We start from the raw sequence: 72,089 nt of genomic DNA on the forward strand, positions 1-72,089 counted from the left end.
AGTTGGAAGAAGGTTTTTTATTCTTAAGTTGATGCCTTTGATGTTGAATTGGCTGTATACGGTGTTGGACGCCTCTTGATACCGTTTCCTTCTCCAAAACGAATGTGGATTGGAGCTAGATTGATTTCTGTGAGTACTTTTCTGAATTAATTAAGTGCGTATCGAGTAAGTGCTCAAGTATAAGCTATGTATATAACTGAAAAAAAATGTATCTATAAAGATCAAACTTACCTTAGGATGTATCAATTTCAAACATTACATTTAATTATTTTCTACCACATTCTCATCAAATATTAGTAGTTATTGGCTGGGACTGCAACAAATTCTGAATTTTTGAATCAAATATTTATTTTTCCATTATATTTCAGGGTGCATCAGGTATCATTTTCCCCATTATCAAGGCTGAAGGAGTGAGACAAATGTTTTTTTCCAGCAAGTGTGCCAACATGTTACAGAAGGCCTGCTGTCATATATGATTGCAGGATCTCCATGTCATGAGCTACATTGGGATTAAAGTCTTGATCGACACTTTCCCAGGTTAAAAAATCTCTTTACAGGACCATTGATAACCAGGTTATACCTTTCTATTACTCAAGGATCCATCTTATTGCCTCTTTTATTGAATCTTTTATATGTATATTAAGAAGACTACAACTAAGGGAACAACAATCTAAAGCCGTTCATGGTGTTTTCATAAATTTATTTAATTCATTTTTCAAATAAGAAGCGGTGTTTTTATGTTTGTTTGCGTGATAATTATATATTGCTTGTGTGTATGTCGTTGACTTTTAATTGAGCTAACATAAAGGTTTCAGTGTATTAGACCTCATACCAAATCTCAAACAAACAATGAACTTATTGGTCAGCAAGGATATCAAAACAAGATATAAAGGTACATTGTTGGAGTTCTAATTTCTTTCCTTTAATTCTCTTTCATTTTTTAATTTCCTCCACATACTTGGATCTTGATTGACTTCTCTATGTTAACGCAATGTGAATGTTTTGTTTGGAGGCTGTTAGCTGGTTACAATTAAAATTAAATATACAACTTGATTAACCCACATGAAGAATTATTTTATAGTTATACTATATAGTGCTATGTGCTTGACATTATAGAATATATGCAAGTTGTTAACGGCTAATCCACAAGACTAATTATAATGCATGAAAGTCTTGCTTTTTGAACCAAGTCCATCAAAGATAATTTTTTTTGTTAGATCTTTTGCATCCCATATAACTTAATTTCTTCAGTTACAAAAGCTCCTGTTGCAACTTTAGGGGAGAATAACTTCATGATTTTATATTTCTTGTGCAGGATAATTTTACAAAAGTGCACGAAGATAACGAAAAGCTAAAAAAGCAAATGGATAAAATCAAAAGAAAGCACAAGATGGAGCTGATTATCATGAAGCAGCTGAGAGCAAATTATCAAAACCTGCATTGAAACAGCTATATAGAGGTTTTTGATGCGGCACACAAAAACACAACTCATCACAATCAAGATGATAATCAAGCTTGGTGAGCTGAATTTGGAACAATTAATCTATCAAGGACATTAGTAATAATGTGATTGTTGTTGATTCAATTAGAAGTCATGAGTTTGAATTTGATCCTACTTGAATCAAAAAATATTCATTCATAAATAGATAGATCACTTGAGATATTATATTGTATTCTTTAAGCATTGTGAACAATTGGTTTGTGGAACTTGAATTCTTTATATAATAGTAATATCATTGATGAAATGAATGTTTTTACTACTTGAATTTTTCTGGTTGTGCAGAAGCTACGAAATGAATTTTAAGTGATATATAGTATCTAGAAGCATGAAATATTCTAAAACTTGCAAGTTTTTTTTTTTTTGTCTAATAAAAAGGCACCAAATATAAAGAGATTAATTCAAGTAAATAAAACATGTTAAGATGAAGCTGTCAGAAAATATATCAGAGTTACCAAAATAATACATGATGGACGCCTGTGTTGAAGACACAAATTCAAATAGAATCACGCCCGTGTTGAAGACACAAATTCAAATAGAATCACACACAAACTCTTGTGGACTAATTTTCGTTGTTCAATATACGCCACTATACGAAGTGTTGGGTGAATCTATGAAACTAGATGCTTTTGTTTTATGTCGTTAACTTGAGTTTTTGTGAATGACTTCTAAAAAAATGTTTATAGAAATCTCTCTGTGCTTTTGGAGAATGGTCAGACTTCGTCATAGACAACAACTTACAAGAGGGTGACAAGTTAATCTTTGATTTGGAAGATCCACCAACTAAAATGTATGTCAGACACATCCGCGGCCAGTAAACAACGAAAGGTAGTCTTACTTTTGGAATTGAAGATGATGAGGCCATTTTGGAAATTTAACTTTGTAATCCATCAAACACAACTACTTTAGAATCCATGTTGTATAACTTCTGTTTTAGTTTCGTTTATGGTAGACCTATCTAAGATTTGGTATGTTATGGATCATGGCTTTTTATATTTATAATCATGTAATATCTATATTCGCAATCAGTTCACTTTTAAACGTTAACAAATATGTGTTTGCCAACAAAATTATCCAGAAAAAAGCAATCCACCCCCTCGCGGGTTGACAACTAGTGTTGGTTGAAAAAAAAAAGATATAAAATAAATATGGGTATGTTAGTAAAGAATGAATTAATGTACTTGAAAATATCAAAGGGGTCTTTTAAAAAAGACAAAAAAATTCTCAAAAAGGTCTTATATTTAAGAACGGAAGTAGTATATCAAAAATATAAGTAATGATATGAACAATAACAAAGGTAGTACAAGCTTACATTATAGTTACTTTAGAAAATATAAAGAATTTGATATTAAACCGACTAATCCACAGGGACCAATCCTAAAATCAAAATTTTAAGACAATGTGCAATGGAACTCACTTCAGAGATAACAAAATGAGGACTTCGATAAGTTATTCGATGGAAATCAAGGACAAATTTGAAACAAGGGTATTCCCTTAATTATTTACTCCCAAATTCGTCACTTGATATCAATTGAATAAGTTATCAACCCCTTTGCTTTGAGAGGATTAGGGATGTCATGCGTTCTTTTATAGCCATTATACTACATCTATATTTCATAAAGTTTTCGATGTGGGACATCAGACATGTTTGCTTTGCTGTTAGCGCTGGCTGCAAGTATAACATAACATCCTTACATGTGAGACAATTTATGTATATTACTAATTAATAGATTATTACAACTAAAATAATTTTTTTGTTTGTACCAAAAAATAAAAAAATTGTTTTATAATGTTCAATTGGCAATACTAATCCCCTCAAAAAATAGAAATATTTGATATTTTTAGATGAAACATCATCACTCATGTTAAAATTCAAGACCTCAGATTTGTGTGATATTTGTTACTTCATCTACAAACAAAATACTTCAATCAATTATATAAAAAAAACAACTTTAAAAACAATTTACATACTAGTAATTAACCGAGAAAGCCTTCAAAATCAATTTACACCAAAAAAATTCTTTCAAAAAAAAAATAACCCAAAAAAATTATAAGACGAAGCATCGTTACACATAGGCTATAAAGTATAATTATGAACTTTGAAATCATAATTATTGTATTGTATAATTGTATCATTGACCTTCTAACATCTCCTCAACCTATGGCATACACAGTAATGACTAAAAGCAAGAGCATATCAGCACACCAGTTGGAGATGACGCAGGAATTTGAAACACAAAAATTTAGGATAAAGTGCATATTGTATGATTGTTTCCATGTACTTCAATTTGAATTTGATATACTTGGCCAACATAACATAAAACACAAAAAACAATCATGTCAAATAGAATTTCACGAAACAGAACATGGTGATATAATAATAGGGTGATCTTTGTAGCTCTGAGCTCAAGCAACGGAAATGGCGAAAATAAATGTGGAAGAAGTAATTATATAACATTGTTGATAACCTGTTGTTAATCACACTTTACTAGTTATGCCAGTTAGCCAATGTTGTCAATATCAGATAGTGGAAAATAGCAGATTGTTAAAACTCTGCTATGCAATAGTTAGCGGCTTGTTGACAACATTTTGTATTAGCTAGCGTATCACAGAACAATAACGGTCTGTCCACATCCTGCTGTGATATAGCAGTATCGTGCCACTATATCGGCTATTTAAAAACGCTGAAGTTAGCTAATCTGACACACTTAATTGAGTGCCTTAATTCTGTGAAGAACTGAAGTTCCTGTGTGTAAAACCGGCTGAAAACTATGATTGTGATGTTAAACTATTTTCAGTACAAAACTCCAGATTTCCTATTTCAATTATCTCTATTGTTAAAACTTTCTAATAACCTTGATAAGTTTAAACATCAATATGAAGTCCTGCAAAAATGTTCACTGGCACCGGCACACTAAAGCCTTGTCCTCTGTGTATCTGCTACACCAACATTAAAAACCAAACAGAAGCTTTGAACATGTGGGAGACGAAGATGAGAAATAAGCAAAATTTAAAAAATTTCATCTTTCCCACAATCAGAGAACTGCATCTCTTCAACATCAAAATGATGAAGTGGCGTGTTTGGTCTCTCATAGGGGTAAAGTGGAAAACAGAAATGTTCTGCAGAAAGAAAAACGGCTTGTTTGAAATTTGATTTTTTTTACAGGAAACATAAAAGGCACCACTGTAAATTAAGAATAAGAAAAAATAAGTATAAAACAATCAAGTAGGCAGGTGAGCATGAAATTTGATGTAGCGAAGCGAACACGTGTGCAATAGGGATGAACTTTCTCATAAAGTATCAGTCTAAAGAAAGTATTGGCAGTCTATCCTATCTGTTTTAATTGCAAGAATGAAATATAGACTCAACATTTAGGTCATAACACAATTAGTGACGTCATTGCTGGATAGAGATTTCTAATGTTAAATACCCTTAATTTTCTATTGTACATTATTGTATTGTATCATCAGCTTTCTAATCATGTTATAGGAAGATCTATATATGCTTATCACTTAACAATTTTGCATATAGCTGAGAAAAAATTGAAATATAACAAAGTTACAAAGTACCAATACGAATTAATTCAGATAATTAGTTAGTAACCAAGCTTTATATGTAAATTTGTCAAATGGAGGTAATCATAAACATTTTAAATAATGCAAGCACAAATTCTTTCAGCATCACAAGGGATGCACCTTGAATGCTAAAAATGATTCATGCCATTAAGTAACGTATCATTTCCCGGTGAAAATGAGCCTAAAGATAGCAGTTTATGAGAATGCCCTGAATCTCAATATAATAGGTATTTGAACCAACAAATGCTTCAACCTTCTTCTAATCATGATCCAATCTAAAATCCATCATGAGATCGAAGGAGATGAGAAAAAATAAACCACTACATCAGAAACCACAATTATTGTCTACATGCATTCATTCTCTAAATGCTTTATATTGTTTAATATGATTTGCTGATTGTTTGATTTCGATATTGAAACCTTTAGTGGTTTTGGTCTCATTTAAAAATCTAGTCACAGTAGTTTTAGCACGACGAAAGCGGTATTTTTAGTGCTAAAAAGGTATAACTCAATTCCTGCAATTTCTAGTATTTTTACAATGTTGGATTAGATTCTAGGACGACGAAGGCAGTATAAACATTTTCGACCAGTGTTTTGTGACATAATAGTTATTGAATGTGTTATTTTGATTAGCCAAAGTAAATTATCACAACGATTCTTTCATTAAGCATAAGTTCAGATCATATATAGCTGCTATAAACATGAACATAATTAAACTTACCAAAGAACAATCAAAGAGGTATCTCGATGAAAATCTCATAGAAACAGTTCAACAGAACAAACCAGGTATGAGGTAACCACTGCTTAACTAGGCTGAGTTTAACCAAATCCAAGAAGCTATGAGTACACCAGGTGGAGTTAAAAATAAGAGCAATGCTATTTCAAGCGAGAAATAACATTGCGAGACTTTCACGACCTCTTCACACCATAGGATTAGAGTTTTGCAAAAGTAATGGGCGGTGGGATGAAAAAGTGGGCCTATGCTGCAGTAACTTTTATTGGCATACAAACTGCTCGGGATGCATTCGGGATAAAAATATTCGCTACACCAAGCATTTCCGTAAAAATAATGTCATAAATATTAATGCATCGAAACTGCAAAAATATCCACAAATTTCTCTAATATTAGTCATTTTGGTCCTTGGATATATTTTTAGTTAGTATAATCATCAAATGTGATTTTCGTAGGTCAAATTAGTCCACCAAATAAATCTACTAACAAAAAAGTCATTTTTGCAATTTACATTTTAAACTCTCCAAACCTCGCCACTCCTTTCACGAATATTGTCCAACTGTTTCTGAGCCTATAGATGTTTGAAGGACTTTCTCAAACAGTTTTTCTACCATAACATTTCAATGCATAAGGTCTGTAATAAAAGACCATAAATGACTCTTAACTCCCGAAGATGGAGAATAGAAAACATGATGCGGTGTTCAAGACTTTATAAGTAGAGACCCATGACAAATTTAAAACAAAGAGGTATTCCCATGGCAAAAAACATGATTATTGAACAAATGTTGACCAAAACATCACGATCAACATTGTAGTGACACTTTTTCAACCCATGATTATTGAACTCCATGAATTAAAAATATTTATCTCTATAAGACATTATTACAAACACCTGTTGAGCAATTTTGAAAGACACGCATTTGCAATACATTTATAAATAAAACAATTTTTAATGCATAAGGCCTACAAAGACCAAAATTAACTCTAGCTCCAAAGATAGAGAAGAGATGATAAGATCAGGTGTTCAAGAAGTTATCAGAAGTGACTGTCAAATTTAAAAGAGAGGTGTCTCTTTTTTATCTGCTCTCAAATTTGACATAAAGTCACCTCAGATAAATTCTCAACCCCATTTCACACAAAATAAAAATGGCACACTAACAAAGCTGAAGGAGATGCAATATATAATGCATTTGTCAATTGACTCATCAGCAAAGTCATATTTCACAGAATACAAAGAATGCGTTGGTTTTATAGCTAAGTCAATCTCTACATTTCACAAATTTTCCGATGTGGGACCTCTTTCTTTTGCTTTCAAATTGTCACTATGATATAAGCTAGCCTACAAGTATAGAGTTTCATGTGGGACGTTTTGTATCTATCTAAATATGATACATATTTCATCATGTAATTATCATGCATGTACCAAAAATATAATAGAACAAATAATATTTAAGAAAAAAAGTATAATAGAACAACATAATGTTATTTGGTTGTTGTCATGTGAGCATCAAACACATGATATGATTGTATTTATTATTTTTATCCGGCTCAAAATCTTATTATGACCATGAAACATATTCTAAATTTTTTAGGGTCAATTAGGTCACCGTGATAATCTAAATGTATCATATTATGTTTCAATCCAATGTTTGATGAGACAATACCGATATTGAGTTTCTTTCATTTTATAATAATAATTGTTAAATTTTAAGTGTTCAATTGACCATATTATTAGACCGACATACTCATTCATATTCGAACCGGATACTTCCTACTTGTGTCATTAAGTTTCAACTGATATTTATCAATTGGTCTACAACCAAAAAAATTAATTAATTTAATATCAGAAAATCCTTTAAAAACAATTTACATAATTACGAGGAAGCCTTTTTTAAAAAGTACCTATCTCCGTTCCTTTTTAATTGTCACATTTTGACATTTTACACAAACCAAGACAATCAATAAATGTTGCTACTTTTGATACAATAATTTCTATTTTTACTATAATAACCTTATTTATTTAATATCTCATTACATATATTTCTCTCTTCACAATAATAAATAAGGGCAATATTAGTAAAATAACATTTAATGTTGCATTGAACTATGTAAAGTGACATTTAAATAGGTACAAAAAAATTCTTCAAAAGTGACACTTAAAAATGAACGGAGGGAGTGCTATTTAAAAAGAAAAAGGATAACAAAGAGGATTGGGGAGACAGACACTTCAAGTTCTGTCTCAAAAGACCTGTAAATTATGTCTCTAAGCACAGAATGGATAACAATCTGTCACAGATTATAACTTGCTTCATTGACCTGTAAATATTCATTCAACTGTCTGGAATTGTAGAGTGATGAACATGCTAAATTTCAAAATCTCAAGACCAACTCATACGTGCCAAGTTTTTATCCTCACTCCATTAGTTGGTCCTGTTAAGGTAGCCATATTCATTACCATATTGGAGACATCGGCTTCCAATGCTGCTAAATTTAGCATCGCTAAAACCGGTATTTAACATCATTTTGTACTAAAAATGTATCACAAACCACTGACATTTTCTTCCAATTCTCCTATGCTATAGCGCCACTATCAACATTAAAAGTGTAGGTACAACAACAGAAAGCCAGAAGACAACAAAGTTCTGGTTGATGCTAAAAATAATACACCATGATTAAAATTGGGCAAGCACAATGTATTTCTTTGTACATTGACAAAACACTGTGGATTTAATGTTTAACTGTGGAAAAACTGTGACATCATAAGGATAGTTTCATCTTTTGAATTGTAGAACAATATCCTACTTCGTCGGTACTTCTGAACTTCCATTGGTTAGCAGCAACACTAGTTAAGAGAATGTGTAGTAGGCAACACTACTTCGTCGTACTGCTAGTTACAGTGGCTAGTTCAATTAAAATGACAAGTCGATTTTATTATTAATGTTAAGCTATTGAATCAAGTTACAAAAAAGCGAGAGATGAGAGAAGAACATATTAACCCTTGGATTGAAGAGAAGCGTATAGAAATTGTCTCCCTTATGTGTTCAATTTTGTCTCTCCCAGTTTGTTGAGCTAGAGCTTTTTATTAACAACGATCAACGAAAACAGTTCAACAAAATAGAAACGAGCGAGTATGGAATAGATAGTGGAATTACATGCAGTTTTTTAATCTGCCAATTACTGCATGAACTTGGGCATGTTCCGAGTCAGACTCTGCTGGATTTATAGTGATCCTCACCCTCTTCAATTATTCATTAGCAACAAGGACCAAATTGCTCATCCAAAAACTCCATAGATATAATCAATGACATAAGCACATCACCAAATACATTTTATCTAAATCAATTGAGTCAGAATTGCACGTAATAGTTGTAATATTTGAGTTCTGATTTTTTTTATCGTACACACACTTGTAATATATGGTATTTGTCAAGGTTGCTTAAATCGCAAGTTAACTCGTAGAATTGTACGATTTCTACAGGTCTTGTTAGGAGTTTCGAGTCAACTTGCTTGTAAAGTTGAAATCTAATGAAATGGGAACTGCTAACAAATTTGCACATCTAAATTGCGATTAAACTCGCCTAAACTCACACATGGGAACAAAGTTGTGAAACTGAAAAATAGAGGACTGGACAAAAAACATAAAGCAAAACAGTTCTGCCTTGTCCTCTGAGTATCTGCTACATTAAAAATCAAACCAAACCTTTCAACATGTGAGAGACAAAGATGAGAAAGAATCAAAATTTTAAAAAATTCATCTTTCCCACAATCAGAGCACTGCATCTGTTCAACACCAAAATGATGAAGTGGCGTGTCTGGTCTTTCAAAGGGGTTAAAGTGGAAAACATAAATGTTCTGCAGAAGGAAAAAGGGATCGTTAGAAATTTGAAATATTTTACCGGAAAATGGAATGCAGGATTGTAAAATGAGAAATAAACAAATAAACTAAATAATACACGATGATAGGTGTAACAAGGAGAAATTCTTGCATGATGTAAGTCAGCTGCTCTGCCATTTTATCCATTCTAAAAAATATATAATCCATTTATCAAAAATTACAAATTACAAGTGTAGGTACAAGTACAACAACATAAAAAATAAAAATAAAAAGATAAAAAAAACGAAGTTTTGGTTGATGCTAAAATAAGTCAACAATGATATACATGAAAATTAAAATAAGTAAACATGTTAAGGTGCTTTAGCGGTACTTCTGAACTTCCAATGGCTAGCAGCAACACTACTTTTTGAGTTGCAGATCTTTAGCGGTTTTGGCATCATTTGAAAATCAAGCCATCCAGTTCTTATGTTTCAAAATATGAAGGTATAGCTCAATTCCTGAGATTTCTAGTATTCTTCCAACGTTGGATTAGATTCTAGGATGATAATGACAGTGAACCTAATAACACTTTCGGCCTTTGCTTTGTGACACGACAGGCTTGATCTTTCTATGTGTTGGTATGGTCTAATATAGTTCAACTCCTTTAGTATAATGTTCTTCAACGTAAAACACATCAGAAGACACCTCCTACAGTTCAATGTAAAACAAACAAGATAAAATAGTGCCACATGTGAAAATCAATCTCGTCTGTACATCTGAAATACAATCTTGTTCAGCGCAACTAAAAGCAAGCATAAAAGCAATATCTAACTCAACAGTATGCACAAATCGGAGCTGTAGTAGGCAACTATAATCTTCCTCTGAATGTTAAAAAATTAATAAAACAATAACCAGTTTTTCATATACCTCGTTAACAGCTCTAGTAGGCAACTTTCATATTCCTTTGCAACTGAATCTCCTGTTCCTTTCCCGAAAGAAACACAGTAAAGCCCTTGTCAAAATAGACCAGTTTGATGCAAAACTCGTATATTCCTTGAGGCTGAAATAGTAGTTCAGTGAGTGTAGCATACTTTTTGGCATGGTTAACATTAGGACTGAGCAAAAAAGTACCGCCCGCCCAGAACCCGATAAAACCGCAACTGAATGGGTAATACGGGTCGGTTTGTTACGGGCTACGGGTTCTGAAATGGTCAAAATCAGTTACGCATGAGTTAGTACGGTCGGGCCCGGTTCTAGAAAATCCAAACCATCGGTACCCAGACCCGCCCGCACCATGCAATGTGATAGAGTGAGATAACTTTATGTCACTTGTCAGACAACTTTATTTAACTTTTTCTGGATACTTTCCCTCTTCCTTCCACGTCTTTTCCCTCTCCCAATGTTCCATCCCAATTTTATTCAACTAAATTAACTATTACTTTTATTTTTCTCTCTCTTTCAATCCATTTTGCAGCATATCTCTCTTTCTTCTACAAGATTCATTTTTCAACAAGAGGAGAGAAGAAAACATTTGAAGAAGCATAACCCATAACTCTGTTCTTTCTACTATATTACTTATTTATTTTTAATCTCATGAAACTCATTCTTTCTGTTTGGTCATGCTCTCTCTTTCTATGAGCAATTTGTTTTTCCCTCTTCATATATAACCTCCAAGTTGAAGATGGTTGGCACCACACTTCAAAAAGTTTGGCCTGAATTGGTTGTTGTTTTCCATCGTTGCTGGGTATGCCGACCAACCCACTTGAAACCGCCCGCACTACCCGTTCTTCGCACAAACCGCCACCCGCTCAAACTGGCGCCGTAAATGGTCGGAATTGGTTCCCTATTTTCCATCTTCGGTTTCATTCCGATGAGCAATATTTCAACCGAACCCGGCCGAAACCGACCGATGCTCTACCCTAGTTAACATTTCTGACAAGCAAAATCACTATCTTAATAAACCAGTAGACAGACTTCAGATGGTAAAAGAATGAGAAAATTTAAAACTAACAAACCTCATGATGTCGACTTCCTGAGCAAACTCTATCTGCATTTCTGAACTTACATGCTCAGTCTTGAGAACTTCGATGTCTACTCCCTTGCTGCATAAAACTAACTAAATTAATGTTTATGGAGCATGTGATCCAATCCAAATCTAAATCTAAAACTAAACAATTTTCACCCATTTTATGCAGAAGTATAGGTACAAATGCTAATAGTAAAATATTTTTGTCTAAAGGTATAAAGGTAAAATACTTGAATAATTATACGGCAGTTAACTGAATGAAATGAAGCAAAACAAAACCAAAATCTTGAGTAAGATAAATTCCAATTCAATGCAGTTGCCCAATAGTATCATAAGTGAAGCTTCCATTTACTAATTGTAAGGATTTCATTGAAATTTGTAACAGAACAAAGAGATATACTTGCTGCTATGATCACTTCTCACCTGGCCACCAACTCGCATGCCTCCTACTCCTAAATCCAAACCTTTTAGGACATTTACTCTCTCAGATTGGCCTACATTAAATCCATAAGGCTGCAATAATTTAAGAATGTCTTCATTAATCAATCAACAACAAAATTTTAGTTAATTAGGAACTTTGAAAAGAAAATATATGGAAAGTACTAGTGATATATTTATCAGAGTTAAATACTAATTATCGGCAGACAAATAATTATTATCAGCCTCTCAACCTCAAGAATGCCAAAGAGATAATATATTTGAAAAGCAGGTATATGGAAAGTATCGGTGTTATAGAAGAGATGAGTTAAATCTTCAGATCCACTGCAGCACCGCCACATGAAAAGTAAAGGATAAGTAATCTAGGATCGCCTTTCAAATGGCACTCCTTCTCAATGTACCTTTTGAGGATCAAACAAATTTCGCACTATAAAACTGAACTTAAAATGCAACAATCACTAACAAATTAACAATACACATTACAAGATCTAAAACTTACCAAATAAAAATAACACCGATCGACTTTCAAAGTCGAGTAAAACTCATCATGTTTTCTACTACTTTTGCCTCTACAAGCCATATCTTCTTGTGGTTCCTCTATAATGTCTTTGTCTGCACCATAAACAATAGAAAAGAACAAAATAACGTCATCAATTGCATTCTAACAAATAACTCAATAAATCAATGTTACCAGTGTATAAACAACAAATAGGTGATTCACTTTGTTAGGAGAATTCCAAAGTGATATGCCTATGAAGTTTGTGTATAGGAGGAGGGGTAAAAAAGGGAAAGAGGAGCTGGTGGGGACGGAGGGAATAATTAACTGCACACGTGGCAGTCAAGGAGTGGAGGGAAGTATGGGAGTGAGTGAAGGAGAGGTGTTTAAAGGAGGAGGTCATGCATGATGCAAGGGGCGAATTGGATTGGAGTGTTAGCAGGGACTGGGAGTGAGAACCTTTCTCACACCAGTAGTGGTATTCTCATCTTGGGAATATTGTTTTCATATTTCTTGTAATTGTCATTACTGCAAGGAGTGATTACGCCATCCATTGTCTTAATATTATATAGCTATTGTAAGAAGTTGATACTCAATATTCAGATATTATATAACAGTAATTCTATCTTGAGCTTTCCATCCTTCTAGAGTCTATTACAAAGAAAGAAAGAACACTTTATTAAGAACTTTGACAGAAAGGAGAGAATCTCTCATCCAAAGGTTTCCCCTTCACAATAGAGTTGATACTCTATTCACAAACTTTACATTATTCAAAATATGCTCTTTAGTGGTTTTGGTCTCATTTGAAAATCAAGTCCAGTTATTATGCTCTAAAATTTGAAGATATAACTCAATTACTGAGATTTCTAATATTTTTCCAACGTTGGATTAGATTCTAGGACATCAACGGCAGTGAACCTAATAACATTTTCACCCTTTGGGTTCTGACATGACAGGCCTGATCTTTAACTTCAAATGGGTTGGTATGGTCTGATATAGTTAATATATTTCTAAATCTTATTTTGAACATGCCATCTTCTTAGAAACAAAAAGCTCAAAGAATTTTGCATGAACAGATTACAGATGGGTCGCTATTCTTGAACTTCAGGTATTGATTCTTATGGAAAGAGTTGTTTTGATTACCAAAAGTAGTTTTCATCTTTGAAACAAAATTACTATATATTCATAACAAAATAAAAGAAGCTTATATAGCCAGAGAAAATCATCACTAGTGATTACTTTAATAAGCATTAGTTCTGATCATATATACGTGCTATAAATATCAACAGCATAGAACTTACCAAAGAACCACTAAGGAGGCCCTTTTCTTGGAAACCATAGCTTCATGCATAAACTTCCAGGAACCTATCAGCAGACCAGGTGGAGTTTCTTGGAAACCACTGCTTAACTCGGCTGTCTTTACCTAAAACCAAGAACCCATGGAAGACCAGGTGGAGTTTAGAAAATGACATTTCGGTTTTCAGTACAGAGACAGGAACATGGAAGATAAAATCACTTCCAGGAATGGAAAGTAAAGATTGTTAGGTATCAGGTGCAACAGAGAATATAACCTCTTGAGGTGGTTCCTTCATGATTTAATCAACTTTGTCATTGGACATGGGTCCACCATCACATGGACATCATAGAAGTAGCAATATCTTGGGAATCAGGACACTGATCTAATCAGAAAAGAGGCAAACATTCATGAGATACAAACCTTCCTTATAGAGTAACCTAATTAACAAAATTTAACACGGAAGACTATTAATCCATGATGTGAAACAAACTTGAAATCTTGAGGCTTATTGTAAATCAAAGTAATGTAAAGTACATACTACCAAACTTACCATGATATGTTCAAACTTTGGAGTTTCAATCAAACATGTCCTTGAAATCAGCCACCACTAAACCAATGTGTGCAATCTTGCAAAAACCAGACCAAAAAATATTGACAAACAATAAGGGGTAGAAACACAGGATACATGAAGACTCAAGCACTCCAACAGATTTATTATTAGCCGGAAAATAGTAATATCTATACCTCCTCGCAGAAAAAAAAAAAAAAAAATACAAATTAAGAATATAAGACATGATAAGTGATAACTAGTACCAGTTTGTGGATAGCTTGCCGAGTTTTATGATATACGGATTGAATGAACCTTCAATCAGACGTCGACCACAACATAGTAACAATAAGAGCTCAACAAACTGACACAGCTACATCTGACATATCTTCAGAAATGGAGTTGCATTCTGTATCAACTTCAGCACAATGTTTATAATTTGCTTTTACACTTTTAGCATGCAACACCTTGGAAGATAATAAACCCAAATCTCTCATCTCAGTCAACAAATTCCAATTGCATTGAAATTTACGCAAGTTGAAGAAATTTTTGTAATCAATCATATCTTTCAGCAACTGTTTAACCATTTGAAGAAGGCTTTTTGAGAATTTGGCGAGGGTTTTCATCTCCGTTGGTTTCTTTTCGGGTGATCCTCTGTCTTCTCCGATCGTCGTGACTCATGGTTTGCCCGTGGCCGTTCATGGCTCGTTTGGATACGCCGTTGCCTACGGCGGTGCCCATACCAGAATCTGGAAAGTCTGGTAGGTCCTTCGCTCAGGTTCTCTTCGGTGGTTCTTCCGGTGACACTTCTATGACAAAATTACCTCCCAAGGTGGTTATGGGAGCTTCAGTTCGTATCAAAATTTCACAAGCTGCCTACGAATCTGGTTTGGCTGCGTGCAGGTTCAACCTCCATGGTCGTTTGATACTACACAAAGGGGATTCTCCATTAACGACGCAAGCCTTGAAGCTCAAGCTCAACAATTTTTGGCCCCAATTGAGCAATTGGAATCTGATTCCCCTTGGTAAGGGTTTCTTTGAGCTTAATTTCAGTTCAATTGAGGATATGAAGCAGGTTTGGGCCAGTGGGGCTGTTAATTTGAAACCTGGGTTCATGCGTTTCTATGGTTGGACGAAGGACTTCATCCCAAAGGTTCAGGTACAAACTCACGCACATGTTTGGGTTAGATTCATGCAATTGCCACAAGAATACTGGGGACGGCAGACAATTTTTGAAATTGCCTCAGGTTTAGGTACACCCCTTACCATTGATGAATCAACTCAAACCAGGCGTTTTGGACTTTATGCTAGGGTCTTAATCGATGTGGATTTGCAAGAGAAGTTGTTTGAGTCTGTGATTGTGGAGAGGGAAGGGCATGCCCTGACTGTTATGATCCAATATGAAAAAGTTCCTCTGTTTTGTGCTAATTGTAAAACCATAGGTCATAGTATCCATTCTTGCTCAAAATTGCATGCTGATAGCAATATTCAAACTAATAGAAGCACTCACAATGTGAATCAGAAGGTTCAATCCAAACCTGATACATCCTACAGAAACAATACTAAGCTTCCTTTGCATAAGGTTGCTGATGCTAATGTCAGTGCTAAAGTTCACTATATAGCAGTTGGTAATAAACCTGCTAAGACTCATATTGACACACATGTAGCCACTTTTGTTTCAGCCGATGATTTTGAGGAGGGTGAATTATCAGCTCCTGAAAACAATGATTTGGAGATCTTAAATACTGAACATCATGTTATGATTCCGAATCCTAACAATGGACATAACTCAAGTCTTAATCTACATAATGCTTTTGAATTGCTTGCAAGTGGCTCTGAACATGTTACAGGGGTAGCTCAACCAAATGAAGAGGAATCCACTCCCATTACACTGGATATGTACATTGACAAAAATCCAAATGTGGAGGCTTATTCCCTAGGGAAGGAGATCTTGACTCAAAACACTAACATAGAGGCTTCTGGTAAATTGAGCAAAAAGAACCCTAAACATGTTGCTTTATGCTCCAGCACTCCGTTGCTGGACTCTGTTAATGGGAGGCAGCAATTCACCACTACAGATCCTTCTTCCTTAGTTCAGGGTAGCAACATTGAGAGGATGTCGTTCCCCAATGCTACTGCTGTTTCATTTGGTACTGCTAGAGACCCTACTGTTGATGATTATTTAACGATGCAGCCAATCATTTCTCCTATTACTACCAATGATGAAATCTTAGGGCAAGAAAAGAGAAATTTACAACTCACTACTGGCCCTAAAAATTCCACGGCCGCTTGTTTGAAAGATGGGAAGGTGTTTAGTAAGTTTTGGGGAGATGAAGATACTGATAGCACACTAGAACCTGAAGACATTGAGGTTTTTCCTCCTGATGCTGATAAGGATTTAGACAATCCTTTAGAGATAGGCAAGTTTACAAAACCTGGCAGGAAGCATAGAAAAAGAGTCCTAATGGAAAAGGTTCTGGTGGCATCACAAGTAGTGAACACATCCAAACTCGATCCAAAAAGGGTGTAATTAAAAGCAATCCCAAATATGTTTGAGTCTTGGGATGTTTCATTTTACCTTTCTGCCTTTTGTTAGTTTGCATTTGTCTTGATTGTTTCCCCTCCCTCCTTGTTGGTTTGGGAGGGTTTTGTTTGTTTGATGTTTTTGGATTTTTTCTTGTATAAGGTTCAGGCATCACCTGGCTTTTATATTGAATTTTTAGCTTTATCAAAAAAAAAAAAAACTGTTTAACCATTTGAAGCTCTTTTGCTTCAAGCGAACTGAAAACAATCATATTAAATGTCTGAAACTTAGGTTCCAGACCATTGTTCTTCATCTGGTCATACAATGTTCTGGCCTCTAAAGTTCTTCCACTTCTAAGATGTGCATCAATGCCAACACCATATGCTATACTGTCAAGAGGATATTTCTTAACTGCTTCGGATATAAAAACATCGGAAGCCTGTTCATACTGACCAGCCTTTTTAAGCTCATTTGATATCACAGTATGGATGTGAACATCATCCGTGTGATCCATCGTAACAGCACTACACACTTTAACTGCTTCAACATTTCTGTTTTCAGCGCAAAGTGCACTTAGTAGCCCAGCAAAAGTATATTTATCCGGCTTAAAACCTTCAGAAATCATACGTTCATAGAGTTCAAGAGCACGAGAAGAATACCCAGCCTTAACATATGAGATTAAAAGAGCATTGCAGAACACTAAATCACGACTTATATGTTCGCAACGTTGAACTAATTCGGGTAAGAGATCAAACTGTTCAGACCGACAGATTGCAGACAATAATGAAGTAAATGTATACTTATCAGGTTTAAAGTTTTTTTGCTCCAACAATAACCGAAATACTCTAATTGCCTCCTCGTGCATTCTGGACTTTGAAAGACAATCAATTAACATATTATCAATCACTAAATCAGGGACTATACCAACAGAGTTCATTTTTTGCTCCAAACGTAAGGCACAAGTCACATCGTTGGATTCCATTACTGCCTTAATTAAAGGCGTATAAGTAACAGAATTAGGAGAACAACCACTTTGAATCCTTTTGTCGAACAAATCGTCAGCAACATCAAGCTTACCTAATTTACAGAACTGATGAATCAATACAGTCCAAACATTAACAGACAATTCAATCCCTAAACCAATCATTAAACCCAAAATCTGATAAACTTGCCGAAACGCATTCATCTTACAAAACGCATTCAAAACCGCACTAAAAGTTGACGCGTTAGGACAATAACGCAACCTCGCATAACATTAACAATGTAATTGAAATTAGAAAGGTGAAAAAGCGCAATGTTGAAAGTAAGGAAATTAGGCGAGTTTCTCCGAAAATCTTAAATGCGTTTTTCGGTTGAGAAGCTTTAAACAGAGACTCCATGAGTAAATTCGAAGCAAAGGATAAATAGGGAAAGTTGCACCTATAAGGACAAGACATAGAAAAGTAACCTACTTCTCAAAGCCAATTCCATAGCAAAAACCAGCAATTTGCTATCTCTATGCAGAGCTACAAGCTCAAAAATCAAACATTAAAAACTATAGCTTTGTTAAGAGAATGTATGGTAGCAAAGCTATAGAGTATGCAAGAAATAGATACCTTTTCTTGTAGTTGTAAATTCCTCGGAATTCAAGAAGTGGATGTAGACTCTCCTTGTCATGGAAGAGTTTGGCAAAAACGTGGCGATTGATGAATTTCACACCATTCCCAATTGACTTGTTGAGAGTAGGACAATGGAAAGATGAAGTAATTGGTTCAAAAAACAACTGAAGCACAAAGTTGCAATTAGCATTATATATTCCAAGACAAATCCTTATCCCTAGCTATGAAATGACAATAAAAGCAGTGATTGTATCAGCCATAATGAAAATTGAATCAAAATAGGTTCAGAGCAGATATATTATGCCAAAAATTCGAGCAGGAAAAACATGATTATTCAATTCACATCTCTCTAAGCAATTTCCACCCATATTTGCAATGCATATCAACCAAACAAGTATTGCTCATCAAATACATTTTCAAAACAACATCATACTCTTCAACCTGCGCATAAGAAAGAATTAATCATTACATTCCATGAGACTTTCTATTTCTATCACACATTTCCTCAAACAGTTTATGAGCTTATAGGTGGTTGAAGTTCTTTCTCAACCCGGCAACCCTACTTCTGTGTTGAAGAGAACAAGCAGGAAAAAGAGACCTAAAAAGTCTTTGGAATAAATCTTACAATTGAGTTGTTAAGAGAGTGAATCACGATAGTCACTCCCTCAATAGATATAAACAAATGAGATGTGTGGGAAGTTATCAAAAGATATAATTCTGCAAATTTGAAATATAGTATTCCCTAATTTTGTTTAATCTCAAATTTGCAGAAGGATATCACTGATAAGTTCTCAACCCCAAAACCTCGTAAAACCGAGTGAACAAATCAGAAGGACAGACCCTGATTTTATAGCTAAGCTTATTCACTATATTTCAAAAAGTTCCAATGTGGGACTTATTTTTTATTTTCAAATTCTTCTGACTTTGTTATTAGCTGGATATTGGGACATACGCTGACTTTGTATCACCTTCCATATGGGACACTGTATAATAATAATAATAATAATAATAATAATAATAATAATAATAATAATAATAATAATAATAATAATAATAATAATAATAATAATAATAATAATAATAATAATAATAATAATAATAATAATAATAATAATAATAATAATAATAATAATAATAATAATAATAATAATAATAATAATAATAATAATAATAATAATAATAATAATAATAATAATAATAATAATAATAATAATAATAATAATAATAATAATAATAATAATAATAATAATAATAATAATAATAATAATAATAATAATAATAATAATAATAATAATAATAATAATAATAATAATAATAATAATAATAATAATAATAATAATAATAATAATAATAATAATAATAATAATAATAATAATAATAATAATAATAATAATAATAATAATAATAATAATAATAATAATAATAATAATAATAATAATAATAATAATAATAATAATAATAATAATAATAATAATAATAATAATAATAATAATAATAATAATAATAATAATAATAATAATAATAATAATAATAATAATAATAATAATAATAATAATAATAATAATAATAATAATAATAATAATAATAATAATAATAATAATAATAATAATAATAATAATAATAATAATAATAATAATAATAATAATAATAATAATAATAATAATAATAATAATAATAATAATAATAATAATAATAATAATAATAATAATAATAATAATAATAATAATAATAATAATAATAATAATAATAATAATAATAATAATAATAATAATAATAATAATAATAATAATAATAATAATAATAATAATAATAATAATAATAATAATAATAATTGTTAAATTTTAATTAAATTAATATAGGTCATTCCTCTAATCTCATTTTTACTTAATAATTCGAGTGAAATGCTTAGCTTTGGAGCAGAAATCAAACAAGTTCAAAATTGAAATGTTCTCTAAGGTAAGTGATTTTATTTGAAGCTATCAATGTGATTTCCATTTTTTAAAATTCTAAACATGCCTAATAAAGATAGGAAAAAATGAATTAGTTATGAGAAATGGTCATCACATGACATTGTATAGATGGCTAAATGAATTGGTAATTGGGAAAAATTGAATTAATTATGTGAAATGATCCTCAAATGTAGCACATGCCTTTGTTTCGGCACATATATATGATTATGAAAAATTAAGAGATTCAACGACTTTTATTTAGTTTGTCCAGCTCATAAAACCATACTCCCTCCGTTTCAAAATTATGAGGGTTGTTTTAGTAAAACTAATTTATTTTAAAATGAATCATTTTCAGTTTCCAATGCAATAAATAATTTTTTTCTTTTCAATTGTACCCTTCAATTAATACTATATACGCTACTTTCAAAGTATTGTTTTTTTCTTTAATGAAAAACAAAACAATAGTTGATTAGGATAATTTGGTAAAATATAATCGAAGGGAGTAATATATATAATCATTAGAGAAATTGTTTTTTTGAAGAAATATAATCGTTAGAGATTTGTTTTTTTTACGCAACGTTTGAGATTTCTTATTATTGATTAATGTAGTTTCTAGTTAGTTATTTATTTATTTTTTTGTCAAGTAACTTAGCGGTTAGACATTCATCTTTTTTAAGGTGATTAAATGGGTTGTCCGGTGTTCGAATTCAGGTCCTGCATATATTATGCAACTTCCCTACTAGTCGGACTTATGTTTTCCTGACTTGGCCCCAAGTAACTTAAACCCTAAGTCAAGAAGCACATGTGCTAGATGCTTCAAGATGCATTGGCTGAATATTCATCCCCAAGATATGGAAAATGCGGTTTCGGTGCTAAAGAGCAAGTGCGCGCCCTAGAAAAGGACCAATAAGTCTTTTTAGACGGCTAGAAAGCGCTTAATAGAATATTGAATGTCCAATTAGTTATCATATAATGATTATATAAAGTATGTTCTATACATTTTATAATCAATCAATTTCATTCTATGAATCAAGTTTCTTATTTCTCGCATTCTACTATTCTCAACAATGTCAATAGTTCAGGCTAGTTATTAGCAATTGAGTTTTAAGAAATGTAATGTTTGATGAAATGTTAGGACTCAAGCTGTTATGTTACTTATAATTTCGTTTTCGTAGTCCCAACTTAAAGGGGTGATAGAGTACAATTTGGAAAGCATATAAGCCTTTCAAGTTAGATTTAGAAAAGAACATCCTAAGAGGATGTGCTGTTATTTGAGAAATATCACCTAAATGTTTTTTAAGCTGTGTTTGGAATGAACTTTAAAAGAGTTTCAACGTCATGTTTCCACTTTATATGGAAATACTATTTTTTCAACTACATGGATGAAGATCATATTATGAACTAGAACAATGGTAGACAAAACCTAATATATCTGTTTTCACAATGGAAGAGCATTACATTTCTTCACACATTGCCAAAACATAAAGTGCATATAGATGTTCAAAATTCGAGAAATTCTGGCACCATAAGGATGGTTTCAACGTTTGAATTGCGAAACCATAACTACCTTTTGAGTTGTAGGCCATTCAAAAATTTTCTTTAATAGTTGTAATACCAATTGTTATTGCTTTTAAGGTCAATTGTTAGCTATAGAAGAGGAATATTGAAGATGAAACGAGGAAATTTACCTTTCAGTTGCTAGTTTTCCAAACAAGAATGGTTCTTTTGTATGTATACATGATAGTCTAGTCTTAGGCACCAAAATTTCTATGCAGAGCCCTGTCAACAATTCAAGGTTCAGTTTGAACATAAAATGTGATCCTTTATTCAAAATTTCCATTTGCTTTTATTACATTCGTTTAAGATTTGAAGTCTCTAAAGCTTTAAAGTTTAATATGATTTGCTGATTGCCAGATATGGACACTGTTGGATATTTGTATGTTGGCTTCACTTTTGCCTAGAACAAATATTCACTTCAGATGTGGAACACAATGTTCCAACCTCCAGACCTGGTATGTACGTTCTGTGCTTTGCCTATGTTTACGCACAGGCTTACTTGATTGAAGGAATCCACGCCAGCTTGAGTTGGTCTGAACCGTGTGCAATTATGAGGAGATCAGAACATATGTGATTTCTTAAGGAATTGTTAAAATGACTTAGGAAAGTATTTTTAAGGTGATAATAATATGACTTTTAATGAGCCTACTTTCTAGGAGTTTCCTTATCCGGCCATGTTGATTGAGCAATAAGTCACAGGTTTGATCTGAAGCTTGATTGAAGGGATGACACGCTTTGCTTCAGTATATAAAGGAGGCTGCAAGACCTGAAGAATGATTCAAGACATTGTTTTTTACAAAATAGAGTTTTGTTTAGGTTTTGAGTCTTATATCTTGTGAACCTTTCGTGTATCATCTTGATGCATGTTTATGACTGTACCTTGAGTTATAATACTGTGCACTGCTCCGAAGCTTTTAAGCAAGGAGCTTGGTAGATTGTGAATTGCATCTAAGCTTTTAAGCAAAGTTGCATGTTGTTATTTTTGAGGGTAACCTCATTTGATTTGAGTCTGTAATTCGGGAATCACAGGGGTTTGTGATCAGTTGTAAGGGAGTGAGATGGGATCTCAGATCTAGGAGTTCCTAGGTTGAAGTCTAGTTGGGGTAGGTCCTAGGTCATAAGTGCAAACGTGGTTTACTGAGAGCTTTTGAAAACGGACTGCACTAGTTGATTTCCTTCCTGGCTTGGTAGCCCCCAGAGTAGGTGACGTTGCACCGAACTGGGTTAACAATTTCTCTGTGTCTCTTTTCTTTCGTGTCTGTTATTTTGTTTTAGTATGTTTATGTTTGTTAGCTTAATGTTCTAAACATCATATACAACATTTGTTTTCTGTGTTCAGTGTTGAAACATCATTTAGAACATCTTAAGTCTAACGTGCCAGAATTACAATTGGCATCAGCGCAGGCACCCTTCCTGTTATTGGGTGAGATCCAGAGGAGATCTATTCTGGCAATATGGAGAAAGAAGGAGGTTTTGTTAACAGACCGCCGTTGCTTTATGGAACAAATTATGACTACTGGAAGTCACGTATGAGTGCCTATCTCAAGTCTATCGACAGCAAGACTTGGAATGCTGTGATGAAAGGTTGGGAACATCCAGTTGTTCTTGACAAAGATGGCAACAAAACCACGGTTTTGAAGCCAGAAGATGAGTGGACACTGCCTGAAGATGAACTGTCTCTTGCAAACTCCAAGACCTTAAATGCCCTTTTCAATGGAGTGGACAAAAATATGTCCAGACTCATCAAAAAGTGTGATGTTGCCAAAGATGTGTGGGACATCCTGAAGACAGCTCATGAAGGTACCTCCAAGGTGAAGAGCTCAAGGATTCAACTCCTGACGACCAAGTTTGAAAGTCTGAGAATGCAAGAGGATGGGACTATACAGGACTACTACATGAATGTCCTTGACATTGCCAATTCATTTGATTCTCTTGGAGAAAAATTGTCAGATGAAAAATTGGTAAGAAAAATTCTCAGATCTCTGCCAAAGAGATTTGACATGAAGGTCATAGCCATTGAGGAAGCCCAAGACGTATCCAACATGCAGGTCGAAGAGCTCATAGGTTCTTTTCAAAACTTTGAGCTTGTTGTTGATAACAGATCTGAGAAGAAGGGAAAAGGCATTGCATTTACAGCAAACACAGCTGATGATGAAGGATTGGAAAAGGGTATAGAGGATAAGAATCTGTCAAAGGACTTTGAAATTCTAGGGAGACAGTTTAACAAGATTCTCAAACAAGTAAGCAGCAAATCCAGAGGTAATGGGCGGAACATCAGATGGAACACTGACAGGCAACAAGGTAATCAAAGGTATGACAGAAATGAAGAGAAAAACAGCCGATACAAAGGAGTACAATGTCATGAGTGTGAAGGTTATGGCCACATCAGAACTGAATGGGCAACTTTTCTCAAGGAGCAAAAAAAAGGGATGATTGTGTCCTTGTCTGATGATGAAGGAACAAATGGAGATACAAGTTTGCTATTATTCATTGTGAATTGGCATCCATTTGCCCCTAGAATCGAGTAATACATTTTTGAGCACAAAGCCACTTTCTTGACATTCGCGGGGACAAACCTTCTTTGTCGCATACTTGCTTTATCCTTTTGATATAACTGTCCGTGACATACGGCGGTAACACTTTTAAATCTTCCATTGGAACTTCCGTTGACGGGATTTTGACTTCCATGAGAAGCACTGTCTTTACGTTATATACTGAGGGATGGAGGGGGATTGCCCCTGTTGAAGGGTGTACTGCAGTACAATACCTTCATTCTCCTCTTTAGCCTTGGATATAAGGAACTCAAAGTTGAAAGAGAGTACATGGTTTAAGTGTTCAACGGGTTTAAAATGCATGATTTTGATTATTGATATAAACATTATGATTATGCAGATATGTGAAAATGATTAAAGAAAAAGAATTTTTTTGGTTTTTTGTGTTACCATTTTTCCAGAAAAAGCACAAAATAAAAACAAAGTCGGGATCGAAACACCTTGTTATTAATGATGAAAAATACATGAAGCAACAAACCCTACACAAGTTCACTTAAGTCTCGGGCGGGACGAAAGGATTTTTTCTTTCTTAAAAAACATAAAACAACAAGCAAACATATTTCTTGAACAATTTGAGTAGTGGAAGGAAATATCGATGATGATCCGACTGCGGCTGGCCATTCCAAGTGTCACAAACACTAGATATTATGATTTGGTAGTGGATTGACTTGCACATTTGGACCTAAATCTGTGAAGGATAAATCCTTGTTATGGATCAACTTCTGAACCTCCTCTTTAAGACAAATGCAATGTTCAATGTCGTGCCCCGGTGCCCCTTGATGGAATTCACAGGTGCGGTCGGCACGATACCAGTGAGGTAAAGGATTTTGTATGCGGGGGGGTGCCTTGAGTTGTACCAAATTTCTTGCGAGTAGCGAGGGTAACAAATCCTTATACAACACAGGTATATGAGGGAACTGGTTTCTAGGAGGGCGAGGTTGTTGTTGAGCTTGAGGATGATGCTGATGTTGGGGTGGTGGATAGTGATATGGTTGTTGGTGGAATTGTTGAGGGTTTTGTGGTTGATAATTTGGTTGGTACAGTGGTGGATAATATTGTGGAGGTCCCTGAGGCCTTGGCGGTCTTTGGGGTGCGATGTTGGCAACATAGGAATAGTTTGAATGCACAGGCTGATATCCGTTGTAAGCCACCATGCCCACTTCCTGAGTGTTCTTCTTTGGATATCCATTTCCAAATTTCCTATTACCACTGGATGAACCACCTGATGAGTCACCCGACAAACCACTCGATGAACCACTTTCTTTAGCCATATGTCCCTTCCGGGCCCAATCTTCAATGCGCACCCCCATGTCTACCATGTCAGTAAACTTTTGCGAAGCACAAGCAAGCATCTTCTCTGAGTAGAAAGGGCTCAGAGTTTCATAGAACAAATCAGAAATTTCCCTCTCATCCAGAGATGGGCGGATCTGAGCAGACTTCTGAATAAACCGCTGAGCATATTCTTTGAAGGATTCTTTATGCCCCTGGGTCATAGATTGCAACTCCTTCCTATTAGGTGCCAAATAAGAATTGTACTTGTACTGCTGGATGAAAGCATTTGCCAGTTCCTCAAAAGAAGCAACACTTTTCAGATTCATGTACCATGTATGTGCAGGGCCGGCCAAACTGTCCTGAAAACAGTAGATAAGCAGAGGCTCATCTTTCTTATGAGCTGTCATCTTCCTTACGTACATGGTTAAGTGCATTTGAGGGCATGTTTCTCCCGTGTACTTCTCGAAAGTCGGTGTCTTGAACTTATGTGGTATCACCACATCTGGGACCAGACAGAGGTCATGCACATTCTGATGGAACACCTCTTTACCACGAACGTTCCTCAACTCTTTCTGTACTGCTTCCAATTTCTCTTCCAGGTTGCCCATTCGATCATCACCAAGTACACTACCCGAATGATAAATCTGTCCTTCTTCCTGCTGAGCTGCATGGACGGTAGGCCCTGCCTGTGTTACGGTAGCCTGAGGAAATTGTTGACCGTAAGGAAATGGGATTTCATTAGCCCCGGGACGAAGACCTTCGTTAGGCATACGTGGCATACCCCATGGATAACCTTTTGGCATGTCATACAGAGGGTTAAAAGTAAATCTTTCAGGACCCGGAGGATGGAAACCCTCATTGTACATGACACCTGATGAGCAGCCCACCTCAAGAGATTGCGAAATTCCAGTAGATGCCGCAGCAGTAGCAATTGGCTGTGAAATACCCTCAACCGTAGCGGAAACGACCCCGTTAGGAATTGGTTCTGAGGCTACTGCTTGTTCCCTTTCAGCCATTATAACGTCCATCATGATTGACAGCTTCTCCAACTCAAGCTTTAGACGATCAACTTCCCCTCTAAGCTCAACATTTTCTTGTTCTGTGGATGACATCTTTCTTCTGATGTAAGCTCGAGTGCGATGAATGCGAGTAGGTCTATTCTGAGTATGCCGGGCCACTTTGTTTGATATGAGTTGACCTTTTACAGAAAAGAAAATGGTGTGAGACTTTGAATTTGAAACTAATGAAATGCACATGATGTATGAAATGCTTATGCAAAAAAATGTACAATTTTTATCGAAGGATTTGTCAAGGAGAATTGTAAACATCGCAGATTGTTTTCATTTGAAAATTTGTAAAGATATTGCAATCGGTTCTATTTTCAAAAGGTAAGAACGAAGCCAAGGACGAAGTTCTTTAACAAGAGCAAAAGCTTAGTTAAGATTTTTAAAGTTTGTATTTCTTGGTGTTCATCTTTACAAGGTGGAATATCTCTGATGTTTACAAAAATTTATCTAAATCATTCGATGTTTTGGTGAGAAAAGTTTTTATGCATGTATGCATGATTATGCTACACAAACAATGAAAACGTGGTGAGGTTTAAGTCCATATGTTGGAGCCAAGGATAACAACGCCACTTGGTAAGGACTATGGTTTAATTTGCACTTGTAACAAGGGTTCTACCAAGTTCCCAAATTACAACTACCCTTATGAATACATTGGTGTATAGGAATGCTCCTAGTCCAATAACATCCATAAAGTAGTCTAGTTTGAGTGTAGTATCGCGTATCAACTAAAGTCAAGAATGCTCTTGGTTCAGCCACCGCACTACGTCCTAAAAAGCCAAGATGGGTTAAGGGTTACTAAGGTCCACGGCTTCGACGGACACTCACATTGAAAGTAATAACGTCAACACGAATGCTCATGTTAACAAGACTACTACCTTCCGTGAGGCCTCCACCGAGTAGGGTTATCACTTGTAAACATGGTCCAAGAATGCTCTTGGTATGTCACTATGATTTTACCCCGTCCTATCTTATATTTCCCTCAAGTCCGGGTATAGGACTTATTTTACCACTCACGTTAAAAGAAAAGGGAAGAACAAACATACATGTAATTTCCATCTTTTATTTAATTTTTTTTTTGCAAGTTTAGCACAAAATTTAAACAATGCCAAGTTAGGTTTAACCCTCTTACTTTTAATCCCCAGTGAAGTCGCCATTTCTGTCGCGTCATTTTTCGGACTGGTCGAAGACCCGTTTTTGATTTCACGACTGAACATTTAATTCTTTTCAAAAGAAAGTGGAAAAAGGTTCAAATACCACATTTTTAGGGATTAAGGGTTCGGGGGTTGGTTATATTTAGGGAAGGTGTTAAGCACCCTAAATATTCGTAGTACTCTACGAGAACCTCTAGATTTTATTTAACTTTTGTGCTATAAACTTGCTTGCTTTAAAAAATGGAATTTGAAATGATAAAAGAAAAGAAAGACCTAATTTATCTACATTTTTATTGATTTGGAAGGACGCATGTCCTTTGCCTACGTACCCGTGAGGGATCAAAACCTCGTAGTTCGGGGTAGAAATTGCCGTTTGATTTGTTTTGTGTTTTTTTAATAGTTTTGAAAAGGTTTTAAAGTGAAAAGCCAAGTGGCAAATTGGGATTTGTTTGTATTTTTTATATTGGAAGAAAGTAGACTCAAAGTAGAATTAAATTGATTGATGATTTGATTAAGAAAATAAATAAAATGAACGATCACTTGATTTAAGATCAAGGTTTGTTTATGAAAATATTTTTGTGATTCTTGATTATTTGAATGTTTTTGTTGTTTTTGAATAATGATATGAAAATTATATAAGCAGAACGAGAAAAAATAATGTTAAGCTGAAATATGCGGTTATTTTAAACATGGACCAGAATACTCTGGAGAAAGATAAGCAGAAATATAATATTAGCAGTTGATTTACGACCAGAGCATTCTGGAGAATGATTATATAAGCAGAAATATAATATTAACAATTAATTTAGGACCAGAGCACTCTGGATTGATTTAATTAACAAGGACCAGATTATTCTGGAGAATAATATAATATTAATAGTTAATTTAGGACCAGAGCACTCTGGATTAAGGTATGTAGTAAATGACAAAATTTAAATATGCATATGATAATAGTAGACAATAGAATGTAAAGCAAAAAATAAAATAAGAATGCATGAAGAAATAAAAGATGCGAGAGAGAATTAAAATGCATGAAAAAAGAAATAAAAATCATTACACAAATTAAAAGATGATATTTGAACTAAAAGGTCATGAATGCCTAAATGAAATTGAACGAGATATGTGTTAAAATAATGCATGATATGGAAAGATGATTTGAATTAAAAATGCATGGTACTAGACAAACTAAAAAAGATAAAGCGTGAAAATGAAGATTAAACACTGAAAGAAACGAATTAAACAAATGCATGATATGGTTTTTTTTTTTTTAAAAGCCTAAGATGCACGTGGTATTAATTGAACACTACATAATCTATATGATAAAAAATATATGCATAAAACTAACGAAGAGGTACAAAACAAATAACAGCAGAGGGGGTGCAAAAAGCAGGCATGGGTGTTTATAACAAGCAACAAACAGAATCACAGAAGTAGAGAATTGGGCCCGGGTTCATGGATCAGGGTCAGTAGACCGGTTGGGTGATGGGTTAAAAAACCCGGTTCAGTTGGCAAATATAAAAGGGTTTGTTATGGTTTTTTTCATTCATTTTCAACAAAATTCCTCTCTCTTCTCTCAAAATTCTTCTCGGCTCTCTCTCTTCTCTCTATCTATCTTCTTCTTTTTCAATTATCCGGTGCGGTGGTTGGCCGGCCGGAGTGGCGGCGCCACCGCACCGGAGGCTTAAACCTCCTCTTTACTCAAATTTCTTTGCGGTTTCCCAGCCCTTTTTCTCTCCTCTTTCCGATTTTAACCTCGGAATTTTCAAACAACAACCCCAACTCTCTAGATCTAAACCAAGAAAGAAAGAGCTACCTTTGTTATATGTTTTGTTTGTGCGAGATACAGTTGTGAACCTTGAGGGTTTCGATTTTTTTGCTATTATGTGGTGATTTGGGATGTTGTTTGGTGTGATGTTGTGATTTTGTTACTGAAAAAATTTGTGTTGTTTTGGATCGAAATTCCTCTCTGTTTGTGTGTATTTTTTGCAGGTTTTGTGAGGAAATTGTGTGTATTGTGAAATTGGTTGTGTGGGTCGAAATTTGGCTCCTTTTGGTGTCTTTGCTGGACCGAAAATTCCTCCCCTTTTGTGTTATGCAGGCCGAATAATTCCTCCTCTTGTTGGCTGTGTGCTAGCTTGTATTTATAGAATGGATTGAGACATAGTGTTGGTGAATGGCAGTGACAAAAACTGCTCTTGTGTGGATTTAGGGAACCATACAGGCTGTGAATGAGCTGTGTTTGGAACATTTGGATATTTTTGGACCAAAGTTTGGATTTTTACGGACATAAAAAGGAATAATAATAATAATAATAATAATAATAATAATAATAATAATAATAATAATAATAATAATAATAATAATAATAACAATAACAATAATAATAAATAACAATAATAATAAATAACAATAATAATAAATAATAAAAACTAAAAGTAATAATAAATAAAAATTGAGCGAAGAGGGCCCGACTCGGAATCAAATATGAGGTATTTTAAAATACCTCTCTGCCGAATTTTTTGTTGAAAAGTCAAAGATTAGTCGGGTTTAAACGACACGTGTCGGTGTATGAATGCAGGGTCTAATGGTCAAAATTTGGGGTATGACAGATGCCCCTATTTAAGTTTCTTCGTCACTGGGTTAAAAAAGATAAATCTTTAAATCAACGGGTCGAAGAGACTTAAATACTAAGTACACCAATTTTGACCAGTTGTAATGCTGGTTTGCAATGCTGATGAATATAATGATATGAATGCATGGGATGCAATTATGAATGCAACGAGCGGCAAGTATATGCCGACTGAGGGACAAACTGATAATTATCACTGGGGAGAGAGGACTGTCTAACATCATTACTGTGGTGAAGACGAACATATTGTCAGCTACCCGCATGAGCAACGACCACATACAGAAAGAAAATATTGTCAGTTACCCGCATGTGTAACGACCACTTACAGAAAGAAAATGCTGTCGGTTACCCGCATGTGTGCCGACTACTAGAGAAACAAAATGCCGTCAGTTACCCGCATGTGTAACGATCACTTACAGAAAGAAAATGATGTCGGTTACTCGCATGTGTAACGACCACTTACAGAAACAAAATGTCGTCCGTTACCCGCATGTGTAACGATCACGTACAGAAAGAAATTGTTGTCGGTTACCCGCATGTGTAACGACCACTAGAGAAAGAAAATGTCGTCAGTTACCCGCATGTGTAACGACCACTTACAGAAAGAAAATGCTGTCGGTTACCCGCATGTGTGCCGACTACTAGAGAAACAAAATGCCGTCAGTTACCCGCATGTGTAACGATCACTTACAGAAAGAAAATGATGTCGGTTACTCGCATGTGTAACGACCACTTACAGAAACAAAATGTCGTCCGTTACCCGCATGTGTAACGATCACGTACAGAAAGAAAATGTTGTCGGTTAACCGCATGTGTAACGACCACTAGAGAAAGAAAATGGCGTCAGTTACCCGCATGTGTAACGACCACTTACAGAAAGAAAATGCCGTCAGTTATCCGCATGAGTAACGACTACGTACAGAAGGAAAATGATGTCAGTTACCCGCATGTGTAACGACTACGTACAGAAAGAACAATTGGGATGATTTAATGGGTCCTGCCACTTTGACTTGAAACATACATATTGAGATGACATTTTTATGTATTAGAGTAAGACATAGACAAATAATGGAACTAAGTATGAATGGTATTTTATGCGTGCTATGTATGCATGAATGATTTTTTTTTTTTTACGCGTGCCACGTATGCATGAATGAATGTATGCGTATGAGACTCATATGACAGTATAACGGTAAGACCGTTGAGACAAAATTGGGCAGGTCCAAAGAAAGCAGCCCGACGTTATGTTACAAGCATTCAACACTCTTCATTGGGGAATAACATCACTTGGGGATGAATCAAGCATTGACGGGGTACAGCCCTTCAAACAAATCACTGGCAGAAATCGCCATTCGTAAACCAGCATAAAATGATGCCTCTGTCTTTGTTTTTTTTTTTTCGGAATCCCTAATTTTTGCCTGGATCGCCCTTTCGGGTTTTCGATCCACCGGGATGCTCATTTTTTTTTGTCTAAGTCGCCTTTTCAGTATTTCGACTTAGCGAGCTCCTTTTTTTTTGTATATATTTTTTTTGACAGAGGTCACCTCACAGCTTTTGGTCATGCTTACCCTTGCAGAAAGTAACTGTCCTTGAGACGGATGCTGATGTATGTTTTACCTACTCATAAGTTCAAAGAAGATGTACTTGTTGTTTATGCTATTCAAAAGACACATTTTTTTTTTTTTTTAAAAAGTTTTAAAATTTTGCTTTACATATTAACATCAAAATAGAAGAAGATTTTGCAAACAAAATAAATGAGAACTTTAAATAAATGGGCATAGGCTCAAATTAGATGTAATGGAATGGTAGCCAGCCAAAGGCGAAGCTCCACGGATTTTAAAAAGTTCGGAAAATGGTAATTATAAAGGGAAAGGTACATTGAACACAATAACCACTATTCTCCCTGACAACTTTGAACTCCACTGTTCCGAGACATTGATTTGCAGATGCTTCATATCGGAGATCCTCTTGACAGTTGAAATAACCCAGATGAACCATGTCCGACCTGATGCAGTTACTTTGTCATGATCCTTAACTTTTGCATAGATCGCCCTTGCGGGTTTCAACCTATCAGGACAAACACACATTTTTTTTTTATATGTCTCTAACTTTTGCATAGACTGCCCTTTCAGGTTTTCAGTCCATCGAGACGCTCTTTTTTTGTCTAAGCCGCCTTTTCAGGTTTTCGACTTAGCGAGCTTTCATTTTTTTTTTGACAAAGTATTTCTTGACTGCATCAGGTATTCACATGACATACAAGTTTGCTATTATTCATTGTGAATTGGCATCCATTTGCCCCTAGAATCGAGTAATACATTTTTGAGCACAAAGCCACTTTCTTGACATTCGCGGGGACAAACCTTCTTTGTCGCATACTTGCTTTATCCTTTTGATATAACTGTCCGTGACATACGGCGGTAACACTTTTAAATCTTCCATTGGAACTTCCGTTGACGGGATTTTGACTTCCATGAGAAGCACTGTCTTTACGTTATATACTGAGGGATGGAGGGGGATTGCCCCTGTTGAAGGGTGTACTGCAGTACAATACCTTCATTCTCCTCTTTAGCCTTGGATATAAGGAACTCAAAGTTGAAAGAGAGTACATGGTTTAAGTGTTCAACGGGTTTAAAATGCATGATTTTGATTATTGATATAAACATTATGATTATGCAGATATGTGAAAATGATTAAAGAAAAAGAATTTTTTTGGTTTTTTGTGTTACCATTTTTCCAGAAAAAGCACAAAATAAAAACAAAGTCGGGATCGAAACACCTTGTTATTAATGATGAAAAATACATGAAGCAACAAACCCTACACAAGTTCACTTAAGTCTCGGGCGGGACGAAAGGATTTTTTCTTTCTTAAAAAACATAAAACAACAAGCAAACATATTTCTTGAACAATTTGAGTAGTGGAAGGAAATATCGATGATGATCCGACTGCGGCTGGCCATTCCAAGTGTCACAAACACTAGATATTATGATTTGGTAGTGGATTGACTTGCACATTTGGACCTAAATCTGTGAAGGATAAATCCTTGTTATGGATCAACTTCTGAACCTCCTCTTTAAGACAAATGCAATGTTCAATGTCGTGCCCCGGTGCCCCTTGATGGAATTCACAGGTGCGGTCGGCACGATACCAGTGAGGTAAAGGATTTTGTATGCGGGGGGGTGCCTTGAGTTGTACCAAATTTCTTGCGAGTAGCGAGGGTAACAAATCCTTATACAACACAGGTATATGAGGGAACTGGTTTCTAGGAGGGCGAGGTTGTTGTTGAGCTTGAGGATGATGCTGATGTTGGGGTGGTGGATAGTGATATGGTTGTTGGTGGAATTGTTGAGGGTTTTGTGGTTGATAATTTGGTTGGTACAGTGGTGGATAATATTGTGGAGGTCCCTGAGGCCTTGGCGGTCTTTGGGGTGCGATGTTGGCAACATAGGAATAGTTTGAATGCACAGGCTGATATCCGTTGTAAGCCACCATGCCCACTTCCTGAGTGTTCTTCTTTGGATATCCATTTCCAAATTTCCTATTACCACTGGATGAACCACCTGATGAGTCACCCGACAAACCACTCGATGAACCACTTTCTTTAGCCATATGTCCCTTCCGGGCCCAATCTTCAATGCGCACCCCCATGTCTACCATGTCAGTAAACTTTTGCGAAGCACAAGCAAGCATCTTCTCTGAGTAGAAAGGGCTCAGAGTTTCATAGAACAAATCAGAAATTTCCCTCTCATCCAGAGATGGGCGGATCTGAGCAGACTTCTGAATAAACCGCTGAGCATATTCTTTGAAGGATTCTTTATGCCCCTGGGTCATAGATTGCAACTCCTTCCTATTAGGTGCCAAATAAGAATTGTACTTGTACTGCTGGATGAAAGCATTTGCCAGTTCCTCAAAAGAAGCAACACTTTTCAGATTCATGTACCATGTATGTGCAGGGCCGGCCAAACTGTCCTGAAAACAGTAGATAAGCAGAGGCTCATCTTTCTTATGAGCTGTCATCTTCCTTACGTACATGGTTAAGTGCATTTGAGGGCATGTTTCTCCCGTGTACTTCTCGAAAGTCGGTGTCTTGAACTTATGTGGTATCACCACATCTGGGACCAGACAGAGGTCATGCACATTCTGATGGAACACCTCTTTACCACGAACGTTCCTCAACTCTTTCTGTACTGCTTCCAATTTCTCTTCCAGGTTGCCCATTCGATCATCACCAAGTACACTACCCGAATGATAAATCTGTCCTTCTTCCTGCTGAGCTGCATGGACGGTAGGCCCTGCCTGTGTTACGGTAGCCTGAGGAAATTGTTGACCGTAAGGAAATGGGATTTCATTAGCCCCGGGACGAAGACCTTCGTTAGGCATACGTGGCATACCCCATGGATAACCTTTTGGCATGTCATACAGAGGGTTAAAAGTAAATCTTTCAGGACCCGGAGGATGGAAACCCTCATTGTACATGACACCTGATGAGCAGCCCACCTCAAGAGATTGCGAAATTCCAGTAGATGCCGCAGCAGTAGCAATTGGCTGTGAAATACCCTCAACCGTAGCGGAAACGACCCCGTTAGGAATTGGTTCTGAGGCTACTGCTTGTTCCCTTTCAGCCATTATAACGTCCATCATGATTGACAGCTTCTCCAACTCAAGCTTTAGACGATCAACTTCCCCTCTAAGCTCAACATTTTCTTGTTCTGTGGATGACATCTTTCTTCTGATGTAAGCTCGAGTGCGATGAATGCGAGTAGGTCTATTCTGAGTATGCCGGGCCACTTTGTTTGATATGAGTTGACCTTTTACAGAAAAGAAAATGGTGTGAGACTTTGAATTTGAAACTAATGAAATGCACATGATGTATGAAATGCTTATGCAAAAAGATGTACAATTTTTATCGAAGGATTTGTCAAGGAGAATTGTAAACATCGCAGATTGTTTTCATTTGAAAATTTGTAAAGATATTGCAATCGGTTCTATTTTCAAAAGGTAAGAACGAAGCCAAGGACGAAGTTCTTTAACAAGAGCAAAAGCTTAGTTAAGATTTTTAAAGTTTGTATTTCTTGGTGTTCATCTTTACAAGGTGGAATATCTCTGATGTTTACAAAAATTTATCTAAATCATTCGATGTTTTGGTGAGAAAAGTTTTTATGCATGTATGCATGATTATGCTACACAAACAATGAAAACGTGGTGAGGTTTAAGTCCATATGTTGGAGCCAAGGATAACAACGCCACTTGGTAAGGACTATGGTTTAATTTGCACTTGTAACAAGGGTTCTACCAAGTTCCCAAATTACAACTACCCTTATGAATACATTGGTGTATAGGAATGCTCCTAGTCCAATAACATCCATAAAGTAGTCTAGTTTGAGTGTAGTATCGCGTATCAACTAAAGTCAAGAATGCTCTTGGTTCAGCCACCGCACTACGTCCTAAAAAGCCAAGATGGGTTAAGGGTTACTAAGGTCCACGGCTTCGACGGACACTCACATTGAAAGTAATAACGTCAACACGAATGCTCATGTTAACAAGACTACTACCTTCCGTGAGGCCTCCACCGAGTAGGGTTATCACTTGTAAACATGGTCCAAGAATGCTCTTGGTATGTCACTATGATTTTACCCCGTCCTATCTTATATTTCCCTCAAGTCCGGGTATAGGACTTATTTTACCACTCACGTTAAAAGAAAAGGGAAGAACAAACATACATGTAATTTCCATCTTTTATTTAATTTTTTTTTTGCAAGTTTAGCACAAAATTTAAACAATGCCAAGTTAGGTTTAACCCTCTTACTTTTAATCCCCAGTGAAGTCGCCATTTCTGTCGCGTCATTTTTCGGACTGGTCGAAGACCCGTTTTTGATTTCACGACTGAACATTTAATTCTTTTCAAAAGAAAGTGGAAAAAGGTTCAAATACCACATTTTTAGGGATTAAGGGTTCGGGGGTTGGTTATATTTAGGGAAGGTGTTAAGCACCCTAAATATTCGTAGTACTCTACGAGAACCTCTAGATTTTATTTAACTTTTGTGCTATAAACTTGCTTGCTTTAAAAAATGGAATTTGAAATGATAAAAGAAAAGAAAGACCTAATTTATCTACATTTTTATTGATTTGGAAGGACGCATGTCCTTTGCCTACGTACCCGTGAGGGATCAAAACCTCGTAGTTCGGGGTAGAAATTGCCGTTTGATTTGTTTTGTGTTTTTTTAATAGTTTTGAAAAGGTTTTAAAGTGAAAAGCCAAGTGGCAAATTGGGATTTGTTTGTATTTTTTATATTGGAAGAAAGTAGACTCAAAGTAGAATTAAATTGATTGATGATTTGATTAAGAAAATAAATAAAATGAACGATCACTTGATTTAAGATCAAGGTTTGTTTATGAAAATATTTTTGTGATTCTTGATTATTTGAATGTTTTTGTTGTTTTTGAATAATGATATGAAAATTATATAAGCAGAACGAGAAAAAATAATGTTAAGCTGAAATATGCGGTTATTTTAAACATGGACCAGAATACTCTGGAGAAAGATAAGCAGAAATATAATATTAGCAGTTGATTTACGACCAGAGCATTCTGGAGAATGATTATATAAGCAGAAATATAATATTAACAATTAATTTAGGACCAGAGCACTCTGGATTGATTTAATTAACAAGGACCAGATTATTCTGGAGAATAATATAATATTAATAGTTAATTTAGGACCAGAGCACTCTGGATTAAGGTATGTAGTAAATGACAAAATTTAAATATGCATATGATAATAGTAGACAATAGAATGTAAAGCAAAAAATAAAATAAGAATGCATGAAGAAATAAAAGATGCGAGAGAGAATTAAAATGCATGAAAAAAGAAATAAAAATCATTACACAAATTAAAAGATGATATTTGAACTAAAAGGTCATGAATGCCTAAATGAAATTGAACGAGATATGTGTTAAAATAATGCATGATATGGAAAGATGATTTGAATTAAAAATGCATGGTACTAGACAAACTAAAAAAGATAAAGCGTGAAAATGAAGATTAAACACTGAAAGAAACGAATTAAACAAATGCATGATATGGTTTTTTTTTTTTTAAAAGCCTAAGATGCACGTGGTATTAATTGAACACTACATAATCTATATGATAAAAAATATATGCATAAAACTAACGAAGAGGTACAAAACAAATAACAGCAGAGGGGGTGCAAAAAGCAGGCATGGGTGTTTATAACAAGCAACAAACAGAATCACAGAAGTAGAGAATTGGGCCCGGGTTCATGGATCAGGGTCAGTAGACCGGTTGGGTGATGGGTTAAAAAACCCGGTTCAGTTGGCAAATATAAAAGGGTTTGTTATGGTTTTTTTCATTCATTTTCAACAAAATTCCTCTCTCTTCTCTCAAAATTCTTCTCGGCTCTCTCTCTTCTCTCTATCTATCTTCTTCTTTTTCAATTATCCGGTGCGGTGGTTGGCCGGCCGGAGTGGCGGCGCCACCGCACCGGAGGCTTAAACCTCCTCTTTACTCAAATTTCTTTGCGGTTTCCCAGCCCTTTTTCTCTCCTCTTTCCGATTTTAACCTCGGAATTTTCAAACAACAACCCCAACTCTCTAGATCTAAACCAAGAAAGAAAGAGCTACCTTTGTTATATGTTTTGTTTGTGCGAGATACAGTTGTGAACCTTGAGGGTTTCGATTTTTTTGCTATTATGTGGTGATTTGGGATGTTGTTTGGTGTGATGTTGTGATTTTGTTACTGAAAAAATTTGTGTTGTTTTGGATCGAAATTCCTCTCTGTTTGTGTGTATTTTTTGCAGGTTTTGTGAGGAAATTGTGTGTATTGTGAAATTGGTTGTGTGGGTCGAAATTTGGCTCCTTTTGGTGTCTTTGCTGGACCGAAAATTCCTCCCCTTTTGTGTTATGCAGGCCGAATAATTCCTCCTCTTGTTGGCTGTGTGCTAGCTTGTATTTATAGAATGGATTGAGACATAGTGTTGGTGAATGGCAGTGACAAAAACTGCTCTTGTGTGGATTTAGGGAACCATACAGGCTGTGAATGAGCTGTGTTTGGAACATTTGGATATTTTTGGACCAAAGTTTGGATTTTTACGGACATAAAAAGGAATAATAATAATAATAATAATAATAATAATAATAATAATAATAATAATAATAATAATAATAATAATAATAATAATAATAATAACAATAATAATAAATAACAATAATAATAAATAACAATAATAATAAATAATAAAAACTAAAAGTAATAATAAATAAAAATTGAGCGAAGAGGGCCCGACTCGGAATCAAATATGAGGTATTTTAAAATACCTCTCTGCCGAATTTTTTGTTGAAAAGTCAAAGATTAGTCGGGTTTAAACGACACGTGTCGGTGTATGAATGCAGGGTCTAATGGTCAAAATTTGGGGTATGACATTATGGAATGCATCAATGTGGTGGTAGATGGAATGGTTAAAGAACCAATGCTTGAAGTTGTACCAGGTGTTGAAGCATATCCTGAAACATCTGCTCAAGAGAAAGTAAGGCCTGAAGCTGATGAAAAACCTGAGACCAACTCTGAAAATACTGAACTAGAGAATTCAGAATCAAGCAACGGACCTTCAATCAGAGTTCAGAAGAATCATCTTTAAGAGCTCATTATTGGAAATCCAGATCAAGGAATCAGAACCGGGAGATCTAATGATGTTGTCTCCAACTCCTGTTTCGTGTCCAAGTTTGAACCTAAAAATGTGAAGGAAGCTCTCACTGATGATTTCTGGATTGAAGTCATGCAAGAAGAACCCAACCAGTTCAAAAGAAGTGAAGTATGGGATCTGGTGCCAAGACCAAATGACATAAATGTCACTGGGACAAAATGGATCTACAAAAACAAGTCAGATGAAAATGGTACTGTTACCAGAAACAAGGCAAGACTGGTAGCACAAGGTTATACACAAGTAGAATGATTAGACTTTGATGAAACATTTGCACCTGTAGCCAGACTGGAATCTATAAGGTTACTTTTGGGAGTGGCTTGTATTCTAAAGTTCAAATTGTTTCAGATGGATGTGAAAGTGCCTTTTTAAATGGGTATCTCCATTAAGAAGTCTATGTTGAGCAACCAAATGGATTTGTTGATCCAAATTTTCCTGATCATGTGTACAAGCTAAAGAAGGCACTGTATGGGTTGAAGCAAGCTCCTAGGGCTTGGTATGAAAGACTCACAGAATTTTTGACCCATCAAGGATACAAGAAGGGAGGAACAGACATGACCTTGTTTGTTAAGAAGGACAAAGGAAGACTCATGATAGCACAGATCTATGTTGATGACATTGTGTTTGGAGGAATGTCGAATCAGATTGTTCAACATTTTGTTCATCAGATGCAATCTGAATCTGAGATGAGTCTTGTGGGAGAACTGACTTACTTTCTTGGTCTGCAAGTCAGGCAGATGGAAGGCACAATATTCATCTCCCAGAGCAAGTATGCCAAGAATATTGTGAAGAAGTTTGGGCTAGACAATGCCAGTCATAAAAGAACACCAGCAGGCACTCACTTAAAGTTATCCAAAGATGAAAATGGTGTAGCTATTGATCAAAGTCTGTACAGAAGTATGATTGGAAGTCTCCTATATCTTACAGCAAGCGGAACTGACATAACTTTTGCTGCATGGGTTTGTGTTAGATATCAAGCAGAGCCCAAAATGAGTCATCTTGTTCAAGTCAAGAGGATTCTGAAGTACATATATAAATGGCACCACAGACTATGGAATTATATATTCTCACAGTGGCAATTTCAGGTTGATTGGATATTGTGATGCAGATTGGACAGGTAGTGCAGATGACAGAAAAAGTACTTTAGAAGGTTGTTTCTTCCTTGGAAACAAACTAGTGTCTTGGTTCAGCAAGAAACAAAATTTTGTGTCTCTATCAACAGATGAAGCAGAATATATTGCAGCAGGGGGTAGCTGCTCTCAGTTAGTGTGGATGAAGCAAATGCTGGAAGAGTATGATGTTCAACAAAATGTTCTAACATTGTACTGTGATAATTTAAGTGCTATCAACATCTCCAAGAATCCTATACAACACAGCAGAACAAAGCACATTGACATTCGACATCACTTCATTAGGGATCTTGTTGAAGATAAGGTAGTAACTCTGGAGCATGTGACAACTGACGAACAATTGGCTGACATCTTTACAAAATCCTTAGATTGCAAACAATTTGAGAAACTAAGGAGCAAGCTGGGTGTTTGCATCCATGAGGAATAGGAACCACTGTTCAGAGTGTCAGGTACTTTTAGCTATATTTTATGCTTTTTCTCAATTTGGCATATTTTATGGCTAAAAAGGGGGAGTAGATATATCCATGTTGTACTATATGTTTCCTGACTATGTGCCTACGAATGTTGAGACATCTGATTTTAGTTTTTCTGGTATTCTTGTTTGCTTATAAAAAAAATAAAAAAATAAAAAATAAAAAATAAAAAATATATATATTGCATGTATTTAGGGGGAGTAATAGATATGTTGTTTGTGCTCCTTGAGGGGGAGTAAACTTCTGTGTCCCTGAAAGTTCCTGTGGATGTTGAAACATCCTGCTGGTTTGAGCTGCTGAGTATTGTTTTACCTATATGTATCTAAGTAGCGTGTTGTGACAGTTGACTGTCTGTTTAGGATGTACAGGAATTTCTCTCTTTGCTGCAAGACTCTGATTTTCTCTCTGATACCTTCTAGTTTCTCTTGTCTGCTTTTTCCATGTGTTAATTGTTGTGTAAAAATATTGGAAGCAGAATTTGAGACCTGTAATATATTTCTTCCATGTCCTGAAGATTATGTGTGATGACTGACGAACTATATTTTGGTATCCTTTAGAAATCTGATTAATATGATTTGCTGATTGCCAGATATGGACACTGTTGGATATTTGTATGTTGGCTTCACTTTTGCCTAAAACAAATATTCACTTCAGATGTGGAACACAATGTTCCAACATCCAGAACTGGTTTGTACGTTCTGTGTTTTGCCTATGTTTACGCACGCGCTTACTTGATTGAAGGAATCCACGCCAGCTTGAGTTGGTCTGAATCGTGTGCAATTATGAGGAGATCAGAACATATGTGATTTCTTAAGGAATTGTTAAAATGACTTAGGAAAGTATTTTTAAGGTGATAATAATGTGACTTTTAATGAGCCTACTTTCTAGGAGTTTCCTTATCCGGCCATGTTGATTGAGCAATAAGTCACAGGTTTGATCTGAAGCTTGATTGAAGGGATGACACGCTTTGCTTCAGTATATAAAGGAGGCTGCAAGACCTGAAGAATGATTCAAGACATTGTTTTTTACAAAATAGAGTTTTGTTTAGGTTTTGAGTCTTATATCTTGTGAACCTTTCGTGTATCATCTTGATGCATGTTTAGGACTGTACCTTGAGTTATAATACTGTGCACTGCTCCGAAGCTTTTAAGCAAGGAGCTTGGTAGATTGTGAAATGCATCTAAGCTTTTAAGCAAAGTTGCATGTTGTTATTTTTGAGGGTAACCTCATTTGATTTGAGTCTGTAATTCGGGAATCACAGGGGTTTGTGATCAGTTGTAAGAGAGTGAGATGGGATCTCAGATCTAGGAGTTCCTAGGTTGAAGTCTAGTTGGGGTAGGTCCTAGGTCATAAGTGCAAACGTGGTTTACTGAGAGCTTTTGAAAACGGACTGCACTATTTGATTTCCTTCCTGGCTTGGTAGCCCCCAGAGTAGGTGACGTTGCACCGAACTAGGTTAACAATTTCTCTGTGTCTCTTTTCTTTCGTGTCTGTTATTTTGTTTTAGTATGTTTATGTTTGTTAGCTTAATGTTCTAAACATCATATACAACATTTGTTTTCTGTGTTCAGTGTTGAAACATCATTTAGAACATCTTAAGTCTAACGTGCCAGAATTACAATTGGCATCAGCGCAGGCACCCTTCCTGTTATTGGGTGAGCTAGGTAGATTGTGAACTGCATCTAAGCTTTTAAGCAAAGTTGCATGTTGTTATTTTTGAGGGTAACCTCATTTGATTTGAGTCTGTTATTTTTGAGGGAATCACAGAGGTTTGTGATCAGTTGTAAGGGAGTGAGATGGGATCTCAGATTTAGGAGTTGATAGGTTGAAGTCTAGTTGGGTAGGTCCTAGGTCATAAGTGCAAACGTGGTTTGCTGAGAGCTTTTGAAAACGGACTGCACTAGTGGATTTCCTTTCTGGCTTGGTAGCCCCCAGAGTAGGTGACGTTGCATCGAACTGGGTTAACAATTTCTCTGTGCCTCTTTTCTTTCCTGTCTGTTATTTTGTTTTAGTATGTTTATGTTTGTTAGCTTAATGTTCTAAACATCATATACAACATTTGTTTTCTGTGTTCAGTGTTGAAACATCGTTTAGAACATCTTACGTCTAACGTGCCAGAACTACAGACACCAATTGGCATACAAAGGGATACCGTTTTCTGCCTAAAATCATGTATAGGTGATCAGCGTTTGATTCAGATATGAGTCTATATCACCTGACATATTTATTGGTTTTAGTTTGGTTTGAAAATCAAGTTATCCAGTTATTATGTCCAATTTGAACGTCTAACCTGATAACATTTTCGAACTCAAATGTATCTCTATTACCAATAAATTGATTTTTATGGTGAGAGTTGTTTCGATTATCAAATGTAGTTTTCAACTTCAAATGTTACACACATGATAAGCAACATTCCTGTCACATTTCAGACTGGAACTCTCTCGACAACGACGTGCCAGGTTGCTATTGTTAAGTTGGAAGAAAAAATAATATTGAATCAAAGGTGGCTTATGATACAACTTTTGATGAGGATGAAAATGGTCACATGTCTATCATGTGGTAACAAATATTAAGGATTGAACCCTCACTTTCTCTACACGTTTTTAGTATGAAAAACTCTATCAAACTTTAACTGTTTCTTCACCATTTACAGGTTCTACTTCACAATTTATAATATTTGGATTTATAATTGGCTGTAAAAATTTTGTTTACATCAAAATTTTTGATTATAAGTTAACCGAAGATAAGCTCAAATAAATCAATTAAAATAGGCCTTTACTTAACAATTCAATGACATCAATCATCAAGTGATATATTTATCTCGAAAATCTTTTTAGCACTCCATCTTGAAGAGTGAAAATATGTTCTTTTTTTTTGTCTAAAGATCTTAAATATAACAAACAATTCACACCCTTTAGCAATCAAAATTTTGGGCAAGAAGCTATGAGTACACCAGGGGGAGTTAAAAATAAGTCATGAAATTAACAAAGAGTGTACTATCCCGCACATAAAATTTCCGTCGGTTATCAGTACCAGTTATTTTATCCTTTGGTATTTTTAAGAGAAGGGCAAAATGGTAATTGTGCATAAGACTTTTCAGGACTAAATCATATTATTCTAACAGACTACGAGGGATGAGACATGCCGCTTAAAACTTTCACGACATTTCATCGGATATTTAGTTTAACGAAGAATGTAGAATAGGGCAAAATTGTCATTTTCACCAAATGGAGTATATAAGACAAAATATCCAAAATTCTCTGCACTTTTCTACACACTTCTCTCACTCACAAAAAAAAAAAAAAATCAGATTTTCTTCCCCCTTTCTCTCTACTTCCATCGCCCCTTCCTTTCTTTCTCACCAATCCACCAAAATTCATCATTTCTTCATGAAATTTTTGCAAGCTTTGCTATTTTCTTGAGCTTTGGAAGACATGGGGCCTTTAAGCAACTTGCTGCTCCTATTTTTCTTCTTTGAAGAAATTCATTCAAGTGATTCTAACATGGGTTGAAGAAGTTAGAACTAAGATGGTAATCATGTAGAGAAAATTGAAGCTTTGTGTTGTGTTTGGAGCATTAGAGGCAAGCTTGAGCAAGAAACAAGGATATTGAAGCTAGGGTTTGGCTTGGCAAGAAGATTGAAGCAAGGGCTGACTGTAAGTATAAGTGATTCATAGCTTAAGTTGTGATTAAGTTGCCGTGAGTTGTTCCAATAGTTGCTATAATTGATTATTGAGTGAAACAAGTTAAAATTTCGACGTAAGTGGTTTAGTATATGTATACATGTTTAGTTTGATTCTGGAAAATTTGAACAGAAATTGAATGGTTTAAATGGAATAAGCTGTCAGTTAAGCTGTTTTGATCAAAATGCCTTATATGATTAATTTGTGGATTTAAACTGATGTGTAAGTGATTAATAGGGATGATTATTCATGTTGGAATATTGTGTGAAAGTTTGAATTGAAATTGATATGCTAAAAGTCATAAGTTTCTAGTTAAGCCGTTTGGATAATAGCTTAAGTTGGAATTTAAGTTGTGTCAGGTATTATCTTGTGATGAAAAGTTTAGGAGGGATATTTTGAATTGGTATATGAGCAATGGAAAAAGAATAAGCTGTTCTAATCATGGTAAAGGTGCTTAAATGGTAATTAAGCTGTTTTGGAAGTGCTTAAATAGCCAAACGACGAACTTCGGGTGCAGGGACTGGAATGAAAATTTTTGTATATGCCGGTTGATGAAGTAAGAGTATGTCACAAATGATTTGAGTTGTTTCGGAAAGAGCAAGACCTATAAGCCAAGACATAAGTTATTTTGGAAAATGGATTATGGAGTTTTGGAGCAAGCAAAAGTTGCAAATTGTGGATAAGCTGCTTGAAATTTCGGGACTAATGCCAAGGTGAGTTCCTTTAGCTTAGAACCCACCTTTGGGGATCAATTATGATTATGTTAGATTATTGAGATAACATGAATAATTAGACCATTTTTATGATTACTTGCCGATTGTGCAAGCATGACTATCATGCCATATGAATGGTACATTTGAAACAGAATAAATATTAGATGGTAGAATGCTTATTTCTGAATTAGGTATCCTTATTTGTTTATTCTAAAATCTCATTTATGTTATGTTTATGCTAGTATAAATGTTGGAGGGAAATTCTATCAACGCAATTGATGTATATAATTATAGTAATGCTTTGAAAGAAAAATTGAAATGAGTAGAAAAATTGAAATGAGTAGAAAAATTGAAATGAGTAACATGATCAGAGAAAAGAAAGAAAGAAAAAATAATAATAATAAAATTGTGAAAAATCCGTTCGCCACAACGAAGAGATAATGTGGTATATTTCCGTTCGCCACAACGAAGAGATAATGTGGTATATTCCGTTCGCCACAACGAAGAGATAATGTGGTATATTTCCGTTCGCCACAACGAAGAGATAATGTGGTATATTTCCGTTCGCCACAACGAAGAGATGATGTGGTATATTCCCGTTCGCCACAACGAAGAGATAATGTGGTAAATAATGAAAAGAGATAAATGATGAGATAGTTTATATTGAGTGGTACAAATGAGAAAATAATTTATATTGATGAGATAGTCTATATTGAGTTGTACAAATGAGAAAATAATTTATATACTTTATTGATAGTAAATTCACATCATGGGATGCGATGATAAAGTATACGATGTGTCAAATTTCAGTAGCTTTGTACTTTAGAGAAGTGTATTAACATGAAATTTATGTTTAGAATGAATTAGCTACGAAGCAATATCTTATGGTCATTTTGCCAATCATTGAAAATGAAGAATTTTAGTTATGGAACTCCGGCTTAGTTAGCCGAAACTAGTTGTTATCAGAAAAGAATCAGAGACATACTCAAATAAATATGTCAAAGTATAAGCTATACCAGAATATGATATATTGGATATATGTTTATGATTATTAACATGATTATGGTGATTATGTTTATGATTAAAGTTATGAGTACGACTATATTTATTATTAAATCAAGGCAGTATTTCAGACAGCGATTCTAGTTATTCTCTAATCGCTCAGTTATGCATATTGAAATTGTATAAACCCAAAATAGGTTAAGTTTAGAAATAGATGGCGATCCTAGGTTCCCCGAGGTTGCCTACAACCTAGGATAGGTGGAACTCACTGAGACATCTTGTCTCACCCCAATCCCTTTATTTATTTCAGATATACAAGTTATTATACGATAGGATGGTTCGTGATGAAGAAGAAGAAGCAGCTTGACCATATAAAGTTCACGTCAGTGGAATTATTTCTGAGGTAACAGGCGAGGAATTCTATGCTTTGTTCAGAGAGTATTTATTTATTGTAATTTTAATGTATCTGACGCCAAGTTTAACACACATGCTAGATATCCTAGGTGATTTCTAGTAGGGGTGTTTCAAAGAGCAAACCACAATCATAGTCCATGAAGTGTAACTTGATTTCACATTGGAATGGTCCCTGAAATGAATATATTGAAATTTGAAACTGCAAAAATATCCACAAATCTCTTTAATATTAGTCATTTTGGTGCTTGGATATATTTTTGGTCCTCAGATATATTTTTAGTTAGTAATAGTCATCAAATGTGATTTTAGTTGGTCAAATCAGTCCATAAAATAAATCTACTAACAAAAAAGCCATGTTTGCAATTTACATTTTAAACTGTTCAAACCTCGCCACTCCTTTCACACAAATTGTCCAACTGTTTCTGAGTCTATAGATGTTTTGAAGGACTTTCTCAAACAGTTATTTTTCTTCTTTTTCCTAAAGAGCTTTCTCAAAACATTTCGATGCAATAATTCCTGCGAAAAAAGACCAAAAATGACTCTTAACTCCGGGAGATGGAGTAGAGAAAACATGATGCGGTGTTCAAGAATTTATAAGTAGAGACTCCATGACAAATTTAAAACAAAGTGGTATTCCCTTCTTTCTATACTCTCAAATTTGTTGAAAGAAACTCGAACTCATAAGTTCTCAACCCACAACTGATGAAAGAAGAAGGAAAACAAGTAATCTGGGGGACATAAATTTATCAACTCAACAGCAAAGCAATGAATGTCTAAAAAGAAGTCATACATTCGTTTTATAGCTCACCAAGTTTTCGATGTGGGACTTCTTTCATTCCTTTGAAATTGAAATTGTCACTAGCTATTATCTATCTAGCCTACAAGTATAAAGCTACCCATCACGTAGAACGTTTTTGTATGTTTCTATTAATTAATAATAGATGTACAAGTTAATAACTCAATATATCTCTTCAAAAAATTCAATAACTTATGGAAAAACAAATATGTTATAGGTTTAGGAGGGTACTTTTATCATCTATCTTTTTTCAAAAAAAAAAATGATATATATTTATGATTTGATTATGAGGCATGTAACAAAAACTTATAGCAGAATAAAATAATGTTATTTGACCGTTTATCATGTGTACATCAACCACATGATACATTTATAGTTTTTGTATTACATTAGGGTGTGTTTGATCAGCCAAAAAATGAAAGACATGATAGGACAACTTAAGTTGTACAATGTTTGATTTGTAAAATTTATTCAGGGATAAGACCAACGGGAGACAAGGGATAGAACAAAATTGTTACATCGAACATCCTCACTGAGATTCAACTTTAATGTTCAATCACTAAATCATTGCACAACTGTAATGTTCAATTGGCAATATCAATATTGTTACATCAAACATCCTCACTGAGATTCAAACCTAAGATCTCGCTGTTTTGTGATTAAGATTTAGCATGAGATTTGTCAATTTGTCTAAAAAAATTGAAAATTCAATTTAGACTTTCCCTGAAAACCAGTTTTCTCTGATGAAAACCAGTCCTTCTGATGAAAAATGAAGAAATGTATGCAAGTAATCAATAAACAATAAGCAACAAAAACACACACCAAAAAAGGAAAGTGTTCAATCATTGCAAATAGTAAAAAAAACAGTGTCTTGAATTGGAACCACTTGAATTCATAGTAGTACGAAAATAGAACAGACAAACAAAATTATGAAAAAAAAAAGAACTGTGAACGGAAACGGGTCGCCTAACACTGTGAAAGTGCAAAAATGAGAAGCATGTTAAATGTGTCATGATTGAGATAATAATAACACAAGCCATGGTAAGAATACACCATCAAAAATTTCCTATATTTAAAAGCTTATATAGCCAAAGCAATTTGTCACAAAATCAAGAAAAATGAGAGATGATTGTCTTACCATGATCTTTGCTGGAGTCACACGCCAGTGAATGAGTAATTTTTTTTTTTTTTTAATCCAAGGTTGCAGAAGTTATAAGTCCTAAATCTTTATATAATACAAAAGCATACATCTATAAGCAATAGTACACGTGGCGTCTTCATATTCTCCATCTCATTTATTGCTTTTCTATCAACCAATCAAAATGGATATTGAATCATTTATTTTTTATTAGCCAATCAAAATGGATCAATGACTCATTTATTTTTCATGAGCCAATCAAAATTGATTATGACATGATTTTTTTTCCTATATATAGAGACAATTTGGTTTTCATTATTTTCATCTACATATCTTCCTCCCATAAAAAATCATTGTTTTCAACCCCAGTCTCTTTTCTTTTATTTGTTTTTTTTCTTATTTTTTATTTTTTGTTTAACATTTATTATTTGTATGTTACTTTTTATTGTGATTTCTTATCTTGCTATTTTCTATTCATATTCTCTTTTAATTTTTTTTTCGGTGTTTGTTTCTATGTTCTTTGTTATTGACCGAATCTCTATTCATGTTTCTATTTTCTTTTGTATATACAAAAAAAAAATTGTTTTTATGGCTCCTTTGATTTATTTAAAACAGACAACAAGGCAAAACTAATATTTTATAATTAAAAAAAAAGATATTTGAGTGGACAAAGTTAATTAATTGACGAGCGTATAAATAAAAAACAAAAACAAGACCTTGCGTTAGTGTATAGTGTTTATGATATTTTTTAGTTTTATTTCCTTCATCCTTATCAAATATTTAAATGAATTCATACAATTATTAAAAATAATATCCTTTTTTTTTATTTTGGTGGTGGCCGGGGTTCGGATCCCAAACCTTGCATATTTTATGCATTGTCCTACCAACTGAGCTAAGCTCACGTGGACTAAAAATAATATTTTTTTTGGTACAACTAATAATAATATTCTAATTAAAGATTATTAAATTATTATATTTTTTTAGAAAAAAATTTAAAGTTTTATTCAACGCCATCTTTGTATTCATTTTTTTTTACGGAGCATTCATTCTATTGTTAAAACTTATAATCACAAATGGTTTAAAATCGACTGCATATTTAATTCTTTCCACAATATTCGTTTCATCCTTGACTTCTACGGAAAAACAATTCTTTCAAAACACTTCTACAAATTTGAAAAATTAAAATTGAATGATTTTGAAATTGTAATCATAGTAATTTAAAAAAATAAATATGAAAATCAGGTATTTTGGCTCAAGTTGTTCATGAACTCCATCAAATATTATTTTTTTGGAAAAACCCGAATTTTAGTTACTTCGCAGTTGGACTCTTCTCTTAGGAACCATAGGGTTAACAAAAAGAATATATAAAGACACATAAATACCCATTATTATTATTTTAGGAAATAAATGCTCATTATCATTTTTCCTAAAAATAATCATGAAATATACAACAACCTTTTCTAAAAATAATGAAATTGAATATGTCATCATATTTTTACACCTATTCCTTTTTAAAAAAAATGATATTGCATAGGTTTGTACTACATACAAATTTGCTTCTATTTAATGGTGTTTTTTTTTTTGTTCATGCTACTAACAAAGTTCGATTTTGTTATATGATAAAGGATCAAGTTGCACTAACTTACACAAGATAATAGATCAATTTGACTTATTAAAATTAAGGGAACAAACTGAGATTTTAAAATAAGTTTATGGGCAAAATTGACCAATTTTAAAGTTATGGGATTACATTGAACTTTTTTTTTTTTTTTTGAAAGAAGGGACTACATTGAACTTTAAAATTAGTTACAGGGCCAAAGTGACATTTAAGCCAAAGAAAAAAATTAACAAGATGGAAAAAACATATAATTATAGAAATAGTAATAACAACAACATTTAAAAGGAGAATTGAATGATATTATTAATATTAATATTTGTTGTCATGTTTTTTTTTTAAAATATGGTAACATGTCTTTAATTTTTTTTTTTATAAGTTAATACTAAATTACTAATAGTAGCATTACAAAGGAAGGTAGACTCAATTGGTAAAGAAATGACTTAACTGTAAGGTAATTGATTTAACTTATGGTGCCTGCGCGAGGACTTCTTTAGTGAATGATTTACAAGTACCTCTCTAAATGCTCTTTGAGCCATGAGATTTGTTCTGACTCTGATGAGCTTCCGAAGCCTAACTCATCTAAGTATTTTATCATTTTTTTTAAATTGTAAATTTAAAAAAAAAATAAAAATCTCAACTTTTTGATTCAAAATGAAAGCCTAAATTTTAGCATATTCTAAAACAAAAAAGATTAATAAAAAACATTTTTTAGGAAAGATTATTCAATAAAATGGAAAAAATCATATAATTATAGAAATAATAATAACAAAGTTTTGAAGAAGAATCGAATGTTACCCAAAATTAAATTTGAGCAATAAACGATGATTTTTTAAATTCCAATTTTACTAATTTTCTACATAGTCTGTATTTCAATTTTTTTTAAAGTATGTTGTGTCCTTTTAATAGCATAATGCATGCAAATGTCTTTTAATAACAATTTTTTAATGCATTTATGTCTAATTTTATAAATAAAAATGTACATGGGATAACTCTTTAATGATCATTGCACTAACGATTTTTGAGGTATAATATTTAACGAAGTAAATAAAATAAAAAACAAAAATCACAATGAATTTATTTTTAATAAAAAAAAAAGTCGACGAATGTTAATTTTGTGAAAGGTATGAAATATGATTTCATCTATCTCCAATGATACTAGCAGTGTTCAAAATTCGGAACCTCTAAATCTAAAGTTTGTCTTTTTTCTACTAGACTAAACCTTGAGAGTTGGAAAATCACAATTAACTAGACTAAATCCTGAGAGTTTATCATTATGCCTGGATTTCCGGTGAAGCCTACATTGGATTCGGTAATCATGTTAGGCCAATAGCAACCATGCAAGTTAATTTGACACTACATCTTCACGCAAAGCCTTAAAGCCCTAGACATATGGGTCATCTCATTTATATGTTGATCAAATTCTACTCTTTCTTCCAATATGTAGAACGTTGACTCACACTTCATACATTAACGTATTTTAATCAAGTGTGTGATTTTATGCATTCATAATTATGTGACGTAGTCATAAAAAGTAAAATAGAGACACAAACATGTTCAAAAATGTGGGTTAGTGGTGATTTCATGGATGTAGGTTTATGTTCCTTTCATTCATGAGAAGGGATAAATGAAATTAGAAGCAAAATGAATACGAAAAAGGACATTGAATATGAGAGAAATGATAAGAGAAAAAGATATGTAATGTGTTTTCTGTCATGAGTTGGAACCTCTAAATCCAAAGTTTGTCTTTTTACCACTAGATTAAACTCTTAGAGTCGGAAAATCACAATGAAATAGATAATTGCATTTTTAATTCAAATTAATCATGATAAATAGCATATTCATTATACATGAACCATCTCTCATCTTGGTTTTTTACTGAAAAAATTTATTGGTTTAATTGTTCTTGATTATTGGAATTACACGATTAAACACATTTTTCAAAAGTTGTTGGAAATTTTATGAGTTTCTTGAAAGGGTTGAGAATTTCTCGATAATTAATTTACCAAAACATTAGACTCAATTAAAAACACATCACATCTTTTAAAAACGTATAATTAACATGTATGTTGTCAACTTAGCATAACATAAAAGTGCTTTTTCAAGGTTAAATCCTACCTAAGACCAAAAATAATATTTTTTTTTTGAAATAATACAAGTTAAATGAAATAAATGGTATGAAAGAGAACAACATGGAAAAACTTAAATTTAATATTTTCCAGAAGAAGAATTACACTAAACCAAAAAAGCATCACATCATTTTAATTTTTTTAATAAGCATCTATTTTATCAACTTAGCATAATACATCTGCATTTGTCTAATGTAAAATCCCATCAAATGCCAAAAGTAAATGAATTTGAAAAAAAAAATTAATGTTGAATAAAAATATAGCATTAAAACGAATGACATCTAATAACTAAAATTTAAGATAAAAAAAATCAAACAAATGACATTTAAAAACTAACAAATCAGTTTATCATAATGTTAGGTTGGATAATCGTGTTATGCCAATAGCAACCAAACAAGTTAGATTGACACTACGTCTTCACAAAAAAACCTTAAGGCACTAGGTAAATGGGTCATCTCATTTCTATCTTGATCAAAATCTACTCTTTCATCCAATATATGCAGAATGTTAACTCGCTCTTGAAAATGTTACCATATTTTAACCAACTGTGTGATTACATGTGTTCTTAATTATGTGACACAGTCATGGAAAGTAAAATAGAGACACAACATGTTAAAAAATTTGGGTTGATGATGATTTCGTGGATGTATGTTTATGTTCCTTTCTTTCACGAGAAGAGATAAAGAAAATTAGAAGAAACAAAACGAATACGAAAAAGGACATTGGATATGAGAGAAATGATAAGAGAAAAAAATATGCAGTGTGGTTTTGTCCATAAGAGAATAGTGTATAATACGAGTTGTCGTTAATTTTATAGATTTGTTGAAGGAAATGAGGAATCTTGAGTAATTATTTTACCAACAAATTAGACTTTATTAAAAAAAAAACTCAATATCATTTTAAAATGTTTAATAAGCATGTATTTTGTAAACTCAACATAACACATCTGCATTTTTTAATTGTTACATCCCACCAAATACCAAAATTAAAAGAATTTAAAATAATAGAGGTTGAATAAAAATATAGCATGAAAATGAATTTTAACATAAGAGAAATGATAAGGGGAAAAAAAAATAAAGAGTGTGTGCTTTGTCTGTGAGAGTATACATAATATATTGAGTTGTTGGGGGGCTACTGGGGATCCAAAAACTAACAAAAAAAATTCATCATAATTTTGGAACTACCGGGGGATCCTACACTGGGTATGATTCCCACAGTAGGCTAAAAACCACACGAGTGAGATTGATACCACATCCTTACAAAAAATCTTATAGTATCAAGTATATGAGTCTTTTTACTGATATCTTCTTCGAAATCTACTATTCCATCCAATATAGAACTTTAAGGAATTAGCTAGGTATATGGGTATATCATTTAAATGGTCTTTAAAATTTACTCTTGCGTTCATGCAAAACTTTAATTCACATTTGACTCATTAACATCTCTTCCTCAAGTATGAGACTCTTTGTATCTGTGATCTACCACCTTGAATCACTCCCGCTTTCCCCACAAAGTTGAATCGAATAGAGATGAACCACACAAATAAGAACGATACCACATTTTCACCAAATATTTTAAGGCACTAAGTGTGAATTTTTTCACTTATATGTTGTTCAACCTTCAATCTTCTACTCAATGTTAGACTATAACTTACATTTGATACATCACAACATTATCTCCCTCAAATATGAAGAAATTCTAGCCCGTGCTTGGCACGGGTATCCATACTAGTTCCCTTAAATTTGAAACATAGGTATTCCCTTAAATTCAAATTTCAAATAAACCTAAAATTATCAACTCAACTGAGAAGTAATGTAGCACTGTAGGATGCCACGCGCTGCTTTTATAGCCAACTTACTCTTTATATTGTAGAAAATTTCGATGTGGGACTTTAAATTTAGGGAATTATTTCAATGTAATTTCATGTTTGGACTCCTTATTTTTTCTATATGTTAGTTTTAATTAATTTTCAACTGATCAAGAGCAAACCAGTAATCTTGTCCAAAAATAAACCAACAATCCAATAAAAACTTTTCTAAAAAGTTGCAAATATATATAAGCTTGTAATAATTGTGACTGTAGGATATGATCAATTACAACTTCTCCAGAAAATCTCAAATATATACTTCATGTTCTTTTATAATAGTTGTGTCCTGTCCGGTCATAGGATAGAGAATTGCAGTGGTGATTCTCTTGTAGAAGTGACTCCGACGAGGTGGAGAAAGAGTTTCCGGCGTGAAGGAGAGCAAGCTTCTACAGTGGAGGAGAAAGGTACATTCGAGTAGGTTGTGCAAAAAAAAAAAAAAAGTGGTGAATGAATAGCTAGACATGAGGTCATGATTTTCTAATATTTTTCCAACATTGGCAGATCCATTATGGAATATAGCTCAATTATTTCCAACTCTTATTTTGAACGTACGTCATTTAGGAAACAAAAGGTTCATAGAATTCTGCAGTTCTATTTCGTAACGTGGATACTGTATTGATTATGATAGAGTTGTTTTGATGACCAAACGTAGTTTTCAACTTTTAAAAATAAATTGTTATAATGAATAATAAGCATACAGTGATACTATAAATGCAAACGTACATAAGAGGTAGAACTATCCCAAACCCATGATTATTGAATTCACATATCTCTCTCAAACACTTGGTGAGAAATTTGCAAGGACCCAAATTTGCAATACATATCAATCAAACATCATAACAAGCTTTGTTGTCACACTTTTTGAAAACAACATAAGAAGCATGGATGAACCCTACATATCTAAATAAAGAGTAACAATTACGATCAAACATTCCATGAAACCTCACTCCTAGTATCACGCATTTTGTCAAACAGTTTATAAGACTATAGATATTTGAAGGCATAAAAACACAAACAAAAATTAAGAACTCAGAGACAGAGAGTAATATCAACATTTGCGTCATTTTTCTTTTCTATTAACATACTTATTCTCTTAGTTTTAAATTTTAAATCTTCGCCATGAAATCGTTGATTTATAAGTTCTCATTCGCCTATCAACACCTAAGAGAAGTAATGCACTAAAAGATTGTCATACGCTACTTTTATAGGCAACTTACTCTATATACTTTGGAAAGTTTTAGATGTGGGACTTTTTATCTATTGCGACTGTGGTATTGACAGGTATAGAATAAACTCATTAGATAAAGTAATGCACTCGTGTTTGAACTTGAACATTCGCTATGTCTGATTGAAAATTCAAATGAAATTTATGTCTTAAAAATTCACACACATAAGTGGAAGAGTCGAGGTTTGAATCCCAACCATGGTGTCTAACCTAACCATTTCAGTATTAGTGTCAGGTGATCTAAATTATTAGAAACAATCTACCTTTTTAATTAGGATAAGAAAACAATCTGCTTAATTATTAGATGAAGCCTTGTTATATATAACTTTGCTGCAAGTGTTGGTCTATATGGCAAGATAGAATACGCGCTAGAGGGGGTGAATAGCGTTTTCAAAAGTTTATGAGTTTTTAGCGAAAGTGAGTTTGAAAACAAAATTGGCTTATTGGATTTATGCTTGAAACAATAACAATGACAAAAAGATTAAGACAATGTAATGCAAAATAAGATTTACTATTGATATTGAGAGATTCAAATCCAAATCTTAATACAATCAATTATTAATTATTCTCACACGATGTACAAAATTAGACAAATCTCAAACCAAACCTAAGAGCAATTAAATCAACTATATTAATGAGCACAAGGTATTTATGTGTTTGATGAATTGACACTAAATTGAAATCAAATATGATCAATGTGAATTAAGAGAAAACCTAATTCAATGAAATAAGCAAGTTTAACAAATTGAAACAAGATCACAATCAAATCAATTCAAACAATTATCAAACAAACATGTACTCAAATTAAACGAAATTAAAGAGGAAAGGGAAGAGAAACGACAATGAGACTTATAGTAGTTCACCCTTCGTCATCGCTTCGGGGTACGTATACTCTTCTTGATGGAAAACGTCTTCACCAAAGACATTCCAATAAAATTGCCTTGTATTTGTCTCTTTGGTTTTTTGATGTTTTTTGGTGTTTGTTGTTGGGTTTGGTATGCTGCTTATATACGATACCAATTGTATCTTTCTTTTTGTGACTTAGTAGTCCTTCTTGTGCCGTGTAGCTTTTAATAATATATTGTTTAAAAAAAAGTGTTATATGAAAATTCAAAAAATTTGTAAATTCATCGAATCAAATAAGACTATTCAAAAGTCCAATGTCATAAAGAGGTAAAAACCAAATCAACAACTTTAAACAAAATACAAAAATCAGGTATAAATTAAAAGAAGGGTTATGCTAACAAGTGTCCTATAGGTACTTGTTAAGGATTCAAAAATAGAAATAATTGATAAATTTTAGGTGGAAAAAGTTACTTTTTGTTGGTTCAATGTCTTGAATACACAATTTCCAAGAAAAAAATTCCACTTTAAACTTCTAAACAAGTGCCCTTGCAAGTGCCCCAAGAGCACTTATTAGCATTTCCCTTAAAAAAAAAATCAAAATAATAAAATTTTAGTGACAATGAGTTACAATCAAACAACCAAGAGCTAGATCCATCTCACTAGTTGTTTTCTCCTAAGAATGGCCATTATCTTAGCGTTAGCTCCATCTAACATATAACTCTTTTTTATTGAATTAAAAAAACACATCAAATCTATTAATCAAGCAGTCTACATCTCGTTGATAGCCATCACCTTCTAATAACGGCCTTTCCATAGGGGCGGCTCTAACGTGTAACTCTCCCTAAGTGAAATCACGTAACTACTTGAACCTAGATCGTCGTCACGACAACTGTGATTTTCAAAACACATCTCTAAAACCATATTACACAACATATCAAAACTTGTGTCGAAATATGTAAAATCCAAAACTCAATTGAAAATCTACTATTTTTTAAAGAGGAATGATATTTTGACATCCAATTTTCAACAACTTTTAGGGACAACTATCTTTCATTCCCTCATTATACTTTTATTCTCTCTCTTCTTTTTTCTCTCTCTATTGTCATTGTCCAATAAGAATAGAGGAAAAAGGTGAGGGTGTAATGCTTTGGGCAATTGGTTTTCCAGCAATTTAATTAGGATTGTTGGGGATGGACATAACACTTACTTTTGGTTAGATTTGTTGGTGAACGTGATGGTGGTGAGTGAGAGATAGATCAGATTGTTTAGTTTGAATAAAAAAATAAAAAATGCTTTGCGGCTGATATGCTTAGTCAGAGTGTTGGAGTTGGAGAGATGTGGAGTTTGGAGGAGTTTGCTTCAATGTGAAGAGGGGTTGAGTGATGGAGTGTAGTTTATTGTTGGTTGATGTTTCTTTGATTAATGTGGGTAATGATTGGGCTTGAAACCATGTATAGTGTCAAGGATGCATCCCATTTATCTGATTAGACGTAAGATAAAATGCATATTGTATGATTGTTTCCATGTACCTCAATTTGAATTTGATATACTTGGCCAATATAAAACACAAAAAACAATCATGTCAAATAGATTTTCACGAAACAGAACATGGTAATGTAATAATAGTATGATCTTTACTAGTTAGAAAACATTGTTGATAACCTGTTGTTAAACTAAACAAACTTTGCTAGTTGTGCCAGTTAACCAATGTGCTGCAACCCATTTACTTGAAGCCATGTGACAAAGATGTAAAGATTAAATGTAACTTAAGGAATTATTCCACCAAATTAGCTCATAAGGATGTCTCTTGATTTGGTTAATGATTGGAATAAAGGGATAGTGAACTTTGACGCGAAAATATTGGCTAGAATTGTATTTGAAGCTGGAATATGACCGAGCAGGGAAACATTCTTGGACAATTTGGGGATTCAAGAGTTAGGGATAACGGAACAAGGGTGATCATTCAATTTGGGGAGAAAAAAGTATGAAGGGCTGATTCAACTTGGGGAGAAAATCAATTTGAGGATTTTACAAGTTATGGTTCTTCTTTTTTTGGTTACAAGGCTAAAAATTATGGTTCTTCAATTACATAGATATTGGATTTTTGTTTTTAAATTCTAACGATTAAATTTTTCAATTTAATTTTAATATTAATGACGTGAAAATGAGGTGTTACATGCCATGTAAGCAATACCATATAAGATTCTAATTAGTAATGAACATGCCACATCTTCTAAAAAGAGGGGTGTCAAAAAAAAATTATTGACTTTTTAATTAGGGGAAAAAAGTTGGTTTTAGAAAATAGAATATCAAAAGTTGTTAACATGATTAAAAAATTGCATTTAAACCTTACAAATTTTACTTTTGTTTAACAAAATGAACCGAGAACCATACTATAAGTTACAGTTCTGGATAAATAATAGCACCAACCAATTTTATCCTAGAACAGTAACAAACAGTGCGGTCCTGGCCATTATGACCTTCACTGCCCAATTCATGAAAAATACAATATGTCATATGTTGCTTTTATAGATCAATGACTTTCAAGATCTCACAAGGTTTCCGATGTGGGACTTTATTCTTTTCTTTGAAATTGTCACTACGCTATTAGCTAGCCTACAAGTATAGAATATCCTTTCATGTCATATTACAAGTGTTTTTTGAAAGGAGATGTTACAAAGTTAATAATATAGAAAAACAAATATGTGATTGTGTTAGAGATATTTTTATCATCTAAATATGATATGTATTTTATCATTTAATATTGAGGCATGTACGAAAAGAGAGTATAATAGAAAAAACAACTTAATCATGTTTTGTATTCCATCATCACCACCAAACAGATAAAAATCTTTTATGGTATGTCATGTCGCCATGATAAGATAATTGTTTCATATTATGTCTCAATTCATTGTTTGAAGAGACAATGCCGATATTGAGTTTCTTTTGATTTATAATAATAATTGTTAGATTTTTATTGTTCATTTGACAATGTCGATATTTTTAGACCGAACATCCTCACTCATATTCAAACTCAAAACCCCACAACACATGTGATTAATTAAATTTCGACTTATATTTATCAACTTGTCTACAAACAAAAAAAAAATCAATTGAATTAATATCAGAAGTTCCTTCATGTTGAGAATGACAATTCACAATGAACTTATTCTTAGAGCAGTAACATGATTACCATTCAACAATGGCAAGCTGAAAACTATGTCTCTAAAAACCTTGATTAAAGACAGAATGGACAATTATTTGTCATTGTTGAATATCATAACTTGCTTCATTTATATTCTAAAAAAAAAAAAAAACTAACTTGCTTCATTTATAATAAACAAATTACAAAAAGGTCATATAAATATTAAAAGTTGCATAATTTTTTGTCCTAACAAAAAATTAAATTAATAAAAAATGTAACTTACAGATAATTTTTTGGTACCAACAGCTTAAGGAAGCTAGAATTTAACTAAAACCAAGAACTTATGAGGTAATGAGTAATGACCGCATGAAAGTAGCCCTTGTTGGGAATTGTGAAACAAACATGAAATTTTGACTTCCATGATACATGCTATCGGACTTACCATGACACATAAGGGATCAAATTGGTACAAATTATAGTTAGGGGACCAAATTGAGACAATCAATTAAGTTAAGGGATCAGGTGATTGAATAAGCCAAAACTAAACAATGTGGGAACGAACTATGAACTGTGAGAACTCTACTTATTAATATTTAATGTTTAACATAGTGCTAACAAATCTTTTTCTAAAATATTTTGAGTCATAATCTTTTTTTTAGATTATTTAAAGTCCAATCTTTAACAGTATTTTTTGCCCACGTTTGTTACTAATCTTTTTTTAGAGGATTTAAAGTCCAATTTTAACATTATTTTTGCTCAAGTTTGTTACTAATCTTTGTTTTGGAGGATTTAAAGTTCAATCTTTAACATTAGTTTTTGTTCACATTTGTTACTAATTTTTTTTAGAGGATTTAAAGTCCAATCTTTACCGTTAGTTTTTGCTCACGTTTGTTACAATTGATCAAAGGCTAATGAAGAGTAACTTATATAAATAAAATAAAATAATATGGAAATAATGTTTTTTGTGTAAGGGATATGAAAATACTTGACAATCTTTGTCGGTTGTATTGAGGAGAACAACACAGATGTACAACATTTTTTTTTGAGGGAAACACAGGTGTACAACATAAAAGAGGCTGATAAAAAAGTAACATGAGTTTTTGTTTTGTGCTACTTTTTTGTGAGTTTGATCTGTGGTTACGGAGGTAAAAGAGGGTTAACGGGGACAATTAGTGACATATATTAGTAATTCACGTGTTATTTTATAATTGGCTAACAGTAAGAATATTTCATAAGGAACCGTGTGTAAGTTTTCTCCTTAAATTAAATTTATTGTTATATATTTGTTACATGTGTTATTTGTATTTAAAATTAAAATTTGAAATTAAGGGTATTTTTGAAGAAAAAATAACATCTAACCCAAAAGTGTGCTGAGAAGGATAGTTTTCTTTCCCTTCTCTTCTCTTCTCCAATTGCTCCATAAAGAGAGATAAAATTCAACAAAAAGGTAAAAAACCAGCAGCTTTCAATGCCTTTGTTCATCTTAACATGCTCTCTGAAGTAATTTTTCTTTTTTATCACAGGCATTAAAGAAGTTATCAACAAACAATACATGATAAATGTTAAATTTGAAACATAGGTAGGTATTCCCTAAATTTCAAATCCACCACGTATTGTTGGTTGATAAGTTCTCATTCACCTATCAACTCATTAAAGAAGTAATACACTACAACGATATCATGCGTTGCTTTTATAAGCAACTTTCACTCTCAATTGTTGAAAGTTTTCGTTGTGGGACTTTTTGTCTATTGTGACTATCCTTACGTGAAATGAACGGGGAATGCGTCAATAACACAATATTTGTAAGCACTCAACTTCTAGTTACTTAGCATGGTGCTAAATATATAAATCACAATTATTGTGGATGTACTTACTTCTAATATTAAATTCGAATAATTAAAAAATTGTTGCAAATTTGGTAACTCTAAATCAAATTAATAAACTTAGATGGTGAGACAAATATCAATGACAATCAATAACTGAAATAGGCACAAGCAACAACAACAATAACTTATCTATCACTTGTCAAAAAAAAAAAAAACTTATCTAGATATAATCTAAAAACTAATTGTAAAGTAAAACCACAATCGAACCAAAGAATGACATGATTCTCTCATATCCATTATCAAAGAGTTTTTGTCTTCAAAGAGAGATAATTTTTTTTTATAAGAAATTAGCTTCAACAAGCTCTTCAAGATCAATCTCAATTTCTACCATAAGGAAATGTATGCAACTGATCCATAAACAATAAGCAACAAAAAGACACCAAAAAACAGAAATGTGAAAGGAAAACAGGTCGGCTAAATGTGAAAGTGTAAATATGAGATGCATACTAAATGTGGCATGATTGGGATAATAATAACACAAGCCATTATAAGAATACACTATCAAAAATTCCCTATATATAGAAGCTTATATAGCCAAAACAATTTGTCACTAATGAATTGTCGTAGGGGGATCATTCCTTTTGTGTATTTGGGTTTGCCTATTGGTGGTGATTCTCGGAAATTTGCCTTTTGGAAACCTGTTGTTGATCGCATTGCTTCACGCCTGTCGTCGTGGAATCATAGATTTCTGTCTTTCAGAGGTCGTCTGGTACTCCTCAAAGTTGTTCTATCCTCTCTGCCAGTTTACTTTCTTTCCTTTTTCAAGCCCCTGCAGGTATAATTTCTTCTATTGAATCTTGTTTTAAAAAAAAAAAATTTTTTTTTTTTGGGGGGGGGGGGGGGGGGGTTGTGAGGATAATAGAAAAATTACTTGGATTAATTGGGAGTTGATTTACACTTCGAAGGAGGACAGAGGGTTGGGGTTAGGAGGGTTGGTTTAATTTATCTTTGTTGGATAAATGATGTTGGAGGATGTTGGTTGATAAGGAGGGGGTTGTGGTACCGCGTTTTGAAAGCCCGTTACGGTGAGGAGGGGCGGTTAAAAGAGGGTGGTAGGCATTGTTCCGTGTGGTGGCGGTCTTTGTGTAGGATTAGATAAGGGATTGGAGAGGTGTGGGGAGTTGGTTTGAAAATAACACTCGAAGGGTGGTTGGTGATGGTAACAGAGCTTTATTTTGGCATGATATTTGGACGGGGGAAATACCTCTGAAATTAAAATTTCCCTATCTATTTGATTTGTCGATCAATAAGGAGTGTTCGGTGGAGGAGATGGTGAGGGTCTTGGGAGCGGCTGAAGGGTGGGAGTGCATGTGGCGTCGTCGGTTACTAGCCTGGGAGGAGGAGGAAGTGAGGGAGTGTTCTGTGTTATCACATAATATTGTTTTGCAGGATAATAGCATTGATACTTGGCGTTGGTTGTTGGATCCTTCTCAATGATATACGGTGCGGGGAGCTTATCGATTCCTCACTGATTGTGGAGAGTTAGTGGATCGGTCCCATGTTGACGACATTTGGCATAAACAAATTCCATTAAAGGTGTCTATTATGGTGTGGCGCCTTCTTTGTGACAGACTTTCCACAAAGGAAAATTTGGTGCGACAGCGTGTTCTTCCTATTGATGGTGCGGCTTGTGTGTCAGGGTGTGGACATTTGGAAACAGGAAATCATCTGTTTTTATGTTGTAATATATTTAATTCTCTTTGGCATCATGTCTGGTCTTGGTTGGGCATTGATTTTGTATCTTCAGATGATCTCCGTCAACACTTTATTCAGGTTACAAATTATGCGGGTTTGCCTAGATCAACACATCTTTTCTTTAGGATAATTTGGTGTGTCTCTGTTTGGGTTTTATGGAAGGAAAGGAATGACCGTGTATTCCAAAACACGGTTTCTGACTTTTCAACTCTAATGACAAAGGTGAAACTAAATTCTTTCTTATGGTTGAAATCTAAACACGAGCCATTTAATTACAGTTACCATGACTGGTGGAGTCACCCTCTTTTTTGTATGGGTGTCCATTTGAAATTTTTTCTCTGTTTTGGTTTGGTGCTGATATCGTTTCTTGTTTGACACGTTGTTACTGTAAATACTTTTGAGTGGTTTGCATTTTGCATGCCTTATGCGGGGAAATCCACTTTGTTTATATAATATATCATTTTAGTTTGTTCAAAAAAAATATCACCCATTCCTTTAATTCCATTAACCCCATTTTTCACTTAATAATTCACGTCAGCCTCTGATTTCATACCTAATCAAACAAGTTGAAAATAGTTTGGATCATTTTTTTTTAAAGAAAAAATAATTTAGCTGATTTTAATTCACTGCCCGCAAGCTAATTACTTTTGTTACTTTATAGTAGTTAGCTGACTTATCATATACAACCCATTAATTAAAGTCGTAATTAGACTTTCCCATGCTAAGAAAATATACATTAATTCATTAGAGCATTTGAACCAATTTTATTAACAAAGATGTATACATATTATACATGTTTATGGTATTATTTTAATCTATTCAATATCGTTAATTTCATGATAATTTTAATTTTTTTTTTGTGAAAGAATGTTTGATTTTAATTAAAATGACATGGTAATGATGGATCAAGTGAGATATTACCGTGTGACATACCATCATTAAACATGCCACATCATTAACAATTTTTAAAATAAATCAAAACAAAAACAACTATATTATAAATTTTAGGGCAAATTATAACAACCTCCCCTAAGTTCTAGCTAAATAAAACTAACCTCCCCTCTATTTTGCAAAGCATCAGATACCTCCCCTCCAGTTACATTCAGTCAATCACCGTTAGAATACACAAAACATGTTGGTCATGAAACCTCTGTACTTATTCTCTCTCTCAAAACACCGCCAAAAAGAAACCTTACGTCTTTCTTCTTCTTCATGGTCACTCAACGCCTTCCTAACTCATCTTTACCTTCACTCGTTTTCGCCGTTTCCGATCGTCTCCCCTTACCACTCATCATTGTTCTTGCCCAAGTGCATTCCAGCTATCATTATCTTCGTCATTCTTGCCGTTTTTTTAGCATCGTTCTCTCGGTTGTGTTGTTACTGTTTGCCTTTCACATGAATTTCATTGGTTTATACTAGTTGCTGACACTTTGCTGTTATTATTTCTAAAATGACAATTGGTTGATTTTGTTGTCATGTGAATTTGAAGAAATATTTTGGGTGCCAAATTGAGTACTTCATAAGGCAAATTATGTATGTATGTTGTAACGGTGAAAAAATATGCTTGGAAAGAAGATTTATGTATATCATATGGCAAATAATTGATGCAGATCAACCACCACCAACCATCATCCCCAATTATTAATCAATCATCTTACAATGAATTACACGTATCTTGATTCTTTATTATACCCATCTTGCAAATTTTCGAACGGAAAGAACTATAAATCTTAGGAATTGTATCGAGAAATGGAGGAAGAGACCAGTTTGGTGGGAACAAAAGATGAGTGTGAATGTTTTTCTATTCAGCAAAAAAAAAAAAAAAAGTTAACGGTGAACTAAACTCTGTTTATGGAGGAGGGATGTATTTATCTATTTGATGAGAATTTAGGGGAGGTTAATGTATATTTTAAAACTAGAGGGGGTGTCGGTACAATTTTAATAGAACTTAGGGGAGGTGAATGTAATTTTCCCTAAATTTTATTTTTGTTTAACAAAAACCGAGAACCATACTATAAGTTACAAATCTGGATACATAATGGCACAAGCCAATTTCATACCAAACTGAAACAAATAGTGCGGTCCTGGCAAAGATATTTAAGAAACCAAACTTAAAGTGCATTGATTGAATGTAAATTGGTACACATGTTTATACATTCCAACTTGTGACTCGTTCTCTCTTAAATGCGGATAGTTTGAGTGTAAGTTTTGTGTATGATTGGATTGTGACCTCTTTTCCCTAAGGAAAGACTACTATTTATACTAATAGAAATAACTACCTACATCAAGATTTGAAACTACAACTGCTAAAAATGGCAACGGATATCTGTTCGATTTGAAATTCAAACAATTATCCTTTAGCCAATATCTGTTGCTTGACCTTATCCAAATAAACATTTCTTCGATACTTTTCGCCTGTCGAACTAAAGTCCACACTTCGATTACTTCCAGCAAGTCCAACCTTCGATCAAATCTCTGGATGTGAAACTATATTGTCCCTTTCGATTTATATGGTCAACTTAGTCTGACTGCATTTAAGATAGTCTTTAAAAATATAGGTTAACAATACTGGGAACTGGTTCGTACGAACCGGCTCACAGTTCGCAGGGGACCACACGAATTATGTGATTATGATCACACCTTTCAACTCCCCTTTAATTTGGGCATTTGATTCCACTATCCCATAAGCTATATAAGGGGGAAACTCCCGCTTTTTTCCTTTTTCTAACTCTTGAGCCTTTTTCCGTCACCTATTGCGAAAAGGCCTTTGAAGTTCTCTTGCTTTCTGAAGAAGAAAAACATATGGAAAAGGAATTAACATTTTTAAATGATAATAACAAATGTATCTAGTAATTGATACATTTGTTATTATCATTTAAAAAAAAATAATCAGGGGCATATTATCAAAGACATCATGACAGGAAAATTAGAGGTGAAGAATCCAAAGCCTCCCGACCCTATTAGTTTGAATTTGAATGGGTTTCAAGAGAACAATAATAACTACAGGGATGGTGAGGACTTGAATTATAGCATCATGACTCAAGTGGATGAAGTGAACATGGGGGCTACCCATGACACAGATATGCATATGAGTTAATGTGGTGGCCATCTTTAACCACTGTGTATCCTTTTTTATTTTTTATTATTTTAATGATTGTGATTACTTGGAATTGTAGAGGTGCTCAAGGAAAGAATTTTCGTAGAGCACTTAAACTTTTTTGCAGGAAACATAAAGTAGATATTGTGGCTTTGCAAGAACCTCGATGTAGTGGTAATGTGGCCTTAAGGACTATCAAAAGCTTAGGTTTTAAGAAATTTCTTTTATCTGAAGCTCGTGGTTTTTCTGGAGGAATTTGGTTATTATGGAATAGGATAGATATACAAATTCAGCTCATTCGTAATGATTCTCATTTTCTCCATGTTCAAGTTAAAGATAAAGATAATGATCCTTGGTTGCTTACTGTAGTTTATGCAAGCCCGAGGGATCATGAACGGGGTGATACTTGGAATAATTTACGGGACTTAGCTAGGAGTATTCACGAGCCTTGGTTAATGATGGGAGATTTTAATGAAATTGCTAGTCCAGATGAAAAGAAAGGAGGGACGCAGGTTGATCTCAGAAGATGTCTTCACTTTGCAAATTGGATTAATGAGTGTAATCTCATGGATGTTAACACAGTTGGAACTAAGTTTACTTGGAGGGGTCCTAAGTGGAATGGTTATGAGAGAGTCTTTAAAAGCTAGATCGTGTTCTTTGTAACGTGGATTGGAGGCTACGATACCATGAGGGGTTTGCCAAAGTCCTCCCTAGGGTGCAGTCGGATCATCATCCTATTATGGTTATGCTTAATGGTGAGCCTTATTATGGAGGTAATCGTCCTTTCAGGTTTGAAGCTACTTGGATTACTCATGATGATTTTCATAGATTACTAAAAGACAAGTGGGGTAGAGGCTCTGACTTGATTCACACTCTCAATGAGCTCACACCTTCTTTAAAGGAATGGAATCATGATACTTTTGGGAATATTTTCAAGAGAAAAAGGGAGCTACTTTCCAGGCTTAATGGGATCCATAACAGCCCTAACTATGGTTATAGTAATTTCCTAGAGAATTTAGAGAAAGAACTCCAAGAACAACTTGCCATGACATTGTATCATGAGGAGTGTCTCTGGTTCCAGAAGTCTCGCAGCCAATGGATATCTGATGGGGACCGTAACACTAAATACTATCATTCAAAAACCATTGTTAGAAAGAGGAGGAATAAAATATTAACTCTTCGCGATAACGATGGAATTTGGATTGATGATCCTACGAATCTGAAAGCATTAGTGAGAAATTTTTATGAGAATTTATTCAAAGAAGATATCATTATTCGTGATTCAATAGTGTCTTGGAATACGTATCCTAAAACCGTTGAGACCCATCATGACCATCTGAGTGCTAATATTAATTTTATGGAGTGCAAAAAAGCTTTATTTGATATGGGTCCGCTCAAAGCACCTGGAGAAGATGGATACCCTGCTTTGTTTTTTCAAAAATGTTGGGATACCATTGCAGGCTCATTATACAATTTTGTTAGTCAGGTTTGGATAAATCCTTCTCTCATCTCTTCTATTAATAATACACTGATTGTTATGATAGCTAAAGTTGATAAGCCTGATTTTGTTTCTCAATTTAGACCTATTTCTTTGTGCAATGTTACTTATAAAATTATTTCTAAAGTTATTGTTAACAGGATTAAGCCTTTGCTTGATAATATTATCTCACCTTTTCAATCTAGTTTTATTCCGGGTCGTAGCATCCATCATAATATTATTGTAGCTCAAGAGATGGTGCATTCTATGTCCAAAATGAAAGGTAATAAGGCGTTCATGGCTATCAAAATTGACTTAGAAAAAGCTTATGATCGTCTTAATTGGAACTTTGTGGAGGAGTGTCTTAAGGAGTGTAAGTTTCCCCCTAAGCTAATCAAGATCATACATCATTGTATATCTACTCCATCTTATAAAATAATGTGGAATGGTGACAAAACTGAATCTTTTTACCCATCTAGAGGTATTAGACAAGGGGATCCTCTTTCCCCTTATTTATTTGTCATTTGCATGGAAAGGCTCTCCCATATTATAGCTGATCAGGTGGAAGCTGATTACTGGAAACCTATGCGTGCTGGCAGGTATGGTCCCCCGATTTCTCATTTACTTTTTGCTGATGATCTTCTTCTTTTTGCAGAAGCATCCATTGAGCAGGCTCATTGTGTTTTACATTGCATTGATATGTTTTGTCAATCTTCGGGGCAAAAAATTAATAGACAAAAAACTCAGGTGTATTTTTCCAAGAATGTTGACAACCAACTTCGGGAAGATATTATTCAACATACAGGGTTTAACCAGGTTAACAGTTTGGGTAAATATCTTGGGGCGAACATAGAACCAGGTAGAACTTCAAGAGGTCATTTCAATCATATTATCAACAAAATTCAAAACAAGTTTAGTGGTTGGAAGCAACAATGTTTAAGCTTGGCAGGTAGAATCACTCTTTCAAAATCTGTCATCAGCTCCATTCCTTACTATCACATGCAGTATGCTAAGATCCCTAAAACCATATGTGATGAGATTGAAAAAATTCAAAGAGGTTTTGTGTGGGGAGACTCGGATCAGAGGCGTAAAGCTCATTTGGTAAGTTGGGATGTATGTTGTCTTCCGAAGATGCATGGTGGTCTTGGTTTCAAGCGGCCTCATCATATGAACGAGGCATTTCTTATGAAGATGATATGGAATCTTATCAAGCAACCAGATAAGCTCTGGTGTAGAGTTCTTTACAGTAAGTACGGTAGAAATAATGATCTTAATAACAGTATTAGCTCCCAACCTTATGACTCTCCCCTGTGGAAAGCGATTGTAGGAATCTGGGATGATTTTAAGCGTCATGTTATTTGGCAAATTAGGGATGGAAGAAGTACTAACTTTTGGCTCGATAAGTGGGTCTCGAGTAATACTTCTCTCTTCTCTTCTGCTAATCAATCTTATGTGGATACTACTATTTCAGTTAGGGATGCTCTTAATACTTCTGGTGATTGGGATCTAAATTTTTTGATGGATAACTTGCCTGTGGACATTGTTAACCAGATTTTAGCCCTTCCAACCCCTTCTGATTTTGATGGTCCAGACACTGTAGGATGGGGAGGAACTAGCACTCTCCAGTTTACTGTTCAAAGTGCTTACAATTTGCAGCAAGAGACCTCTTTGGCTGTGGGAGGTGATTGGAAGACCTTATGGAACTGGAAGGGTCCCCATCGTATCCAAACTTTTATTTGGTTGGCAGCTCATGGAAGAATCCTTACCAATTATCGTCGTAGCAAGTGGGGGGTTGGTATCTCCCCTACTTGTCCTTGTTGTGCGAGAGAGGATGAAACAGTCATTCATGTCCTTCGTGATTGTGTGCACGCCACTCAGGTATGGCTCAGACTTGTTCCGTCTAATTACATAACTAATTTCTTCTCTGTTGATTGCAGGGAGTGGATCTTTAACAACCTTAATAAAAAAGGGATTGGAGATAATCCTACTACTTGGCAGACTACTTTCATGACAACATGTTGGTATTTATGGAATTGGCGAAACAAATCTATTTTTGAAATAGGATTTCAAAGACCAAGCAATCCTACACTGGTAATTCAAAAGTTTACTAGAGAAATAGAAGACAGTACGAAGCTGGTGCAAAAAAGTCCGCATCAAAAGGAAACTATATATATCGGTTGGGTGTGACCTCAGATTGGTTGGGTTAAGCTTAATTGTGATGGTGCTTGGAAGGGATCTGGTACTCTTGCAGGGTGTGGAGGGCTTCTTCGAGACTCTGATGGCAGATGGATCAAAGGCTACTTCAAGAAGATTGGAATGTGTGATGCTTTTCATGCTGAAATGTGGGGCATGTACCTAGGTTTGGACTTGGCGTGGAGGGAGAATACCACTCATCTTATAGTGGAGAGTGACTCAAAGATTTTGGTCTATATGATTACTGAAAATTGCAATTTTGGTGGAACGACTCCTACCTTGGTCAAGCGTATTCGACAACTTTTGAGTTTGAGTTGGAATGTCAAAATTACCCATACTTGGCGTGAAGGCAACAGAAGTGCGGATTGGCTTGCTAATTTCAGCATTTCGATGGATTCTCTAGATTTTCATGTCCTGGAAAATCCACCTAGTGAGCTTCAGAGTCTTTTGTTTGATGATATTTCCGGGGCTTGCATGCCTAGGAACGTTCGTTTAATTTCTTAAGTCTTCTTTCTCTTTGGGCTTTGGCCCTCTTTTGTACCAAAAAAAAAAAAACAAATGTATCTAGTAGGACTAAATTAAGTCGAGTTGATTCGATCTAACTCAGTTTGATTGGGTTTTTATCAGATCGACTCAGCCAAAGAGATCGTGACTGTTTTTTTAACTCGAATTCGACTCGTTTCGAGTTTATGAACAACATGGTTCGACTTGATAAATGGAATCAAAAGAACCAAAAGGAAAACAAACAAAAAAGAAGAATTTTGAAACAAAATTATGCCAAAATAAAAGCCAAAAAATTTATGCCAAAACGAAAAAGGCAAACAGCATAGCAATGGAAGCACGGGATTGCCTGAGAACAAAATTTGGCATTGGCGTGTGTTTTTGCTTTTGTTTAATAGCCCTCAATTGTTTAAGAACTACCGATCTGGGGCAATTCTCATATAGTGGTTTCGTGATTTGAAAGCATTTTTTTAAGGCCATATGTTGTCTTGTTTTTTACAGCACAATGTTATAGTGCTCAGTGTTTACGTAAGTTTTCATAATTACCATGTACATCAATTGAAATACAATTCCAACAGGGACAACATGTTAATTGTTAAGGTGCTGACACTGTTTATTTCAGATTCAGTTATTAAGTTATGAAAATCAAATGTTATAACTCAATTCCAATAGGGACAAGGTAATCATATGGTGCCTCAGCTTTAGCATTATGCTTGCCAAAACCCATGATTACTAAATTCAAATCTCTCCCTCTCTCTAAGACATTCTTTCGAACACTTGTGAGCAATTTGCAAGGACCCACATTTGCAATACATATCAACCAAACAAGGGGTTGACCTAGTAATTTCAAGGTTCCAGATCTTACCATGATCGCGACCACTGGTCTGGAAAGATAGTCATTTGTACACGTCTCTCTCTCTAGAGTGCGCCATTGTCGTAGGTGGTGGGTGGGCATCATGGCGAGCAAATGAGGCATCCAAAGAATTTATAAGCAGAGAATCAATGGTAAATTTGAATTTGAAACAAAGTATTACCAAATTTGTTTGATCACAAATTTACCCTTTCTTCCACGCCTGTAAGTTCTCAACCTCAAACTTGCAGAAAACTTTGAATAATGCTGAAGGACACACGCTGGTTTTATATCTAAACTTATTCTCAGTATATATCACCAAGTTTCGATGTGAGACTTTTTTTTTGTGTTCAAATTGTGATTCTGTTATTAGCTGCGAAGCATATAATAATATCCTTCCATGTGGGACATGTTGGGCTGGTTTGTTATAGATCTTCAAAATATGATTTTTTATGAAAAATTATTTGAAATAGCTTCTTATTTTATAGATGTTTTTAAAAAAAATTATACTATTTAAATTGATACGTTAGTCTTGAATAAATCAGGAAATTTTATGTCTTCGAACACCTCAGTCGACAATTTCCTTTTGACTTTATGAGAATTACCTGAATTTGTTCCTTTGGGGCAGTGTTTTGTCGGTGTAGTCGTTTTGTTCCTTCGGAGCCTTGCCGCTGGAGGCCTCCTGCTCTTAGATTAGGATTGGGTTGCTTGGTTGTTGTTGCTCAAAAGACCTAGATGTGCAGATGCTTTGTGTTGACGGAGTAGTAGTTTGTTG

The 72,089-nt window shown here is 34.2% G+C and overlaps 5 protein-coding genes and 1 long non-coding RNA gene across 19 annotated transcripts in view; 2 read left to right on the plus strand and 4 right to left on the minus strand.

Moving 5' to 3' along the window:
* The window catches only part of LOC146905131 (zeaxanthin epoxidase, chloroplastic-like), a 6,454-nt gene extending 4,709 nt beyond the window's left edge, over positions 1-1,745 (plus strand). For 8 of the 10 annotated variants that reach the window (XM_085723399.1, XM_085723397.1, XM_085723402.1 and 5 more), the window contains 3 exons: positions 1-129; positions 369-892; positions 1,316-1,745. The exon at positions 1-129 is cut by the window's left edge and continues 35 nt beyond it. In XM_085723399.1, coding sequence (XP_085579525.1) covers positions 1-79 — 79 coding nt within the window. In that variant the 3' untranslated portion in view covers positions 80-129; positions 369-892; positions 1,316-1,745. Of the gene's footprint in view, positions 166-368; positions 893-1,315 lie in introns of those variants that run through there. The other 2 variants (XM_085723401.1, XM_085723410.1) reach the window with 2 other exon arrangements.
* Positions 1,746-9,524: 7,779 nt separating this feature from the next.
* Positions 9,525-14,783, minus strand: LOC146905132 (uncharacterized). Of its 5 annotated transcripts, none has more exons than XM_085725835.1 (9): positions 14,692-14,764; positions 14,429-14,504; positions 14,153-14,255; positions 13,883-14,004; positions 12,585-12,697; positions 12,048-12,160; positions 11,637-11,723; positions 10,549-10,681; positions 9,525-9,659 (listed from the first exon to the last, which is right to left on the minus strand). In XM_085725835.1, the coding sequence occupies exons 5-8, from the start codon at positions 12,663-12,665 to the stop codon at positions 10,576-10,578; spliced, it is 387 nt and encodes a 128-aa protein (XP_085581961.1). In that variant the 5' UTR covers positions 12,666-12,697; positions 13,883-14,004; positions 14,153-14,255; positions 14,429-14,504; positions 14,692-14,764; the 3' UTR covers positions 9,525-9,659; positions 10,549-10,575. The 5 variants fall into 5 exon arrangements, 3 of the variants coding, with proteins under 3 accessions (XP_085581961.1, XP_085581960.1, XP_085581959.1); XR_015018710.1 differs by lacking the exon at positions 9,525-9,659 and adding an exon at positions 9,787-10,329 and having other exon boundaries at positions 12,071-12,141; XR_015018709.1 differs by lacking the exon at positions 9,525-9,659 and adding an exon at positions 9,787-10,329 and having other exon boundaries at positions 12,071-12,160.
* A 2,330-nt stretch (positions 14,784-17,113) lies between these two features.
* On the minus strand, positions 17,114-18,135 carry LOC146905133 (pentatricopeptide repeat-containing protein At5g27110-like). The gene is made up of 2 exons (XM_085728446.1): positions 17,179-18,135; positions 17,114-17,128 (listed from the first exon to the last, which is right to left on the minus strand). The coding sequence occupies exons 1-2, from the start codon at positions 18,133-18,135 to the stop codon at positions 17,114-17,116; spliced, it is 972 nt and encodes a 323-aa protein (XP_085584572.1).
* A 7,108-nt stretch (positions 18,136-25,243) lies between these two features.
* Positions 25,244-26,989, minus strand: LOC146905134 (uncharacterized). The gene has a single exon (XM_085728447.1). The coding sequence runs from the start codon at positions 26,987-26,989 to the stop codon at positions 25,244-25,246; it is 1,746 nt and encodes a 581-aa protein (XP_085584573.1).
* Positions 26,990-33,698: 6,709 nt separating this feature from the next.
* On the minus strand, positions 33,699-35,444 carry LOC146905135 (uncharacterized). The gene has a single exon (XM_085728448.1). It carries the CDS (start codon positions 35,442-35,444, stop codon positions 33,699-33,701), a length of 1,746 nt encoding a protein of 581 aa, XP_085584574.1.
* Positions 35,445-44,306: 8,862 nt separating this feature from the next.
* On the plus strand, positions 44,307-47,062 carry LOC146905136 (uncharacterized). The gene is made up of 2 exons (XR_015019952.1): positions 44,307-45,438; positions 46,751-47,062. It is a non-coding gene; the product is annotated as an uncharacterized LOC146905136 (long non-coding RNA).
* The last annotated feature ends 25,027 nt before the right edge of the window (positions 47,063-72,089 follow it).

The sequence above is a fragment of the Medicago sativa genome, chromosome 7 (genome assembly GCF_051527215.1).
Source record: "Medicago sativa cultivar Bolivia chromosome 7, Bolivia_mono, whole genome shotgun sequence".
In the NCBI taxonomy this organism is placed as follows: Eukaryota; Viridiplantae; Streptophyta; class Magnoliopsida; order Fabales; family Fabaceae; genus Medicago; species Medicago sativa.

Bases quoted from the DNA above. Each gene is read 5' to 3' on its own strand.
- LOC146905132 (XM_085725835.1), bottom strand. From the start codon at position 12,665: ATGGCTTGTAGAGGCAAAAGTAGTAGAAAACATGATGAGTTTTACTCG. The intron at 11,724-12,047 runs GTATATCTCTTT...AGTTTTATGCAG, and splicing joins AGAAGTGATCATAGCAGCAA to CAAGGGAGTAGACATCGAAG. The intron at 10,682-11,636 runs GTTTGTTAGTTT...CTACTATTTCAG, and splicing joins CAGGAAGTCGACATCATGAG to CCTCAAGGAATATACGAGTT.
- LOC146905133 (XM_085728446.1), bottom strand. From the start codon at position 18,135: ATGAATGCGTTTCGGCAAGTTTATCAGATTTTGGGTTTAATGATTGGT.
- LOC146905134 (XM_085728447.1), bottom strand. From the start codon at position 26,989: ATGTCATCCACAGAACAAGAAAATGTTGAGCTTAGAGGGGAAGTTGAT.
- LOC146905135 (XM_085728448.1), bottom strand. From the start codon at position 35,444: ATGTCATCCACAGAACAAGAAAATGTTGAGCTTAGAGGGGAAGTTGAT.